Source organism: Aethalodelphis obliquidens, unplaced genomic scaffold (assembly GCF_003676395.1).
Source record: "Aethalodelphis obliquidens isolate GAN/ISIS:26980383/991018 unplaced genomic scaffold, ASM367639v1 scaffold7, whole genome shotgun sequence".
Lineage (NCBI taxonomy): Eukaryota > Metazoa > Chordata > Mammalia > Artiodactyla > Delphinidae > Aethalodelphis > Aethalodelphis obliquidens.
The window spans coordinates 19,244,769-19,316,267 of NW_020837951.1; the positions used below are offsets into that span (position 1 = coordinate 19,244,769).

The 71,499-nt window shown below is 45.4% G+C and overlaps 3 protein-coding genes across 5 annotated transcripts; 1 reads left to right on the forward strand and 2 right to left on the reverse strand.

The window, feature by feature from the left end:
* The first annotated feature begins 5,324 nt into the window (after positions 1-5,324).
* On the forward strand, positions 5,325-21,803 carry TEX48 (testis expressed 48). Its single transcript, XM_027104112.1, is given in 4 exon segments — positions 5,325-5,497; positions 16,349-16,659; positions 18,818-18,982; positions 20,379-21,803. Coding segments are annotated over 4 exon segments (753 nt in total). The 3' UTR covers positions 20,483-21,803.
* Positions 21,804-27,286: 5,483 nt separating this feature from the next.
* Positions 27,287-58,001, reverse strand: TMEM268 (transmembrane protein 268). Of its 3 annotated transcripts, none has more exons than XM_027105092.1 (10): positions 57,858-58,001; positions 56,597-56,778; positions 48,442-48,628; positions 43,221-43,330; positions 40,673-40,780; positions 39,466-39,615; positions 35,008-35,118; positions 34,127-34,207; positions 32,719-32,904; positions 27,287-29,955 (listed from the first exon to the last, which is right to left on the reverse strand). In XM_027105092.1, exons 3-10 carry the CDS (start codon positions 48,548-48,550, stop codon positions 29,776-29,778), a joined length of 1,035 nt encoding a protein of 344 aa, XP_026960893.1. In that variant the 5' UTR covers positions 48,551-48,628; positions 56,597-56,778; positions 57,858-58,001; the 3' UTR covers positions 27,287-29,775. The 3 variants fall into 3 exon arrangements, with proteins under 3 accessions (XP_026960893.1, XP_026960892.1, XP_026960894.1); XM_027105091.1 differs by having other exon boundaries at positions 56,597-56,920; positions 57,025-58,001; XM_027105093.1 differs by lacking the exons at positions 56,597-56,778; positions 57,858-58,001 and adding an exon at positions 51,865-53,503.
* A 1,036-nt stretch (positions 58,002-59,037) lies between these two features.
* ATP6V1G1 (ATPase H+ transporting V1 subunit G1) lies at positions 59,038-65,724 on the reverse strand. The gene is made up of 3 exons (XM_027105095.1): positions 65,515-65,724; positions 61,861-61,961; positions 59,038-59,922 (listed from the first exon to the last, which is right to left on the reverse strand). Exons 1-3 carry the CDS (start codon positions 65,594-65,596, stop codon positions 59,749-59,751), a joined length of 357 nt encoding a protein of 118 aa, XP_026960896.1. The 5' UTR covers positions 65,597-65,724; the 3' UTR covers positions 59,038-59,748.
* Positions 65,725-71,499: the final 5,775 nt, after the last annotated feature.

Sequence of the window (71,499 nt, forward strand, 5' to 3'; positions counted from 1 at the left end):
GGGAGAAGCCCATAAGTTCTCCTGTAGAACTCCGGCATCCCTGCCAAAGTCAAAGGATTTGTGTTATTGTACTAGTTTTTGAGAATGTTGGATTTCACTTTTTAGGGCTTTTTAAAACAATCTTAAGAAATAATCTCTTCCGTATGCCTGGGAAGTTGGCAAATTGTCTTGAAATCAGTTATAAGGCTAAGTGGAGAATCACCATGGAAAGGGTGGAACTCCAAATTGGTAGTTTCCAATCTTTCTTTACAAAGAGCAACCTCTAATTTATCCAGTTGAAGAGATGACTGATGGAGTTCAGGTGGCTGGATGTTAGAAATGGAAGACTTTCTGTACGTTGCACATGGATGTATTATCAATTCTAATGGTGCATCTTTGCCCATCAGTAGACCAGAGAAAATACTGGAAGAACGTATGTGGATACACCAGTAGATAAATCCAAATCCACTGATTTGTAAACCATGAATCTCTCTTTCTCAACTCATTTGTTAAATGTTTTTCTCTGTAAGACTTTGTCCTTTGTCTTGTAACATACTTCTTCTCTATCCCCCTATAGCTTGACACTGTGTGAGTATGTTTTCCTATATCCCCTCTGTTTACTTCTTTCAAGCATCGAGGCAACAATAAATATAGATTCTTACTCAAATCCAATTAAAGTATATTTATGTACCCTCCTCCACATGTATATGGCACTCTGCTAGGATCTGTAATATAAAGAGACATAATAAACAATATTGCTGTTCAAAGGTCAGGAAAAAAAGGTGAGGTATCAAGCTTCCCCCTTTATCGTTCAGTCAAGTTACACTATACCCCTCTGGGTCAGGTAATATGATGGTGCCTTGTGAGCACAAAAGCTTACAAAGAGAGCACAGAGAGGTGGGTGGCTATATAAAGACAGCCTGGTGAGACACTGGGGAAGGCACAGATGTTCTTCCAAAATACACACATGGTGCAGTTCAACAAGCAATTTCATAGATGCCCGTTCTTCTTGCCCTGGGAGAGGTGGGAATTATGGGTCCCATTTCAGAGATAAGCAAATGGGACTCAAAGAAGGGAAGTGATTTGCCGTGAATGGGAAAGGCAGAAGTCTGAATCCACATAGGGTAAGTAATTTTTTAGACCATGGACCTAGCAGATGACTTGGTGTAAGGGGAAAACATCCTTGAATGAATAGGGAAAGACCACAGTTTAACTCTGGATTACATGCTACCCTACACTGCCCATGGCTCCTTCTTTTCTTTCCACTGTTTCAAAAGAGGAGGGAGAAAAAACAAAATTCAGCACCAAGAGGGAGTTCTTGAGAAATAGCCTACACTGTAGCATTGTCCTGTGGGCTGTGCTCAGGTGACAGGGATTTGTAAAGGGACATGCCTTGCCTCTTTGGAAGCCAAGCCATTTTAGTTGCTGCCCAAGAAGTCCCAGAATGAAGCCCTCTGGTTCTGCTCCACAGCAAATAGTGTCACTGTGAAGTTTCACTGTAATAAAGAGATGATTCAGTAATTACTCAGAGAAGCCATAGCATTTCAGAGATGTTCTCCTGGACCACAGCATGTACGGTGATGCGAGCTTCGTCTTCCTGCCGCAAGCCTTTGCATTTAGTGTCAGATCTGAGTAATAAGTGACATATTAAATGACTGGTGACAATGTTTACCCTTCCTTCCTCCCCACCGCCATCACACTCAAAAGTCAGCCAACATGACAAGATTTCAATACCAAAACCTTCACCGAGAACAGTGAAACTTTGATTCTCTCCGTTTTCCCACAAGTCTCAAATAGATACTGGAAAGTTTTTTTCTTTGTCTCCAGTGTAATCGAAAAATATGTTTTTATTTAGAAGCAATCCAAAAGTCAAGCCTATTTTTAGAATGTGAGATTACAGAGGAGTATTTTTCCAGAAGGTTCTTAAGTATCAATTATGTAAGAGCCACAAAAGGGTTTTATTTGCTACCATCACCCTGGGGCTTTGAAGGGAGTCTAGGGGTTAAGATTCCTGGAAATTGAGAAGCCTACATTTTTTGAAAGAATAAACCCAATTTTCAGCTCAAAAAGTACGGGCAAGAGATGAGTTTACAACTAAAATGATGCCCTAGGACTTCCCTAGTGGCGCAGTAGTTAAGAATCTGCCTGGCAATGCAGGGGACACAGGTTCGAGCCCTGGTCCAGGAAGATCCCACATGCCACGGAGCAACTAAGCCCGTGCGCCACAACTAAGAGTGGCCCCCGCTCGCCGCAACTAGAGAAAGCCTGCGTGCAGCAACGAAGACCCAACACAGCCAATAATAAATAGATAAATAAATAAATAAATAAATAAAATGATGCCCTTCCACAAGCTGCTTAGAAGAGAAACATAAATCTCTCTTAATATTTATTATATAGGTCATAGACATGATGTTGTATATCAAATCAGTATTTGCTAAACTGCATTTATTCACATAACATTGTTGGATCTGCCTAGTATCTCTACTATTATTCCCTTAATATTTTTCTTTAAACCATCTCATTATTTTACACTAAAACAAATGTACCACAAATGGAAAAGGTCAACATAAAAAAACAGAATGAAAACAAAATAATGTGCTGAAATCCTGGTATGATGGTGTCACCTGCAAAGACTCTGAGCCTACAGGCTATTTTTTTTTTGTTGTTATAAAGGGAGATTGTCAACTTTCTGGAGGCATTACAGAGTGGGTAACACCTAGCAGAGACTTCTCTCTCCCCTTATGTAATTGAAGACTCAAAAGGGAGTTGCTCTCTCATGATACGATTCAATGCTATATAGTGTCATGTCCATGTTTGACCTTAAATCATTGCACTTCCCACTGGGGGACTGCGTCCCACACTTTGGGAAAATATGAATGCCTGTGCCTAGCAAACGTCCCAAGGCCTCTAACTGTCTGTGAGTTGAATGGGGGTTGGCTGATCTAAGCTGGACTTAGCTTGACTGCTTGCCTGGAGTGACTCTGATCTATGTCTCTCATTCTTTTTCTGGGACTAATGGGCTAATGGGGACATAGTCTGTCAGGGCAGAGGCAGAAGAGCAAGAGCCGAAGTGGCAACATGCTAGGAATTCTAATCTCAAAACTCTAATACTGTCCCTTTTGCCCACAAACCATTGACCAAAGCAAGTCACTTAGTCAAATCCAAAATCAAACACAGGGAAATACACTTTGCTTATGATGATGCCATGGAGAACGTATGACCATTGGCAGGCGTAAAGAATTGGGGCCAACAGTGCCATCTACCACACTCATTTGACCTTTCTGGAAACCTTCATTTGACTCTCTCTTACAATATCAAATGCAACATTCTCAGAAGTAAATTTTAGTTCTTACATTTATGGTCAACTGATTCTTGACAACAGTGCCAAGACCAAGACAATTCAATGTGGAAAGAATAGTCTTTTAAACAAATGGTGCTGGGATCACTAGACATCCACATGCAAAACAATGAAGTTGGGACTCCTACTTTAATACTAACTCAAAATGGACCAAAGACCTACATGTAAGAGTTAAAACTATAAAATCTTAGAAGAAAATATGGTAGTAAATCTTCATGACCTTGGGTTAGGTGGTTGATTTGTTAGATATGACATCAAAAACACAAGCAAAAAAAGAAAAAATGGTTAAGTGAACTTCATCAAAATTAAAAACTTTTGTGCTTCAAAGGACACCAGCAAGAACGTGAAAAGACACATTGAGAATGCAAGAAAAACAGAATGCGAGAAATATCTGCAAACCATATATCTGATAACGGTCTAATATCCAGAATATATAAAGAACTCTTAAAATTCAACCATAAAAAGACAGTCCAATTTTTAAATGGGCAAAGGAGCTTAACAGACATTTCTCCAATCAAGGTATACAAATGGCCAATAAATACATGAAAAGATGCTCAATATCATTAGCCATTAGGAAAATACAGATCTAAACCACAATGAGATACTATTCGCACTCACTAAGATGGCTAAAGTAAAAAAGACAGACAATAACAAGTGTTGTTGAGGATATAAAGCAAATGAAACCCTCATACATTGCTGAGGGTAGTGCCACCTTGGAAACAGTCTGGCAATTTCTGAAAAGTTAAAATTGAGTTACTATCTGACTCAGCAAATTCATTTCCAGGTATATATACCCAAGATAAAAGAAAACACATGTCCATAAGAAAACTTGCACACAAATATTCATAGCAGTATTTTTTGAGCCAAGAAGTGAAGAGAACCTAAATGTCCATCAATAGATGAACAAAATGTGGTATATCCATACAATGGAATATTATTTGGCAACACAAAGGAATGAAGAACTGATATATGGTACAACCTGGAGGTACCTTGAAAAAGTAAATCATATTGTATGATCTAATTTATATGAAACGTCCAGAAGAGGCAAATCCATAGAGACAGAAAGCAGATTAGTGGTTGCCAGGGGCTGGAAGGAAGGGGGAATGGAGAGTGACTGCTAATGGACATGGAGTTTCCTTTTGGGGTGATGCAAATATTCAGGAATTGAACAGTGTTGCACAATTCTATGAATATACTAAAAACTACTGACTTGTACACCTTAGAAGTATAAATTTTATGGCATATGAATTATATTTCAATAAGCTATCATTTTAAAAACTGAATTTTCAAAACAATCCAGTTAGAAAGTGGGCAAAAGACATGAAGAGACGTTTCACCAAAGAGGATGTATGAGTGACTAATAAGCATGTAAAAAGATGTTCAGAGCTTCCCTGGTGGCGCAGTGGTTGAGAATCTACCTGCCGATGCAGGGGACGCGGGTTCGTGCCCTGGTCTGGGAGGATCCCACATGCCGCAGAGCAACTAGGCCCGTGAGCCACAACTACTGAGCCTGCGCGTCTGGAGCCTGTGCTCCGCAACAAGAGAGGCTGCGACAGTGAGAGGCCCGCGCACCGCGATGAAGAGTGGCCCCCGCTCACCGCAACTAGAGAAAGCCCTCGCACTGAAACGAAGACCCAACACAGCAAAAATAAATTAATAAACTCCTACCCCCAGCATCTTCTTAAAAAAAAAAAGATGTTCAACACTAGTAGCTATTAGGGAAATGCACATTAAAATCACAATAAGATACCAAGACACACCTATTAGAATGACTAAAATAAAAAACAGTGAAAAAAACGCTGGAGAAGAGGAGCGTTGCTGGTGGAAATGTAAAATGGCACAGTCCCTCTGGAAAATAACCTGGTCAACAGCAGAGCCCATTCACAATTCCCGAGAAATAAAAATAGAATCTGGGTAATAAAATAAAGTCTAACCTTTTTTTCTTTTTCTTTGTGTCCCGTCTAGCTTCACTTTCTCACAGGATACCATGGGCAGAGAATTCCACCCGGAACTTCAGACCAGAGTTCCTAGTGCGAAAGGGCTTCGCCCGACACTGCACCTCGGGGCCATGCAGAAGCGCGGCACGACACTTCAATTCAAGATGGCTGCAGCAGGCCGCGTGCAGAGACGCTGCACCCGGCACTGTGATCTGGAGCGTGAGTAGCGTAACTGCGCGAGACCCAGGAGAACTCCGGCCCCGCCCCCCGCTGAAGAGACACACCCACCCCCTGCAAAGCAGCCCCGCCCTGATGGCCTGGGGAGCGGGAGCGGGCGGAGCGCAGACTTTACAGCGGGAGCTGGCACCTCTGCATTCTTTGATCAAAGAATAAAACTGGGGCTTCCCTGGTGGCGCAGTGGTTGGGAGTCCGCCGGCCGATGCTGGGGACGCGGGTTAGTGCCCCGGTCCGGGAGGATCCCGCATGCCGCGGAGCGGCTGGGATCGTGAGCCGTGGCCGCTGAGCCTGCGCGTCTGGAGCCTGTGCTCCACAGCGGGAGAGGCCGCAGCGGTGAGAGGCCCGCCTACCGCAAAAAAAAAAAAAAAGAATAAAACTTTCCTTTGCTTCTGAACCCAGGTCAGTCTAGTTATATTGGCGCGAGCGACACTAGGCAGGAAGACCCCTGTTGGGGACCAACTTGGAAGGGCTGGTAACAATTCGGCATTTTCTTTTAGAACTAAAAATGGCTTTACCATACAATCTAGAAATTGTACTCTTGGGCATTTACCCCACAGAAGTGAAAACTTATTTTCACCCAGAAACTAGTACATGAATGTTCAGAGTAGCTTTATGTATTTTTCCATAAATTTATTTATTTTATCTTTGGCTGCGTTGGGTCTTTGTTGCTGCGCACTGGCTTTTCTCTACCTGCAGCGAGCGAGGGCTACTCTTTGTTGGGGTGCACGGGCTTCTCATTGCGGTGGCTTCTCTTGTTGTGGAGCACGGGCTCTAGGCGCGCGGGGTTCAGTAGCTGTGGCTCGCGGGCTCTAGAGCACAGGTTCAGTAGTTGTGGCACACGGGCTTAGCTGCTCCGTGGCATGTGGGATCTTCCCGGACCAGGGCTCGAACCTGTGTCCCCTGCATTGGCAGGCGGATTCTTAGCTACTGTGCCACCAGGGAAGCCCCGAGAGTAGCTTTCTTTGTAATGGCCAAAAACTAGAAACCATTCAAATATCTGTCACTGGATGACTGGTTAAACAAACTGTGGTACATGCATACTGTGGATTATGAGTCAGCAAAGAAAAGGAATAAACTATTGATACATGCTAGAACTTGGATTACTCTCAAGGAAATTATGCTGAGTGAAAAAAAAAACTCAAAAAGAGGGGCTTCGGAGTGGCACATGCCTCGGAGTGGCTGGGCCCATGAGCCATGGCCGCTGAGCCTGCGCGTCCAGAGCCTGTGCTCCGCAACGGGAGAGGCCACAACAGTGAGAGGCCCGCGTACCTCAAAAAAAAAAGAAGAAGAAGAAACTCAAAAAGATACATTTTTTTGAGTTTTTTGAAAAAAAACTCAAAAAGATACAAAAAGATACATGTTTCCATTTGTGAACATTCATGAAATGACATAATTGTAGAAATGGGAAACAGATTAGTGGTTTCCAGGAGTTAGAGATGGTGGGGAAAGGGGGTGGTGTGGCTATAAAGAAGTAGCACATAAGGAACTTTGTGGGGATGGTAGTTAAGTGTCTTGGTTGTGGTGGCAGTTACATGAAGCCATATGTGATAAAACTGCATGCAGCTACACACATACACACATATGAGTACGTACGAAACTGGTGAATGGTCGAATGAGCTTAGTGGATTGCACCAATGTTAATTTTCCGGTTGTGATATCATTAGTGATACAAGACGCTAACATTGGGGGAGACTGGGTAAAGAATTCATAGAAACTCTCTGCACTTGAAGTTGAGACACAGATGTAGAGAACAAACATATGGACACCAAGGGGGGAAAGCTGCAGGTGCGTGTGTGTGTGTGTGTGATGAATTGGGCGATTGGGATTGACATGTATACGCTGATGTGTATAAAACTGATGACTAATAAGAACCTGCTGTATAAAAATATAAAATAAAATTTAAAAATTAAAAAATAAAGAAACTGCAAGTTTCTTTGCAACTTCCTGTGAATTTGTAATTATTTCAAAATAAAGTTGTTTTAAAAAACAAAAACAAAATACCTAAATTTATCCTTATCCAAAATGTACTCTTCCTGAATTCTCTAATTTCACATCCACAGGTGTGAAAGCATCAGCCCAGACTCACCCTTCACTCTCAGTATCAAATAATAATAGTAACAGGCCACATTTATTGAATGCTTCTCTACCAGGTACTACAGTCAGCCCTCCACATCCGAGGGCTTCACATCCACAGATTCGACCAACCCCAACAGAAAATACTCGGAGAAAAAAAAAAAAATTCCAGAAAGTTCTAAAAAGCAAAATTTGAATTTGCACCTCTCCAGCAACTATTTACATGGCATTTACATTGTATTAGGTATTATAAGTAATCTAGAGATGATTTAAAGTATACAGGAGGATGTGCTTAGGTTACATGCAAATACTACACCATTTTATATAAGCGACTTGAGCATCCTCAGATTTGGTATCCTTGGGGGTCCAATTCCCCCCGCAGATACTGAGGGACAACTATACACTTATGACATTCCATGGCTGGTCTAATGTATTCCTCACATCAACGCTATTATAATTCCCATTTTAAAGGTAAGGAGGGCTTCCCTGGTGGCGCAGTGGTTGAGAGTCCACCTGCCGATGCAAGGGGCACGGGTTCATGCCCCGGTCCGGGAGGATCCCACATGCCGCGGAGTGGCTGGGCCCGTGAGCCATGGCCGCTGAGCCTGCGCGTCCGGAGCCTGTGCTCCGCAACGGGAGAGGCCACGACAGTGAGAGGCCCGCATACCACAAAAAAAAAAAAAAAAAAGTAAGGAAACTGAGGATTAGAGGGGTAAATGACCTTGGCCAACGTCATACAGCAAGTTACCACAGCAGGTTTCTCATGCAGGCAGCCCAACTCCAGAGCCCATACCCTCTGGAATCACCAGATTCAAAATCCACCCACTTATCTTAGGCCAGTGCCTTAGTTCATTATTCTCTACCTGGACCAGGGATTAGTGCAGGAACCTGCTAACTAGACTCCTACCCCAGATCTAAGCTTGAATGGTAAACCACCCCAAACAGAAGACAATCTCCCAATTTCCCCACGCAAAGATTTCTTTTTAAGTATTTTGGCCAACCTGAATATATAAATGTTTTGTGCTATAGGTGAAATAACCAAACATCTATTTACAAGGATTCAATACAGGATGTGCGTATACAATGGCATATTATATATTATAAAATATATTAATTTAGAAATACCGCTATCCTCATTCTCCCGTCTTCTGAAACAATTTCATTCAAATGCTTCTCACATACCTCTAACATCAGTATCTTTACAATTTTCATCTAACACAGGTTTCCAGAGTATATTTTCATTTCTAAGTTATTTGAAAAATAGTCCTATTGAATCCATATATAATACTGTTCCTGAAAAGCTAAAAAAATACATTTATACAGCATCAAGAAAAGTTAGGTTTTTAAAATTTGTTCTGTAGGTCACTAGTTTTCAATGCCGGCTGCAAGTTAAAAATCATACTGTATTATAAACTTCAAAGTTGCTAAGAGGCTACATCTTAATTGTTCTCAACACAAAAAAGAAATAGTTATGTGATGCAATAAAGCTGTTAGCTAACACTACTATTGCATAGTTATCATACTGCAATATATAAATGTATCATACCAACACACTGTACATCTCAAACTTATACAACGTTATATGTCAATTATATCTCAATTTTTTTAAAGTGTGATGGGGGAAAATCATCTGGGGAGCTTTCCAAAACTACCAATGCCCAGAAATAGTGATTTTACTGGCCTATAGAGTGGGCACTGAGCGTGGCTTTTTTTTTTGCGGTACGCGGGCCTCACACAGTGTGGCCTCTCCCGTTGCGGAGCACAGGCTCCGGACGCGCAGGCTCGGCGGCCATGGCTCACGGGCCCAGCTGCTCCGCGGCACGTGGGATCTTCCCGGACCGGGACACGAATCTGTGTCCCCTGCATCGGCAGGCGGACTCTCAACCACTGCGCCACCAGGGAAGCCCTGAGCGTGGCATTTTTAAATGTTCCTCCCTAAGGGCAGCCTTTGCAGAGAATCACTGCTTAAGTGTGTAATTAGCCATCTCCACAATGTAACTTAGTAGTTCTCAGTCTTGATTACGTATAAGAATCACCTGGAAAGCTTTGTAAAACTACTGATGCCCAGGCTTCACCCACTGCTATCCCCAAGGATTCTAATTTATCTGGAGTGAGGCCTGAGGGTATTCCTATGTTTTAAAAAACATCTCAGATGAATCTCACTTGCAGCCAGAATTGAGAACCTTCAATATTACCACTTAGGAGTACTTCTTTACAACTGAGGTTTAAAAGACTGTTTTAACCACTGTCGAATACTTAGTACGGCTTAGGTCACATAGACCAATTGCTCTGTAACCATGGTAACAGATAATCACCAGAACTTGTTTAAACACATTTCATCTGTTAATAAACTTTAATCTTGATGACCATTCTCCTGAAAGTAACCACCTGAACCCCAATCCACCCCTCCAACAGAACATCCAAAACTGTGCTGAAGTTTTGCTGGCTTCTGTTCCTTTTGTATCAGGTGACCTCTAGAAGCATCCAAAGATAGCACTGATTGAGAACATTTTAACCTAATTTGGCTTCCCCAAATAGAAATTGGTTGTCCTAAATAAAGGAACTGAGAGTTCCCCAAAGGTGGGAGATTTTGTCAGGACTCAATTTTCCAGAAAGATAGCTTGGGAAGAGAATGCCACTTTATATTTGCACATATCATTAATAACAACCATTTCTTGAATGTTTACTATACCTAGGCACCGTGTTAAATGTTTACCTGACCTCATTTAATCCTAAAAATATCATTTAAAATTAAATAATTATTATTCCCACTTTTTAAAAATAACTTTATTTATTTATTTATTTTTAACTTTGGCTGCGTTGGGTCTTCGTTGCTGCGTGCAGGCTTTCTCTAGTTGCAGAGAGTGGGGGCTCCTCTTGTTGCAGAGCACAGGCTCTAGGCGCACGCGGGCTTTAGTTGTGGCATGTGGGCTCAGTAGCTGTGAGCTTGTGGGCTGCAGAGCACAGGCTCCAGAGCTGTGGCGCCTGGGCTTAGCTGCTCCACAGCATGTGGGATCTTCCCAGACCAGGGCTTGAACCCGTGTCCCCTGCATTGGCAGGCGGATTCTTAACCACTGTGCCACCAGGGAAGTCCCATTATTCCCACTTTAAAGAGGAAGAAACCAAGACATGACGTCTATTTGCCTAAGGTTACCACCCTGCTGGCTACGGACACAGAATGTGGACCAAGGTCTTCTGCATCCAGTGCTATACCGCCCCCTTCTGGCCCAGCCATCCTCAAGATGCTTTCACCAGAGGCACCAGGACTTCCATTCCAGTGCCCCAAAGGACAGCATGGCATTGTGGACAGAGGGAAGGACCACTAGAGAGAGGATCAGCAGACATCCTCCCTCCTCCCTGCATTTACAGTCAGTCCAAACCCCTCTGCCCCCAACATTCCGTGGTTCCCAGGCCCTGTGACATCACAGATAGTTCCCTCTCTGCTCTGCCAGCCGCAGATGAGTGAGGCTCAAAAGTTAGACCTGAGAGCAGGAGGGATATTGTTTCATACTTAAAGGGACAATGTCTCCATCACTCCTGGGCACCTTTTCACGTTGCTCCAGGAAGCAGACACCATCCCTCTTACCATGACCCCACTGTTTCTCTCTCTGGGTCCCAGTCTCCCCACCTGTGCTGAATGACCCCTAAGGGCTCCTCCAGCTCCAGAAGTCTTCCTGTTTGACCTCATTGATCTTTCCTGCTCTGGTCGAAGTTCTGTGGGGTCACTGAAGACCTGAAGTTCACAGCCCACTGGGGGTAACCCAAGGGCCCTTTTCTTTGGCTCCTGCTTCCACCTAGAGGAGGGCGCTGGTAGTGCAAGAAACACCACACCCACCCTGCCCTAACCAAAATCAACCCCACATTTGCATCAGCATCAGCATTTACATTTATTGAGCCTTTACAACGTGCCAGACAGCTGTGCTAAGCACTTTCCATCATTAGTTATGTGAGGATTATTTAATCCTCACAACCACATTCTAGGGTAGATACTATTATCATTCCCATTTTACAGATAAGAAAACAGAAGTTCAGGAAAGTTAAATTCTTTTAAATTTCATAGCTAACAAGTTGTAAATCCCTAGGAATTATACCCCAAAGAACGTGCTTGTAATTGCTACAGTGTTAAGATCCTTTCCATTTCTGAAGGGGCTCAAAAGTTCAAAACTCTTGGCTACCAACACTTAGAGGAGAAAGTGGTTCTACTCCCCTCTGTTTCTCGGGAAATTGCTGGGGAGTAAAGATATGAAAAGCATCAGCGCTAGATTCAGATAGACTTATATTTGAAAATATCTGCTGAGCTGCTACTACAGAATGATCTCCAAGATGCTATGTACCTATAAGCTGCTTTAGCAGAAGAGACCTCCACTCAACGTGTGGAACAAAAACTGAATTTATTTCTCATTAAACAAGAGAGAACTATGCTCTGATGACAAAGTCTCTGAACAAAGCTAATGGCTAATATTTAAGGGGTTTGTGGAGGCACTGAGTTCGTGGACAGGTGGTATTTCAGAGGCAGGAGTGCTTAGGAGTGGTAGACCATAGGCCATGAAGTACTGTCTGTGGATGTTACTTTCAGGAGAATGGTCATCAAGATAAAAGTTCATTAACAGATTAAACGGGTTTAAACAGGTTCTGGTGATTATCTGTTACCATGGTTACAAAGCAATCAGTCTTCGCTTAGGAGTGTGGGAACTCCTTTTTTATTCTTCATCTCCCCCTTTCGGCCCTCCCTCAACCAAAGCCTCAGGAGAGACCCTCAGGGACTGTCCAGATCTTCACCACTGTTGGCCACTTTCCTTGAAGACACAGTTACAGTTTTCCACTTACAGAGATCTGATGTTCAGTTGGAGCATCAGCCAGCCTGATGTCTTCTTGCTTCTGTCTTTCAATCATCTGTGGAGCCAGAAGTTGAAACAGTTGCCGCATAAAAGTATTCCACTCTCTGGACAACAGCCAATGAATGACTGTGAGACAAACAATAATAATTAAAAGAATTTTTAAGAGAGTGTGGAAGGCAGTCTAGAATCATAACTATTTCCCAGGTATGACGGAAGAAGATAAATTTCAAATGATACCCTGTGTCTACCTCAAATAGCCAGGTTGCCTTTTCTTTGGGCTTAGATATAGATCAACCTCACCTGTGGTATTAATCAAGGTACAGCATGAAGGGAAAGCAATGGTGCATAATCCCCCGATTAGCCAAAATAAAATCCAAAGGTATTCTATTATCCATTATTCCCTGAGCTAAGAATTTTCAATTGGTCAGTTGTGCCCTAGGATGTGGGCTGTGTTGTGTACTATGTCAGTCAAGGTGAAGGAAAATGAGCCCCTTGTGTTGTCCACCTCCTTTGGAGGGCTCACTGTTCTCAGAAGTCTGGGATATTGACAACCCCATGAAGGATTTTTTCCCTTCCAACACTGTGTAAGAAACATTGTCCACTGAGTGTGCCCGGGAGTTGCACACTTGGAAAGGCACACAGTCATCACAAAGAACAGTAGGTCTTAGGCCTGGTTGGCACTGAAGAGTCTGATTTCCCAGTAAGAAATAAACCATGTCAACAATCAAGCAGTATTACTGTCCACCTTTATTTATCAATTTTCCTTGGGAGTTTAGAGGAAGAACAGGAGAGTGCTGATATATATATATATATATATATATATATATATATATATATATATACATATACACACACACACACACACACACACACACACACACACACACACGTGTCCTCATCCACAGGCTCCGTGTTCTTTAAGAACAGAGGAACTTTTGGTCCAAGAAGGCTTAAAGTTATTTTGATTTCTAATTAATTTTTAGGACTATTTGAAAATAATCGGGAGATCAAAGTCGACATTTCTCATTCCAATTTATTGTATCTAAGTTCACTATTTCAGGTCTGAGTCCTCTGCAAGAGAAGAAGAAAAGATTCCCTGAAGCTGTTGGTCTACCCCAGAACGTCCTGAAGTTTATTCAGTCTCCTACTGATTCATCTTGATTTTGTTTTCAATTCTGAATCTTTGCCCAATCTACCCTTAAGAAAAAGGTTTTACCTTTTGAAATAACTTTTGAAATAATTTTATGTGGTGCATTTTCTGTGTTTCTTAACTTCTCAAGCCCTTAATTTTTTGGAATTATGCATAGATGGGTCATTTAAATCTTCTGGTCTTTTCCATCCTGCTGCTTTTAAACATTTTGCTCCATTGTTGAAGGTTAACAGTTAAGTTAACTAATTGATACAAATGTGGTAGTCTAGGGCAATAAGTAACAATAACAGAATCCTGAACTAGACAGCAACTTTCTGTTGTTCCGAAATTTGAGATGATTTAAAATATTTCTCCTCAATTCAGCTCTCACCCAGGCTTTAAATTCAACCTCTCTGGATCCACCTTCTGCTACAGGAGTTTTAGGGGAATATTGTACAATGTTTTGTTCTCTTTTCTAGAGAAATGCCCCATGAAGAAAGTTTATTTAGGTAGTTAGGGAAAGGAACAAGAGAAGTTTAAGTGGGTGGTAGAGATAAAGCTAGGTGGAGAGAGGGAGACATGCAAGGCAAGTAGGTTTCAGGTTTGAGTAGTGGTAAGATTTTTTTTTCTTCTTTCTGGAGCGAGAGCATATCAGTCAAAGAAGCCCTCTACTGACTGTTTGGTGTTTTTGTCTTCTCTCTCTTCTACCGCCCCTCTTAAATCTTTTTTTTTTTTTAAATCTATTATTTTTGACACTGAAAGTTTGCCATAATGGCCATTGTAATTTTAAGTCATCTAGCAAAATTTTGCCATTAATTAAGATAAGCACATCAGAGCACATTCAGTGAGAGTATACATACAAAGCAAGAGTTTTTCCAGGGAAGAGGAAGCAACTTTAATGCAGCCGAGACCATGACCAACAGGAAAGAATACACTACAGTCAGTCAAAACTTTGTACTATGCATGACATCTTGAATTCCTTGGCCAAGGAGAACCTAAAAGGCTTCATACGATCAATGCCCTAGAAATCACTAACTCCAAAATATAGGCTGAGAAAAGTGACTTTTCATTGCTTTACCAAGACAGACATGTGCTCATGAAGGTTTGGAGAGACCCAAGGCAAAGTTTTAGCAATTTCCTTTATAGAAACTGACCACCAATCTAACAGACCTCCAACCATTAGTTCCCAGGGCTGCCTGGTGGTGGAGGTAGGTCAGACTTACGTTTTCATTTCTTCCTTATGAAGCACTTCCTTCTACACTCAACATACATAAGGCAATCTAGAACAAAACAAAAGCCCATGAAGCAAGAGTTTATATAAGTAGATGAAGATTGAAACTATAGCAAGCAGCAGAAGAATCAGCGTATTAATGGAAAGCATATTTGCTAAACGGTGCATCTCCAAAACAAAAGATCTAATTGCCTTATATTAATTTCTATTTGCTTATAAATCCTAAGAAAATAGATCCGTTAAAGAGAGCTCAGAGAAATATGTCACAGATCAAATTATGATGAAAAACTCACTTGACAGCAGATGCAAAGGACTATTGGAGATTGAAGCTAAATGGGCCCAGAAAGTGCCCCTCTTGGTCCAAGGATCCCACACAATGGGGACATCGTATGTGTCTAGTCTGCTGGCTGTGTCTAGCCACAGTATATAAATTGTGCTATATTGAATAGCTTATGTGCAGGAAGTTAGAGATTTTGTATTAATTATTAAGAAGTCAAGGGTAAAAGAAACAGTAAGATCTGTTTGAAATCTACTGCCATAATTCAGGCAAGAGCTGATGGTGGCTTGGATGGTATGAGAGTAGAGAAAATGAGAAGCAAATGCCCATGAGTGAGACAACTCACACAGTGAGCTGGGTATTGTGAGAAGAATTTCCTACGAGGGGGTTTGCCACAGAAAGGGAAGGGAGAACAGGAAGCATTCAGAGACCTGGAAAAGTTGATACACAGTGAAAGGAGTTTGGGATGAAAACAAGGCCTTGTAATTCTGGACCACCCAAACTAGGAAGATCCTTGAAGAGATCATCTAACCTAACTTCTTCTTATTACTGATGAGAAGCCTGAGACACAGAGATAAGCATGGACTTACTCAAAGCCATACAGCAAGTTGGTGGCAGAACCAGGACCTACATCTACAAGACTGTGCTTCATCACCATGTTCTCATGGGACCTGGACCAGCTAGAATAGTTTGGAGCCAATGAGCTACATGAAGGGAAGGGAAAGGAAATACAATGACCACTGACTGGGCACTTTGTGTACCCATCACCACAGGGGTCACTTTTCGTATGTTTAAACCTTTACTTTTTGCAAAGTAGGCACTGCTTTTCCCATTTTCCACGTGATAAAAGTGAGGCTCGAGAAGGTTAAGGAACCTACCCCTAGAAACGGGGTAGAATACAGATCTGGTTAAAAGCCAAGCATGTTTACGTGGATTTCCGCATGGGCTGGGATTCTGCTGTAGTGCGATCCTACCTGGAGTGTGAGCACAGGTAAAGGACTGGCACTTTTCACGCACAGCCGTATGTTTATTTAGGAAACAGCCCTGCCCAGGGAACTGGGCTCAAGTTCAAGATCGGTTGATTCAATAAGGCACCCCTGCAAGCAAAGCTGGAAGAACAGAGGCTTCAACTCCTTTCCATGGGTAAGAAAATTTTGTATAAAATAGGGATAGTGACCTTAAGAGAGAGCAACCTAGACTGAAGGGCTTGGGCCTGCTGGCCGTGGGGAGCTACAAGAGATCTGGGAGAGGGAAATGTTATTATACCTTGGGAGAGGCTGACCCTGTAGGACCCCCATCACAGTAAATTTCCAACGGGGCATCTGGAATTCAGGCCCCAGAACCCAAGGCCCCATTCCTTTCTTTCATACAGCAGCCCACCGAAACCTGGCCTCGAAGATCTTCTGTATATGCTGCAAGTGCTGTGAGGAACCCAATGCCACAGATGACTCCAAGATCCCCAGTCAAACCCAAGAGCTTCAGTCATCAAAGTATGGTAGGTACCAGGCAAAAACACCCTGCCTGACCTCTCGAGGCCTCATTTTGCTCATCCCCCTTCCTGCTGAGATACCCTCAGATTTCCTTCAGCTTTTGATTGAATAATTCCAACCTAAAATGAGGTGAAGATTGGGTGGTTAAGTACCCAAATCAATAAACAACAGGGCTTCCCTGGTGGCGCAGTGGTTGAGAGTCCACCTGCCGATGCAGGGGACACGGGTTCCGTTCCCCGGTCCGTGAAGATCCCACATGCCGCAGAGCGGCTGGGCCCATGAGCCATGGCCGCTGAGCCTGCGCGTCCGGAGCCTGTGCTCCGCAACGGGAGAGGCCACAACAGTGAGAGGCCCGCGTACCACAAAAAAAAAAAAAAAAAAAAAAAATTAATAAATAAACAAATAAACAATAGAGCTTAAAAATCTTGAAACTTAAAGTGTGATTCATGAACCAGGAACATTGGCATCACCTGGGAGCTTGTTAAAGCTGCACTTTCAGACCCTACTCCAGTCCTACCAAGTCAGAACCTACGTTTTAACATGACCCACAGGGAAACCTGAACGTACATCATAGTCTGAGAATCACTTGTCTAAAGACTATAAAGATAGCAGTTAAACGCTGCCTTTGGGGCTGGGGTTAGATCCAATCAGCTCTGCCACAGAATTGGGCAAGTCACTTACCCTTTCACTCTGAGCTTCAGTGTCCCTACCTGTAAAATGGAGATATCCATACTGTATTATTACTTTTCAGGATCACTGGGAGGATTAAATGAGGGAATATATAGAAGCACCAAGCACAGGGCTTGCACTAGGTAGGCATTCAACAAAGGTCAACAAATGGAAACTATGATATATAGGTACTGGCCAGGATAGGATAGGCTCTGCTGCTAAAACAAATATGCCTTTAAATCTCAATCATTTAAACGAAACGAAAGTGTATTTCTTGCTCATGCAAAGTCTATTACACATCTATTTTCATCTTTAGTCAGAGCATCTGGAACACACAGTTTCCAAGGCCACCATGTATAAGAGGAGAGAGAGAGAGAGAGAGAGAAGGCATCCTGACCTTCGGTTTGTAATTACATCCTTCTTGATGATCCAGGAAAAAAGGTCATAGTGGAGAAGACTGGGGGTCAAAATCAGCAATTTCAGACAGAAAAAAAAAAAGCATTATTGTCAAGATCAGGCAAAGCTAGGACTGACAAACACGCAGTTGGGCGGTGAGTGGTGGGGTCAGGGAGGCTGGTCAGGCAGCTGGCACAATCCTACTAGGAGACAGGACAGTTCAATGGCAGGAAAAAAATTCTCATGGCATATTTTGCCAGCAATCCATAGCAGGGGCCTTTAAAATACTTCCCCTGAAAATAATTTCACGATAAAAACCAAGAAACTTGAAAATGTCAGTCCCTTTGTCCAAGATGATAATAATGATAATTACTGAGCCCCAATTACATGCAAGGCACTGTCGAGGCCCAAGGGACCCAGCTGTGATCAGATAAGTCCCCTACTGTTTCAGAGCTTACACACTAGAAAAGTGATCTTATTTAATCTCTGTAATAACTCTAAGAAGTGGACCTGATTACCCAGAATGGATATATCATTTTGCAGGTCTGAAAACACAGACAGAGAGAGGTGAAGCAATTTGTTCAAGGTATGCGGCTAGAAAAGGACAGTCGTTTATTACAGAATACAGCTTAGTCTGTTGACAAGATTGTATGTTATTCTTTTAAGAATCTAGGAGTATGTCAAAACAAAGCCTTCTATACAGCAGTGGTCATCACAATGGTATTTACGGTAGTGAAATTTGAAAGCAGTCTAAACACCCAACAATAGAACATTGGTTAAATAAATCCTGAATTATCCATAAAATTCTTAAAATTTAGTGACGTGAGAAAAATGTTTATGATATGTAAAAAGTGAAATGCATGCATAACATACAGGATGTGATGGACTATGTAGAAATGTGCATATAGGCAAACACTGGAGCTGTGATCACATCTGAGGGGAGGGGTGTTTGGGGCTTTTTTTCCTACTTCATATTCTTCAATATTTCCTAGCTTTTCTATAATGGGTATGCATTATATTTATAAACAGGAAAAAAGTAAACTTTATATTTTAAAAAGAATACATATTTTGAATCCAGTGCCTGCTTATGAGGCAGAGAACTCAGAAGACTAGAGGACGCAGACTCAGGTACTCCCCACCCCACGATAATCACCACTGGTCCATGTGCCCTGCTCCAGTTGGCAAAACGCCTTCACCTCTGAGCCTCCCCACATGACCACGGGGAATTACCACTGCCAGGTCTGCAGAAGGATGAGCTTGACGGACAAAATCTCAAGCAAGATAATGAAGCGTCCCACGTGATTTGGGGAAACTCCCTGCTCCATCCAGAAAAGAGAACATCCTATTTCAGCAGCAGTGAGTTTGAGGGTGAGTTCCAAACTGGGGTCCTAACACTGACCAGGAACCTCTGGGGGAGGGGGCCTTGCCCTAATGACCAAACCCCAATTTGATATTGAGCTAAGTGGGGTGACAGGACTGCTCCCTTCAGGAAGCTGCAGTCACATTCTAGGACACGCTGGACAGAGTCCAGGGGTCTAAGACCTGGCTGCCGGACCCTCTGAGCTGGGAATTACAGGAGGAGCAGGAGGTCTGGGAAGAAAGAACACATAACCATACGTTCCTTCTAAGCCCTTGTGGCACTGTCTTATATGTGTATTGCATGTGATTGTTTGCTTCATGTCTGCTTCGGCCACCAGACGATAAGTTCCAGGAGGGCAGGGCCTACATCACTTTTGTTCCTCCAAACTCAACCAGGTACATGGCAAATAAACATGCCAGAAAATGCCTGTGGATTGAGCGTAGTCCAGTGGGGGGAGAAATGCCTCTGGTTCCTGGAGCGTAGCCACATCCAGAAAGAAGGAATGCAGCCCCATTGATGGGCACCCACACTGTACCCAGGTGATCTCACATAGCTCACAACCACCCTATTAGGCTGGCTGTTAAGAGGTAAGCGTCATCCAGCCCAGTCACCTCAGAATTCTCGTAACAGCTAAACCCTCCTGGCAAACAAAATTTCAAAGTCCAATTTCTATAAAAAATCTAAGGGGTCCTGCTCTACTCGAATTGGGGGTGAGGGTCTGGGAGCCCCCCTAGCTCCCCTCCCCTCCACAGGGCTCCATGGAGCATAGTTTAAAAATCCCCCTCTCGATGGACTTGAGGACACGGGGAGGGGGAAGGGTAAGCTGGGACTAAGTGAGAGAGTGGCATGGACATACATACACTACCAAACGTAAAATAGATAGCTAGTGGGAAGCAGCCACATAGCACAGGGAGATCAGCTCGATGCTTTGTGACCACCTAGAGGGATGGGATAGGGAGGGTGGGAGGGAGATGCAAGAGGGAGGAGATATGGGGATATATGTATAGCTGATTCACTTTGTTATACAGCAGAAACTAACACAACACTGTACAGCAATTATACTCCAATAAAGATGTTAAAAAAAAAAAACCCACCTCTCACTGTGTAGAGAAGGCTTTGGCCCACAGTGGGAAGGGACTTTCCAAAGGCGCAGCAGAGAGTTGCGTTAACGTCAGAACCATTATGGGCCCAATTCTTCTATTTTCCAGGCCACTGCACTTTGCAAGACACCCTGCTGTCATTGAATGCTCCAATGGGGTACCAATGCGTCCCAGGCCAGGATCCACGTGGCTCACACAGTATTCCAGAAACTGACAATGACCAGGGATGGAGGCGACCAGAACAGTCCCCCCAGGCCCAGAGCAAAGCCTTCACTCAGTGTGATTTTTCCCTTTCTTCTTTCAGATGTGAATTCACATATTTCCAAAAGAGGATTTCACAAGAGAAACCTAAGCCGCTACTCCCAGGATCGCTGGCCGTAACAGCCATGCCTCATTGGGAGACCCTGAACATTCTAGACGGCAGCCCCCTCGCAGGTCTCCGAGGCTGCACGGCTGCTGGAGGGTCTCCGGCAGGAAGGGGGCGGTGAACAGGGGCCATGAAGACTGATTCGGAAACTCCCCAGAGGAGGAGAAGACGTCTGAGCCATCCCTGTGCCTCCAACAAGAGTCACTTCGGCTCCCGGAGAAGCCACTGCAGAGGAGCTGCCTCCAATTAAAGTCCTTAGTTGCATCTTAGGCCTGGGTCCCTCCCCTATTCCCCTCTCCCAGCCCTACTGCTGAGATTCCCTTGAATATAGAACAATTAGAATTAGGCATCTCTTATTAAGAAATGAGGTCTGATTCTAAAACACTTTCAGTCACTCCTTACCAACCTAATGAAGTACTTAGGAGAGGCTGGTCAGCAATGGGCAGCTATAAATAGATGCTGGAATAACTGTCTAGAGCTTGAGGGCACAATACTGCTCGCCTATTGTGGGACTCAATTTGGTGCTCAGGGTCATAGTGGACAGTGGGCCAGGTAGTGCACAACTCTGCAACAAGCAGCCCTATAGTGATGCAATGCACAGCCCATGCAGTTGTAGAAAGCTGTCTGTGCTAGAACGCAGAGCATGCAAACGTAACATGCCAGACACCCCAAGTGGCTTCAACTTTAGCCAGGGAGCCAGGCACAGAAGCATATCACTTCACCTTACAGACAACTTGGGGATTTGGGGAAGCCTTCCTGGAAGAGATGGTGCTTGAGTTTTTTGAAAGTTGAAAGGGAATTAGCCAAGCAAAGAGGAGAGGGGAATGGTATTCCAGAAGGAGGGAACAGAATAAGCAAAGTTGGAAAACAGAGACACAAGCTGGCAGCAGTATAAAGTAGCGAACTTCGACGCTTGGAAAGACGAAAGTGAAAACCTAAGCCAGGGTGTTGGGAGAGGTGAGGGGGACAGAGCTTTAAGACCCTCGTATCCAGAAGAAGAAAGTTGGACTCTATCCAGAAGGTAATGGGGAGCCAGGGAAGGTAAGGTTTAGGCAACAAAGTGACATAGCCATATTTCTGGGTTTTGCAATATGAACATGGTGAGTTGTTAAGACAACACATTAGCACTCCCTGTGTCTGCCCCCAGCACTGAAGAGGAGAATAAAGGAAGATGATGTCTTATACCACAATATTATAGATTGAGATTCATACCTACAATCGAAAGTCCATCCTGGCTGCAATTTGAAGGATGTGCAATTTGAAGAAGTGTGAGCAATAACGATAACAGCAGTGTATAAATCTGGTATATTTCTCTTTTCAATGCTTTATAAATATCAACTCACTTAGCATAATAACCCAACAAGGATAGTACTGTTACTACTCTGGTTTTACAAATTAGGAAACTGAGACACAGAGAACTTAAACACGTCTCTGAAGATTACACTAATAGTAAATGGCAGAGCTGAGACTTGAACCCAGGACACCTGATTCCAGAATTGACACTCTTAACCAACCAGTTATGCTGCCCTTCACAATGATGGCAGAATGACATTCAGTGATTGCTTTTGGCTCCAAATTGACAGTTCATTGCCTGTTCTTCGAAACTGGAGTTGGGCCCTTTAAATCTTTTTCCCTCGGCAGCCAGTGCAATGTTAGGCTTCGTCAGTAGGCGATGCTGGAGATACTGGAAGAGGAAGGGCCTTCCTTCTGTTCCGGGGAGCTCACTTAGCAGGGAGCAGCACATGTAGCTCCTTGGGTATCTGACTCTGGCAGCTCACGTGGCTTCTCCAGCACCCAGATCCTGCCGTATATGGTGGTCGACAGCACTTAGCAGCCAGCAGCTTCTCCCGGTGACTTACCCCCAACAAATGGGGTAGTGCCTCCATCTCTCTGTGATAGCTTTCCCTAGCACCTTAGAGGGCAGATTTCTAGAACATTCTGTCAACATGGCATCTCAGAGACTTCTCTGCGTCCAACGGGCCACAGCCATGTCCTTCCCAAGGTCCATATCTCAGCTGGAGATGAGGCCTCTATCTCAGCCCTGTGGTGGTGGCTATGCCTTAGACCTGTTATTTCTATATCCTTTATAGGCTCTTACTTCTTATTCACCAATCCATTATTTCAACCCCCTGTTAAAGTTAATAATTCTTTATATTAAACTTCTTATATTCAAATTACTGTGTGCTTTCTGTCTTCTGATTGGCCCCTAACTGATACAGACATCCAAAAAGAGGCTGCCTAGGCAATCAAGACAGACAGTGATACAGGTATGAACTAGGTCAGCATCCCTAAGATGGAGACGAGAGCCCCAAGTTACAAAATATATCTCGGGTAAAGCTGGCCAATTCGAACTCGGAACCACACAGGGAAGAAGATTCTGCAAAATGAAGTTCTTCACTTCTTTTGCAATGCAGAGAACTGCGAAGGGGGTGGTAGTGAGGCCAAGTTCACCACACACAGGAGATCATTTCATCTTGCGCTATGTCCAGCTAAATGAGTCTATGGGACATCCAGGTGGCCACATCCAGAAGGAGGTTAGAAATATGTGGCAGGTAAAGTTAAAAGAACAATGGCTGAAAGGAAACAAGGGAACTTCCAGAAAACCCTATGTTCCTTATGTCTTGGAACTGTTTCCTGCAACAGATTCAGCAGGTGCTTTGCACATAAAAGATGCTCCTTAAATGTCACCTCCTGCATTTAGAAGCCACTTCACAGAAAGATGGGGGGAGGCTCACATCCTATGAACTTGTCAAAGGGCTCTTGGCCTCAGGGTGATATCTTTCTTTAGAGGATTTTCAAATAATAACAATAAAAGTAATAATGGAAGCCACAGCTGGACCTTACCTCTGACTATGGCAAACTAGCTGGTATCAGACCAATCCTCCTACTGAGAGCAGTTTAAAAGGCTGTAGTTTCTTTTTCTTAAATCTGTCCGAATATGTCAAAGAGCTACCAATGCAGTGAGGACTTGAGGGGCCAAGATCCTCAAGAGAAAGAAAGTGCAGAGAGATGAAATGGACATCAAGGTCTTCTGACCTCCTCAAGGCACTTGCCAACTCCTAAAGAGAGTCTAAAAGGCTGAAAAACTGGGCAGAGCTTTCAGTAGACTCACCGCTTAGAGGCTGAGGGCTCACCCTGGAGGAAGAGGATTGGCTGTTAAAAGTTTTTAAACGTACGTTTCCAGTTAAAATCTCTGAAGAGCTAGAACCTGCAAATCAGTGCTAACCAGAAATATACTAAGTCTTACTAGGACTAAAACCCAGAGTCAAACTAACCCAACTCTACTTTTCTCAGAAGCAAAAGTAAATCCTTTCTGAAGGAATATCCAGAGTCTTGTACATCTCTTCAATGTTTCATTTTTTAAAAGTGTCTAGCATTCAATAAAAAATTACCAGGAATACCGGAAGATAGGACCAACTGACCGAAAAGGCAAAAGGAACATACTTACAGAAGAGCCAGATACTGGAGTCAGCAGATGTGGACTTTAAAATATTGAAGAAAACAGATGACAAGATGGATAATTTCATCTGAGAACTGTACACTATTTTTTAAAAATCAGTTAAAAATTACAGGACTGAACATTACAATAGCTTAAATTAAGAACTCAATTCAAAGGATTAACAACTGAGTAAACATAACTGAGGGTAAGAGTAATGAAGTGGAAGATAAGTCAGTAAAACATATTCAGACTGAATCATGAAGAACCAAAAGAATAGAAAACACAGAGAGTCTTAGAGATCCAGTGACAAGGTCTTAACATCCATATCCTTAGAGTCCCAGAAGGAGATGAGAAAAAAGAGGAGAAGCTATGATGAAAAATACTGTATCACAGATTCAAGATGTGCTACAAATCCCAAACAGGATAAATATAAAAAAAGTTATACCTAGGCACATCAAAATACAATTACTGAAACCCAAAGCAAAGAGGAAATTTTAAGAACAGCAACAAGACTGATAACTGACTTCACAAATAATGAAAACCAATGACATCTTCCAAAGGTTGAAAAGAACCCCAGAAACCTGTAGTACTCTAGAATTCTTGACTTACCAAAAACTTCTTTCAAAAATAAAAACACAATAGAGACCTCTCAGCAAACAAAAACTCAATCTGTCACTAGAAGATCTGTACTGGAAGGAAGATACTAAAGGTACTTCTAAATATAAATACTATTCTAAAGAAAAATTCCAAAGGTAGTTTCAGGAGTAGGTGAATAATTCTAGACAAATGTGTGGAAATGCAGGAAGGGATAAAGAATAATAAAGTAATAAATGAAGAATAATAAAAAGTAAACATGTGGATAAACCTAAATGAACACTGACTATACAAAGCATTAATAATAATGTCTGGGCTTCCCTGGTGGCGCAGTGGTTGAGAGTCCGCCTGCCGATGTGGGGGACGTGGGTTCGTGCCCCGGTTCGGGAAGATCCCACATGCCGCGGAGCAGCTGGGCCCGTGAGCCATGGCCGCTGAGCCTGCGCATCCGGAGCCTGTGCTCCGCAGCGGGAGGGGCCACAACAGTGAGCGGCCCGCAGACCACAAAAAAAAAAAAAAAAATAATAATAATAATAATGTCTGTTGTGGTTTAAAATATAGCAAGAATTGAAATCCATGAGAACAAGACCACCACAGACAGAAAGGTTCTAAGGTCTCTGGATTGTCCAGAAAGTGATAGAAGGATCCTCTTATAACAGAATTGCATAAGTGCAGGATGCATGTTGTAATCTAGGGTAACCACTAAGAGAAAAGAATACATACCTCACAAGCTACTAGAAGAGAAATTATACAAATCACAAAAACTTAATGCAAAAGAAGGCAAAAATAGTACAGAAAAAAGAACACAGAAGGGGAGGACCAATAGTAAGTAAACAGTAAGATGGAACATTTAAGCCCAAAACTATCTAATATATCAGGAAACACACTGGACATAGCATAGTAAATACGCCAGTTAAAAAACGGACTGAATTTTTTTAATCCCACACGTTCACAAGAGGGGCACCCTAAATATAAGGATGCAGATAAGTTGAAGGTAAAAGGATGAACAGATATACTATGTAATCGCCAATCAAAAGAAAGCTAATGTATCAGACAAAGTAGATTTTAAGGCAAAAATCTACTAAAGGGGGATATTTCATAAAGATAAAAGGGTCAAACCATCAGGCAGTTCTAATAATTCTAAATTTGTATGCATGGAATAACAGAGCAAAACTTGTCAGAAGTGAATTAAAATACACGTTCACACAAAAACTTGTACACAATTGTTCATAGCAGCATTATTCCTAATAGCCAAAAAGTAGATTTGATGAATAACCCAGCTGGATGAATGGATAGACAAAATCTGCTCTATCCGTGCAATGGAATATTACCCAACCGTTAAAAAGGGATACAGTATTGATACATGCTACAATATGGATGATTCTGGAAAACATTATGTTATGTGAAAAAGCCAGACATAAAAGGCCACAAACTGCATGATTCTATTTATGAAATGTCCAGAATGGGAAAATCCAGAGAGATAAAGTAGACCAGTGACTGTCAGAGGCTGGGGACAGGGAGCAACAGGGTGACTACAAATGGGTAGGGGGATTCTGTGGGGGGAAGATGCGATGAAAATGTTCTAGAATTAAATAGTGGTGATGTTTGTGCAATCTTGTGAATATATATACTAAAAACCACTGAATTTTATACTTTAAAATGGTGGATTTTATGGTATGTTAATTACATCTCAGTTTTTTAAACTGTGTAATTAAAAAAAAAAAAAACTTGGTCAAAAGTAAAAGGAGAAACAGAAAATCTACAATCCTGGCTGGAGAGTTTCCTCCCTTGGTCGCTGATAGAACCAACCAACCAAAATCAGTAAGGATATAGATTTGAATAAGGTAAGTAAAAACTCACACAAATAGACACAGGTAGAAAACAGTATGCAGCAGCTGAAGAAAAGTCATCATCAGATGATGGAGCCCTTACTATGGACCACACTATGAACCAGGCCTTGTGCTTTGCATGCGTCACCTCAATTCATCTCCCTATTATCACATGCCCCCTTAACAGACGAGGAAGAACAGAGAGGGTGAGCATCTGGCCCAACGTCACCAACCAGCTTGTGCTTAACTTCCCTGCTAGGGAAGCAGAATCTTCCCTAGATTAAAGAATAAAGACTAGAATCTTTATTCACATAAATACACCCCATGGTGCTGGAGTAACTGAGGTCTGACGCAGAATGAATAAACATTAACTGTTAATGAACTACATCATCCACAAAAGCATAAGTCGGGCACCTACAGCATTTAAGACATAGTGAGAGATAAAAAAAATAATAATAATAGCAACAATTTCTTGAGCGCTTACTCAAGTTTGCAACTCACAGTTGTAAGCACTTTACATTTTGTATACCATTTAATCTTCACAATCACCTGCCAGGTGGGCACACATCCCCATTCCACACTTGAGGACTGAGACCCGAGGATGCGAAGGACGCGGCTCTGAGGTGGCAGACCTTGGATTTGAATACATGTGACTCTAGAATCCAAGCCCTCCGCTCCCACTTCACGACACGGCACCAACTTCACCAGCTCCATGCCCGCCATCGACACAGAGCTTTGAAACGGCGCACACGTTCCTTTGTGGAATCTCATCTTCACAGCAACCCTGTGAAGCAGGCAAGACAGAGATCACAGAATTTTCTAAAAGAGGAAACTGAGGCTCAAATGCGAAGAAATGTACCTCAGGGGCACACCTGAATGCCCCACCCACTGGGTGACACCACCAGAAACTCTAGAGAGAGGAAAAGGCAGGAAACAACACATCGAGGGTCCTTTAAGGAGGCTGTCAAATGGAGAAACTGCTGTTTGGTCAAAACACACACATTTTTATTCTCTGTTATTATACTTACCAGGGTTTTATGGTTGGATGATAAATATGGGCTACTATTGATCACATTCACAGCCCACACTTCCGCTGTGGCAGGTGAGGAAGACAATGATCGCCTTCATGAATAATTCTCATTGAGCAAAGCGGGCCACAGCATTTGTCGGCTGACGAGAAATGCCTAAAAGAGCCATTTCCAAGGGCTGGTCTATGTACATGATTTCTCTTCTCTGGCCCAGAGAAAGTGAACAGTCAGATTCATCTCTTACATGGTAAGTCACCCACATAATTACATTTCACGTTCACCAGATTCATTTATAGAGTGAACTGACATTCAGAGAGGTTAACCTAGCCAAGGTCACACTGCTAAGAAGTAGCAGATCTGAAATGAGAATACAGCTCTCCTGCTGGCTAGGCCAGTGTTCCATCCAAAGGGGTATCAGGTCTGGGACACCTCACCTGTGTGGGTCTATAGAACCTTTCTGCATTGTAGATAAAGGCATAACAGAGAGAAAGGCCAAGGGTTAAAATGGAACAGAAAAAGATGGAAATTCCCAGATCTTTGGCTTTGAAAGGGCCATTAAGAATCATCCAATCTACCCACTATACAGATGTGTAGACTGAGGACCAGCCTAAAGTTACATAGCTAAAAGTGGCAGTTCAGGACCAGAACCCCAGTCTGTGACAACTTCATCATTCAACTGAGTACAGAGAGTAATTTGCAAAAGCTACTATAGAGATGACAAAGCACTCAGTCCACAGGATTTTTTTCCTTAGCAAGTCCAGGTCATGCACAAAAAGTACAAGGTGCAGTCTTTGTCCTTGAGGAGCTTATAGTCTAGCTAGAAGAATAGGTATATGCACAGGAAAACAGAATCAATAACATAAAACATGAGTAAAAGCAGCAACTATATCAAGAATTTAAAGGCCGCAGAGTCAGGAATTCCCTGGCGGTCCAGTGGTTAGGACTCGGTGTTTTCACTGCAGTGGCCTGGGTTCAATCCAAGGTCGGGGAACTACGATCCCGCAAGCCACGTGGCGTGGGGAAAAAAAAAAAAAGTGAGATGATTTGGATTCATGGATTAAGAGGTAATTTTTAAAAAATAAAAATAAAAAAATAAAGGAGGCAGAGAGTGGCAGGTCTGGCTATGTTGAAAGGCTTCCTGAAGGAGGGATAAGGAAAACTGAGCATTAAAGCATGCATAGGAGGGGGAGGGGCAAGATAGGGGGAGGGGATAAGAGGTACAAATTACCATGTATAAAATAAATAAGCTACAGAGATATATTGTACAACACAGGGGATACAGTCAATATTTTATAATAACTATAAGTGGAGTATAACATTTAAAAATGGTGAATCACTATGTTGTACACCTGAACCTTGTATATATCTTACGTCAACCATACCTCAATTAAAAAAAAATTTTTTTTTACAAAAGCATGCATAGGAGTCCAGCACATACAAAGGAACAGGTATGTCAGTCCAGGAAAAGAGTTTCAACCTACGAAGGATTTTTATGGGCGATGAAGCCAAAATTGCAGATGAAGGCCAGGTCTTAGGTGCTGGGGAGCCTTTAAATGCCAGGCTAGGGCTTTTGGATTTGGGCCTAGGGAACAACGGGTCTTCAAACTTGTTCAGAAGCAGAGCACCTGGCAGCCTCTGAGCTCTTCATGGAATTCCACAAGTGACAGATTACGCTTCACTCCAGGACAGTGTTAGTGTCAGGGAACACACGGCCATTCTCCGTCTGCAGTATGAAACCATCCCACAAGCAAGCATGCTGTGAACAAAATATGGCCTCCAATCAGACAGGATCAGTCTCTTCCAAATATTCCCATTAGCAGTTACAGGCCGTCTGTTTCCTACTCCTCAAGGCCTGTGTGCTAGCATAGAAGCCCAAGCGCCATCTTTTTTCAGAAAATGTAGGAAAGAAACAACTTAAAGATGGAGAACATTCTCAGAATTTACTTCTTCACTTCAGATTGGGAAGAGGCTTCTTATAATCTAAGGGGCCCAAGGCGATGCCACAAAGAGCAGTGTCCTCCCTGAGTCTCCATCTGACAAGAAGGGGGTGGGGACAGAAGCATCACCCGAGACCAAGCTTTGGACACACATTCAGTCCAGTCTGGTCATCTTCACATTTCCTGGGCTCTCCAGACAATGAAAGGGATGTGCGGGTGGCCCTTTCATCCATGCCCACAGTTCTAAGCAGCACAGAAAGTACCTCAGAGTGGGACCATCGGCTTCTGCAAAGGCCAGGGGCCAGTGTGGGATGTTGACAAGCCATTCTCGTGCAGGGTCCTGGGGTGAGCACAATATTCGCAGTGCTGACACGACTGACAGCCTCAGAGTGCCCCCAGATGCTGCTCTCCTCGCCTAGGGCTCACCGTCGGCCACCTTGGGCTCCTGAGGCCTCCCTGACTTCTCACCTTCAGCCTTGGAAGAAGATGAGTACCTTCGTCCCTAGGTCACCTGGCCAGGAATGGGCAGCACCCTGTGCCCAGGATGTGGGCTTCTATGAGCTGGCAGGGGCATGGAATCCTTGGAGAGTCTGTGTGTCGTGTGCCCAATGCCTGGGGGAGCTGAGAGGTCACCAGGAGCCGGATGTAGTAGCCACCAAACACTGCCAGCAGCTGCTGGGCCATTTCCTGGAAGAGGTAGGGAAAAAGAGTGAGGGCCACAGAAAAGTGTCTAAAGCATGAGGGGTACGCCAAGTGGTCCTTACACACCTGGACCAGCAGTAATGCTCACTAGGAAGAACCCGGCAAGGCCCTCACCCGGGACAGCTGCAAGATGCCTGAATCTGGTCTGGAACTCCAGCTCTCAAGCTCTGTGGAGCTCCTGCAGCCTCAGTTTCCACATCTCTGAGGTGGTAACCTAACTGCTAATAGGTGATAATAATGTGCACAAAAAAGCTAGGGAGCCTCAAAGCACTAGAGGAATTACCATTGGTTTATACCAGCCAATCGTGCACACGCACACACACACACACACACACACACACACACACACATTTTTCCAGTTTCAAGTGTCTGTGATTTTGTAAAGTACATGACATCAAGGTAATGCACTTGAAGAAAATGACCAGTAAATGGAGGCATGGTTGGGGGAATACCCCTCTGACGGCAGGATTCTTCAAGTCATACACAGCAGTACCTGCCGAATTGCTTCAGACAGTACTCCTATATTAAACGTGCTTATCAAAACTGGATTTAGCACAAAAAGACAAATACGATATGATTCCACTCATATGAGGCACCGAGAGCAATAAGAGACAGAGACAGAAAGTAGAATGGTGGTTTTCAGGGGCTGGGTAAGGTAAAAGAATTTGTATTTAATGGGTATGTTGTTTCAATTTGGGAAGATGAAAAAGTTCTGGAGGAGGGTGTAGTGATGGTTGCACAACAATGTGAATGCACTTACTGCTACTGAATCGTACACTTAAAAATAGTTAAGGCGGTGAATTTTATATTATGTATATTTTACTGCAGTGAAAAAAAATTAAAAAGTGAAAAAGAGGAAAAAAAATTTTTTAATTGTATTTAATGCATGCTCTTAACACATTTGGTCTCTAAAGTTCCATCCACCTGTCTGGCAGTTGGGATTCCAGCAAAGATGCTCCAGTTTCTTTTGTGTGGCATGGAAGTCTTTCACAGTACTTGTGTCCAGTCTGAATGTAACGAAGTAAAGTGTGGGTTACACCCAGCCTGTTTACGTCAATACAGTTAGGGGTCAAGAATAGGCTTTTAAATCAAAAGGGCCAAATGGGAATGTCAGCTCAGCCACCCTGGGATGGACCCTGAGCAAAGTCACTTCACCTTGCTTAGCCCACTTCCTCATCAGTAAGACAGAAAATCACAGCACCTTTCTGGTTGAGCTGGAGTGAGGACTAAAAGCACTAATGGATAGAAAGCCCAATACCTAATTCGCAATAAATGGCATCAATATCACTACCATTATCATTATTCAAAAAGCAGAAATTCCACCTAGCTCTGTAGGAGCCGTGTTTCCTTGGAGTTATCCTTTGTGCCAGAAAAATGTTGAAAACGTCAAACAGCCCACCACGTACTAACTCAGATTGGTCTTCCCGCCCATTTATTCTAAAATTGATAACATAAGAAACAAAGAACTGTGACAAGAAATTGGCCTCCTGAGAATCATAGGACTGGTTTCTGCCTTGGACTTTGCCACATTCTCCCTTGTTCTGAGACCTTGGGTGAGTCAGCTGACCTCCTGGAAGCTTACTTCACCCATCAAGGAAGAAGGGAAAATAATCTATACTTCAGAGGATATGCTAAAGAATTTTATGCATGATTAAAACCTGTGAAAATGAAAGAGGTCATTATAACTGTTTCTCCGCCTTTTGCACACACTGGGTTCCTCCTGAAATATGACAGTCTGGCCCCCGTTGAGACTTGGGCATTGCTTTTCCTTTGCTATTTTATAAGGGCAGCTACTTTAAAAACATGTGCACACACCCTGAGACTTGATATTCATGACAGGAAATTGTATTACTATTTGTTTGAATGAATTTGAAAAAATAATTTAAAAGACCCATCATAGTTAATGAGCTATTTCACATAAACCCAGACATGCATGCACAAGAAAGAACGTGATCTTATCAATCTTTTCAGCTCTTTGAAGAGATTAATATATTTATCATTTTCCCTCATAATGGTCCTATTTGCAGGTCCCCCCACTCCCCATCCATGCAAAAGGGAAAGTCTGGGCTGGTTTGGACCTTTAATCCCCAAATCTATTGGCTAAAAAGAAAATGCAAGTGCTCTCCTGTATCACACCCTGCCACAGGTCGCCCCTCACTGCATGTCTCCCAGACAGTGGGTCTGTCCTCATGGTGAGAAGAGGGTTGCACAAGCCGCAAACCACATTACCAGACTTCTGGTCTACTAGCTCTTGACCATACCCAACAGACAGCTTGGGTGGCAGGACCCAACAGAACTCTGGAGCAGGAGGAAATGGAATTCAACAGAGATGCATACAAGATTTAAATATCCAACTTCAATTTAAGGAGATGGATGGAGAGATGATAGATTGATTGATAGATTTAAAAATGATCCAAATATTCATCAACGTGTTTATGGTTACGTAGGCTATGATCCATCAATATGCAACTACATATCCAATAGAACTACACAAAAGAATACCAAGATATTTTTTAAATGGGGTGAGGGGGCATCCAATAAGTATAAAATGATTCCTCTAAGCTATCTTTTAAAGTGCTGGCGTGAGGAAAAGAATATTGAAAACTGGTAGGCTAGAAGACGTGTATGGTCCCTACCAACCCAGTAAAGGCATGTCCCCAGGAATCTAGAACTTGAGAGCCCCACACGGACCCTATGCAAACACCTGGTTGGGGAGGAGGGGACCTGACTGGCCCAGGTGCCTGTTACCTCCGGCTCAGCCTCAGGAATAAGCTGGCGAAGCTCAGTCTGCATGAGTGGCCTCTCCGTGGGACGAGGACTGCTGGGCAGGAGAGGAGCTTCCTCCAGCAGGTTCTCCGGCCCCTCGGCCACCGTGGGGCTCACCCCAGTCTCCATGACAACACACAGCTGGCTCAATCTGCTTCTCAGCAAGGACTGCAAAGGAAACAGAGAGGGGCTCGGTGGTGTCCTAAGTTAGGTGGATGGAGGATGCCGGGTGGTTCCCTGAGCCGCAGACCCACACAGGACGGATAGACCGTCTACAGACTCAGATGCTGACCTCAGGAGACTCTGGAGAGATCAGATCATTCCTGCCAAAGTATGGTCAGAAGCACTTTTCCTTCCATGCTCTCATCTGCTCCTCAAAGCAGCCTGGGACGTGGGAATCTTTACCCATATGTTGCAGATGAGCAAACTGGAGCTCAAAGGAATTGCCCAAAGCCACACAGGAACCAATGGGTCCGGATCAGGGCTAAGCCACGATCCTGACTTCAAAGCCAACTACAGCACTTGCGGGGGCCCGAAAATGGATCCCAGGGAAGAAGCACAGGGCTCGAGGACAGGCGAGCTGGGCTCCAAACTTGGCATCACCAACCAGCTATGCGGCTTCTCAGAGCCTCAGTTTCCTCCTCTGTGGAACTGGAGCAAACTCTCCCCGTTCCTTCTCAAAACATTCAGGATTTCAAACAAGTGAAAGTCATCTAAATATACGGTATTTTCCTCTGCCAGAATCTTTATTATTGTTGTTGTTATAAATGAAATATATTCTCACTGTTATTTATTATTATTATTATAGATAAAATTTATATTCACTGTAGAAAATGTGGAAAATGCGACTAGTTAAAAAGGAAAAGAGGACTCCCCTGGTGGCACAGTGGTTAAGAATCCACCTGCCAATGCAGGGGACATGGGTTCGAGCCCTGGTCCAGGAAGATCCCACATGCCGCGGAGCAACTAAGCCCATGTACCACAACTACTGAGCCTGCGCGCTAGAGCCCGCAAGCCACAACTACTGAGCCCACGTGCCACAACTACTGAAGTCCAAGCGCCTAGAGCCCATGCTCCGCAACAAGAGAAGCCACCGCAATGAGAAGCCCGCACACTGCAATGAAGAGTAGCCCCCGCTCGCCACAACAAAGACCCAATGCAGCCAAAAATTAAATATAAATAAATAAATAATTCTATTTAAAAAAAAATTCTTTAAAAAGGAAGAGAAAAACAGCCATAATTCCCTAGGCAAAAACAACCATGATTCCACAGAGGTATTCTTCCCTCCAAGTAACTTTTCCTTAGACACTTGTTCCAACGCTGAGGTAATGCAATCTATACAATCTAGCCTCCTGGTTTATTTTTTTGCTTTTCACTTAAGGTATCTCACCTCTTGGCTCGTCTTCATTTCTCGAACATGGTCGGACAAAAACTGCACACAGGTCTCCAGGTCGAAGTAGACAAACCAGAGCTGGGGAGAGAAGCAGCCGTGACTGCTGAGGCCAAAACGACCCGACCTTGAACTCTCCATCCCTGAGACGGGCCTCCCCTCCTGCCTCCTCGCTGCAGGCTTGCCCTTCTGGGGATGACCAGGTTCATCCCGGTCTCCGGCGTGAGCATGCCATTCTGCTCTCTCCCAGAGTCCCCCCCGCACGACGGGGTCTGGTAGACAAGTGGCTTCGTGTGCAGATTTGGAAAATGTCAAACCCTGTGCCCGCTGGGGGCCCACCCGTACCCACACCCTGGGCCCCTCACCAGCTAAGAACGCGGACGTGGTGCTGAGGAGATTGATCAATCCTCCCAGGCAGACCCCAGCCAGGCTCAGGCGCCCTGGGCCTCAACCAGCCCAGCTGTGTCCCAGACCCACTGTGTGACCTCTCTAGTCACTTCGGATCTCCCCATTGCCTTGGGGCCAAGAAAACAACCATGCCAGGAGGACAAGGCCCTCAGGGTCTGACCTGCCTCCCCAGGGACCTTGTCTGGGTACTGAGGGCTCGAAACAGAGGAGGCCCCATCTCTTTGCTGAATAAATGTTCAATGAGGAATGTGGCTTGGATGGTCGCCGAGCTTCCCTTCCAGCCCCGCCTCGTGGAGGTTCTAGGCTGCTGGTTACCACCCAGGGAGGAGTCTCCAGAAAGAAACACTGGAGCAGAGAGGAAGGAGGGGCTGCCGACGCCATCTCCATTAGCAGACTCCGGGGGACACTGCACAGACTGGGAGAGCCCAGCCCCAAAGTGGGTCCACTGGAGAGGTCACTCCGAGACACAGTACCTGAATCACACTCTGGCAGCCTTCCACCGTGTCTGTCACCCCCAACAGCACCCGGTGTCTCAGGAGGGCTCCGTTGGCAGCCGCCAGCCTCAGATCCGTGTTGGCGTTGGCCTGTAAGACAAACGCCAGCCCCATGGCCCAACCTCCATGCTGCCGGGGAGCTCTTGGGCCTGAGCAATAACCACACACTGTCCCTCCCCGAGACACCACGGGACAATCCTGGTCTCCAAGACACATCCATTGTCTCCCCTATAAAACAGACTGTGGCATTGTTGGGACAATAAATTCAACAGTGTCAGAGAGCTTCGGGTGAAGCCCAGCTCTGCTACTTCCCGGCGGTGTGGCCCTGGACAAATGTGTCCCTTCTGAGTCTTGCTTTCTTCAGTTGTTGAAGAAGGATAAAAAGCATCTCCGGCCCTTAGGAACATGGTGAGATTGAACTGAGATTGTGTGTGTGACGCACTTAACCCAGTGCCTGGGACACAGTCGGGGGCCACACATATCTGAGGGAGGAGGGGGTTGGAGAGCTTTGAGCATCGATTGTGGAAATAAAGCACCTATTTTCCATACTACCTAACCCAGTGACTGGCCCTCGGAGGAGGGCTCTGGGAATCCATCTCCTTCTTTTCCCACCAGAACCAACTGACGCCATGGATGACAAAGTAGGTGCTAAGCAGATCGGGCAGGAGAGGAGAGGAAGGGTGACAGGACCCAAAGCTCTATAAGACCCTACAAGGACTTTCAGATGCAATTAGAAGGCAACCCAATCGAGGACAATGGTCCCCAAAACAGGAAGGACCCCTGTAGGGAGCTTCTGAATGTGTGAGAAGGCCCTTACGGTTGTCACAGGCACAGGACAGGCAATGCTGGCATTTAGGGACGAGGACCAGGGATGCTAAACACATGCCTTCCACTGTAGGCCACGTCCCATGACAGAGAATTTTGCACGTGGAAGAACTGTCCCCCAGCCTACCTGAACCCTAAATGTCCCACTGGGCACGAGCACATGTGAAAAACTCTCTTCATAATTCTCTGACTGGCCAACCTAATTCCATTTTACATATAAACCTAAAGTGTTTTGTGAATAGGTTTTAAAATACATTGGATTTTCCAGGAATGCCACGCCTCGTTTATTGCATTTCGCTTCATTGCGCTTTACAGATACTGCCTTTTTTTTTTTTTTTTACAAACTGAATGTTTGTGACAATCTGAGTCGAGCAAGTCTATTGACGCCATTTTTCCACTAGCGTTATTTTTTAACTAAGGTATGTGCATTGCTTTTTTTTAGACATAGGGCTTTTACACACTTAATAGACTACAGTATAGTGTAAACATAACTTTTATATGCACTGGAAAGCCAAAAAATTTGTGTGACTCTCTTTACTGTGATATCCGCTTTATAGCAGTGGTCTGGAACCAAACCCACAGTATCTCCAAAGTCTGCCTGTATTATAAAAATCAAGGGGTGATTATATTTTGTTTTGCCTAGAACTTTAGCAAGGGTGTTCACCCTTTCAGAAACCCCTATCACCAAGATTTCAGGTCCTGACTCCATCTCTTAACTACCTATATAACCCTGGGCAAATTAGTCACCATCTCTGCCTCCACACCCTCACGTCCAAATTGGAGATAACACCCCCGAACAATAAGGGTTAGAATAAGGATGAAATGAGTTAATACACATAGGACACCTGGAAGAATGAACACTCGATATATGTTACCTAGTAATATCTTTATGATGACGATACTCAACTGAAAACACCATGTTTTCCACTGTACCATGTTGGCCACAAACGAATATTTTTAGGAATTTTCAACATACCCTAGTGATGTGTTTTACTCTTTAGGGGATAAAAGACAGAGTCTTGCCTGCCTTCATAAGCCTTCTGATCTTGAAAAAGGCTAATAATGACCCAAACAAGGGGAAAACAAGGCAGTGTGTACAAATGCTGAGGCTCTCAAGGATGCTATGTGATGCGGGTAGGACACAAACAGTAAGAGTGACAATGGTCAGGAAGGGGGATCTGCATGGTCCTGAGAGATGAGGGATCCGAGGATAAAGAAGTCCTTGAGCTGAGGCTCAGAGGAAGACCTGAGCAAGGCTGTGTGACCACAGACTAGTTACTTAACCTCTCTGAGCTTTGGTTTCACCACTAGTGAAGAGTAAATAATCATAACAGTTGATACATAGTGAGCATTTATGTAACACCAAGTAAGATTATAAGCACGTTGCATGTATTAAGTCATTTAGTTCTCCCAACAATCCTATGAGGGAGCTAAAATTATTATCCCATTGTACAGATGAGAAAACTAAGGCCCTGAGAGGTTAAATAATAAATCACCCCAGGCTGCAGGGCTAGCAAATGGCAGAGGTACCCTGCTTCCTTGTGAGGTTGTTGTTGGGCATGGATATCAGGTCCCAAACACAGAACACATAGTAAGTGCTCATTAAACGATGGTCTTATGAGAAAGTAAGGATCCTGGAGGGGATCAACAAACAGTGATGACAGAAGGGCTATTATGTACCTGGGGCCTCCACGCTGCCCCTACACGTAAAGATCCAGGGTCTTGTTTGTCTCTGTGCCCTGTGCCTAGCACATCTCCTAGGCACTTGCGGAGGCTTCATAAATGCCAGCTGAATAAGGAAGAAAGGGAGGAAGGAGGCAGAGAGCCACAGCAGGCATTCCCTGAACTGCCTCCCTGAAGCACCTGCCAGGTGCCAGATATTTTGCTTGCTCCTGATAAAGCAGGGCACTTTGCTCCTTCCCCCTCCCCAAGAGAAGGTTCTTGCTGCAGAAGCAGCCAGCCCCACTGATTTTTTTATAGGCCAAACACAGGGGCCATGAGAGCTTCAGCAGAGCCCAAGGGCAGCACTATTCTGTCAGCCTCATCGCAAAGCCCGACAAAGATCCTTTCAGAATGATTAAGCCATGAAGTTCCTATTTGTCCCTGTGAGCACAGGCACTAAATGGAATTCATACCCCTGAACCCTGACCACATTTCCCAACATCCCGCCCTCTCCTCCTGAGTGAGGCAAGAGTGGAGTGTTTGCTAAAGATCTCAAAGTCCAGCTCTGTGCCAGGTGCTGGGGGAGCTTCTGAAGCAGCTGGAAAGACAGTGGAGGGGTGGTTGCCAGAATAAGGGTCCCCCAAGGAGGTGTAAATCCTACTTCCCAGAACCTGTGAATTTATGTTACTTGGCACTGAAAAATTAAGGGTGTAGATGGAATTAATGTTGCTAATCAGTTAGCCTTAAAATGGGAAGATTGTCCCAGATTATCTAGACAGCCCAATGTAATCACAGGGGACCTTGAAAGTAGAAGAGGGAGACAGAAGACTCAGAGTCAAGAATGCGAGAAGGACTCAACCCACCACTGCTGGCTTTGAAGATGGAGGAAGGGGCCATGAGCCAAGAAACGCAGGTGGCCTCCAGGAGCTGGAAAAGACAAGGAAACAGATTCCCCCCCTAGAGGCTCCAGAAAGGAGGCAGCCCAGCCCCGTCAAACTTTTAAACTACAGAACTGTAACACACACATTTCTGTTGTTTTAAGCCACTACATTTATGGTTATCTGTTACAGCCACAGAACACCAACACAGTTGGGTATTGACTGAGAATGTGGCTTGGAATCTGAGCCTCCTGGCCTTGAATTCGAGCTCTGCTATTTATTAGCAGCATGACCTTGGACTACTTCTTGGGCCTCTCGGAGCCTCGGGTTCCTCACCTGCAAAATGAACGTAAAAGCCTCTACCCAGAGGTTTACTGGGGGGTTTAATGAGTTAATGCATGTAAAGCATTTAGTGATGACCTACCACATATGAAGTGCTCAACAGTAACAAAAGACAGATGTTGAAGAAGCAGAAGACAATTAGCAAACCACACATTAAGCCGGGGGTATCGATCTCCTTTGTGAATGAGATCAGGAATCACAGGGTTCAGGCTTTGAACCTCCACTCTGCCACTCAGAGTGGGATTGGGACAAGTTACCTAAACTCCCTGATCACCCACCCAGTCTCTCCCTCAGAGGTCGTTACTGGGGTTAAATGAGACACAACTGTCAACCAAGCACCAGGCAGAGTCCATCCACCTCTCCCCAGGTACCCCATGCTGTGAGGTGGGTCCAGGAAACACCCTCGCTCACAGGGCCGTGGCGAGCACCCAGGCAGAGGAGGTGCATAGAAGGGCTCAGTCGCCTCAAAGTGTCATCCTCCCCGCTCCCAGACTCTCTCAAAACACAGCCTGCTTCCAGAAAAACAACCCACAGGCATCAGAGAGAAAAACAGGAAGGATTTAATCACACGTGTGATTTGATTTCTTTTAGTCACTGGGCACACGGGCAGGGTGAATTTTCATGGTTGGGGAAATTCTTTGAAGCAGGTAAAAGAAAAATCTGACTTGGGATTATCCTGTCCACACAGCCTTTCTGCAGGGAGCATGGCTGGAGTCCCCGGATGTCTTACCTTCCTCTGGTGTCTCTCGAAAATGAGCACAAGAGTCAGGGTCAGGCTCATGGCAGCCAGGGTCACGAGCAGCACACCCACCCAGTGGTTCCCCAGGGCGAACATCTGGCTGGTGGAGTAGATGTTGGCCCATACCACCACGTAGAACACCTGCAAGAAGCCAGAGAAAGGGCACCGTCAGCAACACCAGTCCTCAAACGAAGCAGCTCCATTCCAAGGGACACCCTCTGGCCACTTCTGACGCCCTCCATGGATGCGCGAGCTCACAAGGCCAGTCAGAGACTGATGGGGGCGGGAGATTGGGGTGGTCTGTGAGAATGGGCCCTTGTTCTTTGTTCAAAAGCAAAGGGAGAGGCAAGGGGTTAGAATAGCCACTCCAAATCCTTGCTTACTCTGAATTCAAATAAAACAGAGAAGGGAGGGGGGGCTTGGGAGTGAGATAAATTTGAATCAGAAGCCCACGTTCATCCTTCAACAGCTAGGTGGCCTTAGACAAGTTGTAACAACTCTCTGGGCCTCAGTTTCCTCATCCGTAAAATGGGGATAATAATACCTACTTCACAGTGTTGTTATAAGGGTTAATAAGATAACCTATGTAACAGCCTAGCACTTCTTAGGAAATCAGTAACTGCCAGTGGCCATCCCTTCCCCTCCCAGAAGCAGGACATGGGAGTCAAGAGTGCTTTTTGACCATTTATACATACAGAGGAGTGGCAGGTCACAGTGGTTAAGAGCACAGATGCAGAAACCAGGGTGCCCGGGTTCCAACACCGGCTGCGCCATATTCTGTCTGCCTGTGTGTGTTTACGTATATATATAGGTGTATACATATGTTTATATGTATACACACACACATATGTGACTAGAGCCGAAATAGACCAATCTGTTGAACAGATGGGGAAACCAAATGCCAGAGAGGAGGAAAGCCTTGACAAAGCCAGACACGGAGTCCAGAGCCTCAGGGGTGGGTCTACAGATTCCCAATCCCCCAGCTCTGGCCTTAATAAACCCTGCCTCCCATCCTCTGCATGGGGAGCTGGTTACAACTCTCCCCCATGAATCTCCTCTTACACCAAACCCAGGTCCAGGTGTACTGCTCTCTCCCAGGCAGCCCAGCCACCAGCCCCCAAACCCGTGACCCACACCAGCAGGCTCCAGGGCACTGCTCCGAATTTAGCAGTGCCTCAGAGGCCTCCCTCGCTCTCACCACAGCGAAGGCCAGCCGCATAGGCCTCGAGTTGTAGATGATGTATCTTCTCACTTGGGGCTCCAAGAGGGCACTCTCAGCCAGGCTCCTGTACTGCTCAGCCGGGACCTGCTTGGCCACCCAAGGGAAAGAGACCTGTCAGCCACGGAGAACCACACCCCACTCCTTCCCACCAGCAGGGGTGTTGTGGCCAGTTCACGTGGCTATCACGTGGAAGGGGGATGAGGTGCATTCCTGGCTGCCCCCAAAGGCAGAATGGGGAGCATGGAGCACGGCGTGGCAATCACAGGGTGCAGCTTCCAGCTCAGAGAAGGACAGGCACCACTGGGGAGGTGGGACAGCTCGAGATCCAGGAGGACATCCAGGAGAGGGATCCCTGTAGCCCAAGGCTCAGCACCTCACATCAGATCCAGGATAGCCTAATGGTTAAGGTGCAGGCCATGGAGTCAGCCAGCCATAAATAATAAAATAATAAAATTTTAAAAAATAAATAAAATAAAATGAGGATAATCAAAGTACAACTTGTAGAGGTGACAGGCCTATTAAATAAGATAATACATATACAATATTTACAATAAATACAATAAATATACGTATAGTATGTAGACACATATTATCTGGACATCTTTGGGGGCCTCTGTTCTCTTACTTAGATAGATATGTGTGTCTAAGTGTATGTGTACACAAGCCCGGTGCTGGTTCCGTAGTGAACACTTGATACACAAGTGTTATTCTCAAACTGTACCATCAATAACTATTAATACAGTCCAAGATACTGAAAATTCACATCTTCCTGCCCAAACAAAAAATATCATAGAGCAAAGGTCCTATGAGAATGGATTGCTTAAGAACACAGAATTTAATCATTAGAGATATTTAGGAACATGGTAGAACAGGATGTAAACTGTTCATCAGTTAAGAAAACCCAATCTGAAGACAACTGTTTAAGAAAAATGTTCTTTTGTACAGAGGCTGAAAGGAAGCGTGGGAAGCAAAACCAGCTCATGTGCTGATGTGGGGCTAGTACTGTCAACTTGGAAAGTTTCCCTTTAATGGTGATAAAATGTTGTTTTAAACCATAATGCAATTCTGTTTTAAAGGAGTAAACTCTCAAGTCTTCAAGGTAAAATTAGCAATGTAGCTTCCTCAGCCATAAATAATCCTCCCTGGGCAGGGAAGATGAAGGCCTGATCATGCTGGAGGATTTGAGAAGGGCAAGAACCACACCTGTGGGAACTTAATAGCAATACCACAATTTATTGAACATTTACTATGTGCCAGGGCCAGTGCAAGTGTTCCTCGAGCACTACTTCTCTTAATCCATACAAAAACCCTGTGTAATAGGTATTAATATTGCCCTCGTTTTACAGATGATGAGACTGTGGCTCAGAGAGGTTAAGTCACCTGCCTAAAGTCACCCAGGCAGTAAGCAGCTGAGCTGGATCTGCATCCAGATCTATGAACCCCCGTGAAGCCTATGCCTCGAATCACTATGCTTGAAGGTACTGCATTATCATCTAATGAATTCACGCACCCTTCCCTTTGCAGAAGCAGTTCCTTCTCCTAAAATGCCCTTCCTCCTGTCCACCCAGCAAACTCCTTTTTTTCCTTCAAGAGCCCAGGTCAAGTATCTGCTCCTCTGCAAAGCTTTTTTAGAATGAATAAAGGAAAGCTCATTTATACTGGAGTTGGGAAGGCCAGAAGGAGGTGCTCTCATGCCCTACCACTCATTGTCATCCGCAGACTCCAAACGCGAAGAGAATCACCTTGCATCTCCAACAGGAAGAAGGTCGGTTTCTGCCTTTTACTACCTCAGCAGGAGGAAGATTTTCTCCTCGCCTGGCAATAGCCCAGCCAACCAGAGGCTGTCACAACTCAGCCAATGAAAAGCCACTACACTTGGAACCCCCAGTTTCCCCCACTGGCCTCCTTGTTTACAAGAGCCCCTCCCAACTTCTCTTTAACCTCTATAAAACAACAGTCCTTTCCTTCGTTTCTCCAGACTTGCCCAGTTTTTACTATGGCATGCCTGTCCCGAATTGCAACTTTCTGCTATTACCGAATAAACCCATTTTGCCAGTATAATAACGGGCTGCTTTAGTTTTAAGGCGGACACTTTCATAACCACTGCTCCCTGAGCTGAGTTTATCACTTTCTCCTGTGAATGTCTTCAATGTCTTGTGCATCCCTCTACTGCAGCACTTATACCATACTGTTCTGCTTTACCTGACGCATGTCTGTCTCACCCACTGGGCTCTGTGAGCAGTGTGACACCAGGCACGGGGACCTAGTCACCTCTGTAGTACTCAGTGACCACCTAAGTGGCCAGCACAGGGTGGACACCCCAAAACACACATCTGTTAAGTAAATTAATTGGAAGGAGAGGATATCTTCCTTATATTCCCTACCATGTTGAGCACAGGGTAGGTGTTTAATAAAAATGTTGTGAATAATTGGATGATAGAATAGATAGACGGACAGACAGGTGGATGGATGGATGGATGGATAGAAGAAAAAGTACTAAGGACTCCATAAAGTCAGTGCTCACCTGAATGCCCCAGGTCTGCAGTTGTTCTTCGGCGGCTCCCAGATCGAAGGAGATGGGTGCACAGGTATTGTCAATCCGGAGAACTGTGAGGACCTGGCCGTTGTGGAGCTCTGAAAGCAGACCAGGAGCTTCATCGGGCTGAGCAATAAGGACTTTGGGTGAGCCCAGACCTTGACGGCATCACCTCCTCTGGCCTTGAGAACATTCTCATGGCAAGGAGGGACTTGCCATCCTCCAACTCCTATGGGAGAAGGACTGGACTTGACTGGAAAGCTCCCAGGAGACAGAACTGAGGCCGGAGGCTTTTAGGACATTATTTGAGACCATCAAAGGAAGAACTTCTCAAGAATGTGAGCTCTGTCCACACAAAGTCTGGGAGGTAGTGGGCTCCCGCTCACAAGGGATATTTAAACAGAGATTGAACAACTAATTACACTGAGGAGATGATCCAGCAGACATTTATTCGAGGATGGCAAAGGAAGTGCAACCAAACAACTTACATCCCTGGTGGGCTCGGAGTCTAAGTAAGAGGTAACAATGTGGTAGGCACAACAGTGAACCCCCAAGGATGTCCCCACCCTAACCCCCAGAACCTGTGAATACGTTATCTTACACGGCAAAGGAGAATGGGGGTTGCAGGTGAACTCAATGGTATTAATCAGCTGGCCTGAAATAGGGAGATTATCCTAGATTATCTGGGTGGGCCCACTGTAATCACAAGGATCCTCAAAAGTGGAAGAGAGGGAATTCCCTGGCGGTCCAGTGGTTAGGACTCCACGCTTTCACTGCTGAGGGTACAGGTTCGATCCCTGGTTAGGGAACTAAGATCCCGCATGCCACTCAGCGCAGCAAAAAAAAAAAAAGAAGTGGAAGAGGGAGGCAGCAGAAGAGCCAGGAGGAATGTGACTACGGAAGAAAGGTACAGAGAGATGGAACATTACTGGCTTTAAAATGGCGGAAGGGGACTTCCCTGGTGGTCCAATAGTTAAGAATCCGCCTTCCAATGCAGGGGACGCGGGTTCGATCCCTGGTCGGGGAACTAAGATCCCACATGCCACGGGGCAACTAAGCCCAAGTGCTCTAGAGCCCGCGCGCCACGACTAGAGAGAAGCCCGTGTGCCGCCTGCACGCCACAACTAAAACCCGACGCAGCCAAGTAAATAAATAAATATAAAATTTAAAAAAACAAATGGCAGAAGGCTTCAGCAGCCAAGGACTGTGGGTGGCCTTTAGATGCTGGAAAAGAAAAGGAAACAGATTCTCCGCTGGAGCTTCCTAAAGGAATGCAGCCTTGCTGACCAGGGCTGTCAGGTTGTGAGCCGACAGTCTGGCCAGTGTCAGACTTCTAACCTACAGAACTGTAAGAGAAGAACTGCATTTGCTAAACCACTGTTAGTGGCACCTGTTACAACAGTCACAGAAAACGAATCCGCTGACTTACGGGCAAGCCCTCCCCAGTGTCTCTGCACTCGCTCAACATTTTAAAAGCATATATCAAGTGAAGTCATACCTCAAAAACACATATCATCTCAGGCTTGTCACAATGGCTATCAAATTTATTCGAGGATGCCCTGCAGGGCTGCAATGAAGCCAGACCAGGAGACCCGAGGGAGGCCAGCTACAGTGAAATCCCCTCGGGTCCAGGGAGGAAGGGCAGCAGAAAGAAGCCAAACCAACTTCCCTTCTGAGTAGAGAAACTCTGAACAGAAGGACCGAGATCTCCTTCCATCACGTATGAGGCCCAGGGAGCCACCAGAGAGCAGCCAGGGCAGCTGCTGCAGGGTAGTCCAGCCCTGAGAGGCTAGGATCCCAGCGTTCAGCCACGCAGGGCTGGGAGCTGAATATTTCAGCATGTTTTCTGTAGCTGTTGCTCAGAAAAGGAGGCAGGACTGAAGGGATTAAACCATGAACATGTTACCTGCTGGCTCAGTGCCCAGCTCGGGGTTAATCCCTGAGTCTTAAAGCAAAATGACTAGCTCTACCTTCCTGGGAATCCCTGGCCCACCCAAACGCTCCTCTAACCCCTCACCCCGTCCATCCCTGGGCCCTGCCACCTGGGCCAACAAAATCTCTCCCAGCTCCGTGCACCCCTTAGTATCTTCACCACAACCCTAGGCCAGGTTCCCTTCACCTCTCCCTGCCGTAGTCTCCTAACTGGTTTCTCCAACCTGCTCTTCCTCTTATGATGCATTCACACAGCAGCCAGAGCACAGATCAGATTAATACAAATTCTCTGAGTAAAACTTTCAAGAGCCTCCCAGTCCTCTGGCAAAAAGCAACCTCCTTACCAAGCTCCCCCGGCCCTTCGAAGAACTAGCCTCCTGCCAAGCTCACCTTGAAGCCTCAGCCTCACTCTGTGTCTTGCCACCCCAGCCTCCTTAGTCCCTTGGACGTGTAGTGTTCTCTCCCACCCCAGGGCCTTTGTGCATGCTCTTCCGGCTCTCTCCCTAGAACACATCCACCTAGCCTCACTCCGTTATATCCAAGTCATCATTTGTGTTCCAGCTCATTAATCCCTTGCCCAGGAAGTCTTCCCTGACATTCTAAACTCATAGCAGATCAAATCTGTCTGATAAACCTGCCCATAACTACATGCTCTCCTCCTCTATGCTTATCAAAGATGAGCACATGTGTATGCAATTACTTGATTAAAGTCCACTGTCTCCATCAGACTATATACTCCCACATTGGTTTTGCACATCATTGAATCCCCTGAGCTGGGTTCAGTGCCAGGTGTACAGTAGGCACTAAATAAATGCTTCCTGTATAAATGAGGTGGGGAAAGCACAAGCTAGATGCTTTGGGGTTCAAATGGTAACTCAGCCTCTCACTAACAGAGCACCTTGAAGAAACAATTTAATCCCTGGCCATCCCCTTAGAGGATGATTATATCCACCGCGGAGGATTTTGCAAATAATTAAGATGATGAAAATTAAGCGCTTGGTGCAAAATGGGTACTGAATGACTGGCTGCTACCGTTGTCATAATTTAAAAGCCAGCTTGTCAAAGCTCCTAAGTTACCATAAAGGCACACCAGTTGAGCTGTGTTGGTTTTTACCTTCCCACACCTTGTTCCAGAAAGGATTTAAGGTGGCTTCATAAAATAAAATATGAAAAGATAAAATTAGATTTAAAAATAAGCAAATGAGGGAAAACAGACAAAAAGAAGATCAAGACCAAAATAAAATAGAACAATAAAATGCGATAAGAATAGCTTCCAGGGACTGATCCCATCCTATGCACCAGGCACGGGCTTAGGCTCACAGTCGTGATTCCATTTAATCCTCCAAGACTCCTAGAAGGTGGAAAACCATTACAATGGAAAAGGAAACTGAACCTCGGAAAGGAGAACCAGCTTGCCTGGTGGTACCAGGGGAAATGAAAGTAAGAAGAGAAGAAGTGAAGAGAAAGGGTAGCATACAAAATGCAGGCAGTCATGCTGTGCGGAGCCTCAGACTAGCCCTCCGCTGCACAGCACAGAGCAGAAAACACACACTGAGCTGGATCCCAGGCATGGAGGTTGTGAACCACTCCCCTAGCCTGGCTCTTTGCACTATGAGGACAGTGTTTGCCTGAGCAATGTGAGGACTTTTCATAGTGTCTCTGTTTCCCTTTCAAACCATGAGTTCCTGGATTCTTGGTAATAATCTCTCTCATCTGCTCCTCAACGTGAGAACTGCAAGTCCTCCACTTAGAAATACTTGTTTTTACACCTAGGCTAAGAAAAAGGATCTAAAAAGCTACCAAAGAAGCGTGTGTGTGTGTGTGTGTGTGTGTGTGTGTGTGTGTATGTGTGTGTGTGTGTGTGTGTGTGTGTGTGTGTGTACAGGGAGCTATTTCCTATAAAGGGGCAAGAACTGGCTTGCCAAAAACCAGTAGAGCTATATCTTCAAAGAGCTGAAGGTAAATTATTCCATTCCATTTCATTCTACGGGTATGTGTGTATGTGAACTGCTTTCCTAATAACAGTAGTCATAAAAGGAACCCTTGTTTTTAAGTTTTAAATCATCTAAGAAACAAGCCACAATGCAAAATGCCATCTCCCCTTGCCTATGCCCAGCCACTCATTCATTCATTCAACAAAATACTTATTGAGCATCTACTATGAGCAAAGGGCTTCCCTGGTGGTGCAGTGGTTAAAAATCCGCCTGCCAATGCAGGGGACACGGGTTCGAGCCCTGGTCTGGGAAGATCCCACATGCCGCGGAGCAACTAAGCCCATGCGCCGCAACTACTGAGCCAGCGCTCCAGAACCTGTAAGCCACAACTCCTGAAGCCCGGGTGCCGAAAACCCGTGCTCTGCAACAAGAGAAGCCACTGCAATGAGAAGGCCGCACACTGCAACAAAGAGTAGCCTCCGCTCACCGCAACTAGAGAAAGCCTGCACACAGCAACAAAGGCCCAATGCCGTGAAAAATAAATAAATAAAATAAATAATAATAAAATTTTAAAAATAATAATACTATGGGCCAAGCCATGTGCTAAGTACTATAGACACAGTGATGAACAAAGCAAAACAGGGACCCTGCACTCGTGGAGCTTACATTCTAGTGAGGAAACTGGACATTCAACACTTTATTACACAGGTAATTATTTAATTACAGACTGGTAATTGCTATAGGGAGAAACAGGAATATATCAGAGGGTCCCGGCTTAGGCTGGGCCATCAGGAGAGGATTCCCCATGGAAGGGATATCTGAACTTAGCTCTGAAGGATGGATGGAAATTAAGCAGGGAAAAGGAGGCAGGGAAAGGGCATAACACACAGCAGGGACAGCAGGTGCAAAGGTCCTGGGGCAGGGCAGCATGGCAGGAACAGAGAACAGGGGCAGCAAGAGCCATTTAGGCAGGCCTGGCAAGCTGGAGAATGATAGATCTTCATGCTAAGCCTAATGGGAAACACTGAAACAGAAAGCGATTTGGTTGGCTGTGCATTTTTAAAAATCTCTCTGAGACACCATGCAGAGAACAGAAGAGGCAAGGAGGAAAGGTGCTAGAAAGCTACAGCAGGGATCCTGGCAGAGGGCAATCTAAGGAGTTGGTGACAGAGAGAAGAGGTAGAAATGACAGAAAGTGGCCTGGAAACACATCCCCAAATGCCCGCTCTTATCTAAAGACACTTTTGTGCCCCTCCGCTCCCCTCCCCTCAATCATACTATGTGAGTCCAGTTCAGCATCCTGGGGGGATAGGGGAGGAAGGAATTAAGGGTCATGATCCTACCTTGCCCCCAGCCAGGAGGGCTCCCGCCAGGCAGGGCGCTCCACCCAGGGGAGGAGGTGGGCAAGGGGCCAGCCGCCCCGCCGGGGTCCATCTGCGGTTCACACGCCATAGCAGAGCCAGCAGGATTTCTGCTTCCCCTTCTCAGAGCTGTGGTGCATCCTGGAGCAGCCAGCTCAGCTTCGCCTGCCTTCAGAAAACAACATCACGAGAAAGAACTTCAGGCCTGGTCCTGGGCAGGCCAGGCTCCTCAGGCTCTCAAGGCCAAAGCCATCACCAGACCAGTGAGAGCCACCCAGAGTCTTCCCTTGGACTGTGAATTTGCTGATCGTGCTGAGGAACGTCCTCAGAGGGAGTGAGGGGCAAGGGCTGAAACCCTTCAAGGTCTCGGCTGAGACCTCCTCTGCTCTGGGACCTTCTCCAGCTCAGACACATCGAGGGACCCACAGAGAACTCACGAGCTGACCAGGCCCCACTCCCAGGCATCTGGGATGTCCCTTCCTGACTGAGTACAGGATAGGTATATTCATCATGGGGAGCCGTGTTTATACAAAGCAGCAGAATGTTATGAAAAGAAAAGAGCAAGGATTTTAGCACCAAAAGACCTAGATTTGAACCTTCACTCAGCCCTCACATGCTCTGGGACATTCACTGTCAGGTACTTAACTCCCTGAGCCGTTCTGACCTCATCTGTAAAATGGGTTCAGGGAGGCCTATCTGGCATAGCTGCTGTGGGGGTAACACAAGGAAACATAAGTATGGCATCCAGTACCCTGCTCACCATAAGGCCCATTTCCTCACAGGTTTCTCCCATTTAACAGGGTCAAAGATGTGACATGACCTGCCCAAGGTGGGATGGCTGGGAGCTGTGGAGACAGGAGATGGACCAGGCTATCCAGCTGCAGAATACAAGCCCCTCATGCCCATGCCCCTGAACCTCAGCACCCAGGTCTGGCTATCGCTGAGCCTCCTCCTTAAACCGCCTTAAAAAAGACTGGGTCGGGCTTCCCTGGTGGCGCAGTGGTTGAGAGTCCGCCTGCCAATGCAGGGGACACGGGTTTGTGCCCCAGTCTGGGAAGATCCCACATGCCGCGGAGCGACTGGGCCCGTGAGCCTTGGCTGCTGGACCTGCGCGTCCGGAGCCTGTGCTCCGCAACGGGAGAGGCCACAACAGTGAGAGGCCCGCATACCACAAAAAAAAAAAGACTGGGTAGAGGGAGACTGCATTTCCCAGGTGTGATCTAGTAACAAGCTCCAGTTGGCATCTGAACTGCCAAGCTGTGGGATGGCAGGGACCACCTCCCCTTACCTAGCCCAAGCCTGGCGCACAGCAGGCACTCCCAAATATCACTGAGTACCGGTCAGTCATATCACCCCTTACTTCCTCCTTCTTATCTCGTACCCCCCAAGAGGCATGAAAGCAACAACAGCCCAAGGATGTCTGCCCTGCACTTGGCAATAACTGAGGCCCTTGCTGCCTCACCTGATTATATCCTAGGCCCAGGAGACAAACAGAATCTTTGGATCCATTTTCCAGACCAGGAACCCAGGGACATCATAGCTAGGAACCTGCTGCCCGGAGAAGCTGTACTGGAATCTCAGAAAGGTCCTTGAGCCCACCCTCCCTCCTCCAGGCAGGAGGGACCACCCACAAGCTGGGGCTGCACAGACATCCTTCCAGACTGCATGGAAGGTTCATTAGCTGCAAAATCCCACAACTAGACATTGTCTTTGGGAAGAAGAAATCCCAGCACCCCAGTTGGCCCAATTAGCCTCCACAAAGTCCCAACCAGGAGAATTCATTCACCTGAAGGGCATTTAGCATAATGCATAAAAGCAACCTGCACAGTCCTGCCACTTCCCACGTGTACGACCTGGAGCAAGTGACTTGTACCTGCCTCAGTTTCTACACATGTAAATGGGAATAATGTAACGAGGCTGTTGTGAGGTTTAAAGAATTCATACCTGAATCACTCGAGAGCAGCACGGGGCAAAAAGGAATATAGCAATCATTATTTTTACTCCACAGACACTCCCTAAGAACCTTCTAGTGCCAGGCCCTGTGCTTTCTAAACTATAAAACCAGAAATAAAATCTTAAGTCCCTGTTCAGCCCTCCCTGCTGGGTACCACCATCTGGTGGGAAAGAGAAACTCAGAGAAAGAGAAATAACAAACAGACAATGACCAAAGAAGGCAGTCAGAGGGAGCCGGCAGCGCCTTGGAATGAGGGAAGAGTGTTTCAGGAGGCTTCTTGGAGCAGGGAAAGAGGCTCCTGGCTTGGCAAAGGTAGAGCAAGAGAAGGGGCTACCAAGTAGGGAGAGGTACAAACCAGAGGCCAGGATGGGCCCAATCAGGGCAGCCTGTGCACTCACCCTGCAGCTCCTCATCCAACCTGGAGGCTGCAGAGGGCACGAGGGCTGTTGGCAAGACTGGCCAAGGGCAGGTGCTGACCCATCACCCATCAGTGTGTCCTGACCTGCCACCCCACTCAGCCCTGCACTAGCCCTAGGGGACAAGGGAGGGAGGGAGAGGCACCAGGGGTGGAGTCAGAGCCAGGGAGCGAGCACAGCCCTGAGGTTCCTGTAACTAACAGGTCATCCACTCCCCAGCTTCCTTAACTCCCACTGCTGATTCCACTTAACCAGACCTTCCAGTTATCCATCTTTTTGAGCTGAGTGGCAAGCCTCTGCAAAGGAAGATATCCTAAAAGTCCCGCTGAGCAAAGGTCTCCATTTCTGCAGACACTGAGTGCCCAGCTTCCCCAGGAGGCCCTGTGCCTCACTGAGGGGTGTGCATGTGTGCCTTCGTGTGTGTTGGGGGAGAAGGGGACTCCTACAGTTTTCACAAGTCAGGTTTCATTTTGTTAAACTGGCAAGTCCCAACAAGGGACCACAGAGGGTCTGTCACAGTCGTTTTGCGGTGGAAAAGCCTTGAGAGACAATGGCTCCAAGCTCTCCACTTTCCACATGAGAAAATTAAGACCCAGAAACGAAAGTGAACTCTCCAAGGTCAAGGAGCCAGGTGGGGGATGGAGCCACAACGGAACCGAGCTCATTCGGGCAAGGGATGCTCCGCCGCATCTGGCCTTGGCCTTGGGCAGCTGAGTCTAGCTTCAGGTTCTGCCCTCAAGTCTCCTCCCGGGTCTGCTGCCTCTGGGCCTCCCTCACCCTGAAATCACTCCCACTGTCCCAAGCCCACCGGCTCCCAGGAGCCGCCCGAGAGCAGCTCCCACGCACGACAGAGGGAAATGGGGCCCAAAGGCGCAGGAAGAACGCGGACGCGGCCCGCGGCGCCCACCCCAGACCAAGACACGGGAGCCCAGCGGCAGCACGGGACCCGCGCGCCTCAAATCAGGGCTCGCGGCCGCCCGCGCCCGGGCCCGCGCGCAAACACAGGGGGCGCGCCCCGGGCCCGCGCACACTCACCCGTCCGCGCCGCCGTCGCCGCCTCACCGCCGCCCGGGGGTCCCGGGGACGCCGAAGGTCGGGCGGCGCCGCCGCCCCACAACGCCGCAGCCTCGGGGCACCTCTGCCCGCGCTCCGCCCGCCGCCCGCGCCGCGCGCCGCCCTCCCGGGTCCCGCCCCCGGGCCGGGGCGGCCCCGCGCGGTCACCCCACCGGGAGGAGCCGCCCGCCGGGCTCGCCTCGGGGCCCAGAGGGAAGCCGGCTCCCGGACCCGCTTCGGAACCGAGCTGGGAGCTGCCTTTCATAAGCCGGGCTCCCTCCCGGGACGCCGGGAAGCGCCCCGGCGCTCGCCGACCACGCACGTCGCTTCTGGGGCGCGGGGGCGAGGGGGGTCTCCGCGCCCCGGACGGAAAGAGTTCCAACCCCCCTCGGAGCCTCCGTCTCCCCGTCGTGAGAGCAGCGGCTTGCCTCTGAGGTCCAGCCCATGTCTGACAGTCATGGGACCCGGTGGATGAAGAAATATTTGGACCAGAAATTTCTTAGGGACTTGTTTTTTAATGAAAAGTTATATGTGCACTGTGTTAACAGCATCGGTTTGGGGATCAGGCTCCCTGAGCTCTAAGCCAGGTGTCTCCGTATTTTAGGTCATCTTCGCTATAGTGTTTAACCTCTCTGTGCCTTAGTTTTCTGTAAACAACAGATGATACTGTTTCATGGGATTGTGTAAAGCTCTAATCAGATAATTGGTGTGAAGTGTACACAACTGCAGGACACATGATGGCCGCTCACTAGACGTTGGCTGCCACCCCCAGCACCATCACTCGAGACTTCAGGGGTGTCTACAGTGACAACTAACCCCTTCCCTGAGAAAAGCACTAACCTTGCGTACATTTCCATAGAAAGGTATAGACAGGTGTGTACACTGTGCATTTCCACAAAAGGGAACCTGTTCTATTCTGTTGGACACCCTGCTTTTTCATTCAGCAAAGTTCCTTGGCATTCACCTCATGCCAGAACACTCCTCTCTGTCTGGTTTCTTTTTAAGGGGTGCGCACACACCTCCATGTATTGTAATAGGAAGGCTTTCTTTCCTTTGCCTCTCTCCGCTCGTGGACATGTAAGGGGAATTCCCACTCTTGCTCACAGGCCTTGCTGGGATGGTCATAGCCACAGTGCCGGGTACATGCCACAGGCTGCCTATCTACAAGTGGACTTGCCGAGTCAGAATATGGGTGCAATTTTAATTTAGGCAGATATAGCTGTCTTCATGCTCTGCCAGAGGCAGAGGTGGAGTGCTTGGGGACACGAGCAGAGCAGTGATTGAGGAATAAGCAGCTGATGCTGCCCAGGCAGGATCCTCATTCATCAGACAAGTGAGCATCCAGGAAGCAGGCTACTAAAAATTAGTTTATTCATTTATTCATCAAAAGATCGACACCGAGTGCCTGCCGAGTGCCAGCCATTGTTCTGGGTACCACTGAGCAAGACACACAAGATCTCTATTTAGTTTGCCTAATTTCCCAAAACACAATCTGGGGGCATGGGAGCAAGATTCATGGGCTGTTGGAGTTCTCCTACCTGCTGACTGGATGTTGAAAGGGATCCTGGGACAGGTGTGTGAACTGGTGACCATCTAAATTCTGCCTCCCTGGCTTCCCTGGTGGCGCAGTGGTTGAGAATCTGCCTGCTAGTGCAGGAGACACGGGTTCAAGCCCTGGTCTGGGAGGATCCCACATGCCGTGGAGCAACTGGGCCCGTGAGCCACAGCTGCTGAGCCTGCGTGTCTGGAGCCTGTGCTCCGCAACGAGAGAGGCCGCGAAAGTGGGAGGCCCGCGCACCGCGATGAAGAGTGGCCCCCGCTTGCCACACCTGGAGAGGGCCCTCGCACAGAAACGAAGACCCAACACAGCAAAAATAAATAAATTAAAATAGGTTTAAATTTTTTTAAAATAATAAATAAATAAATCCTGCCTCCCCAGCAAGGCCTACCTCCTACATGAAGCCAGATGTCATACTCCTGCCCTTTCAGCTGAGCTACCTTCACTCTGCGTTCTCACTGCCTGTCTCTCTAGCTTGAATGTTGACACATCAGCCTCCTTTGCTAAGGAGGCAAAAGACGTGGACCTTTGGAACTGGCTGACCAGGCTCCACCACTCACTGGTATGTGAACTTGCACAGCCCAGTTCCCCTCTCTGAGTTTCAATTCCCTCATTTATAAAAGGATATCTGCAAAAAAAAAAAAAAAAAAAAAAAAGGATATCTGCTAAACTGAGAGATTTTAAGAATTAAATGAGATGATGAAGTGCTTAGCAGAAAGTGCTGAGTAAAAGTGAACTGCAGGCTTCTCGTTGTGGTGGGTTCTCTTGTTGCGGAGCATGGCCTCTAGGCGCACGGGCCTCAGTAGTTGTGGCACGAGGGCTCAGTAGTTGTGGCTCGCAAGAAGCCCGCGCACCGCAGCGAAGGGTAGCCCCCGCTCGCCACAACTAGAGAAAGCCCTTGTGCAGCAACGAAGACCCAATGCAGCCATATGTAAATTTTAAAAAAAGAAAAAAGTGAACTGCATTTCTGGGCAATTCTTTTGCATCTCCGAAAATACAGTAAATGGCAAGGCCTAGCACTATGGCGTGAGGGAATGGGGGCTCCATGGAGAATGGAGAAAGATGAATGAAATCTGATAAAAGGTGAGTAATACCTAGTAAAGTCCACTGGAAAGCAGTCTTCAGTGGCGCTATCTTGATGGATTCACAAGGCTCTCTGTGGTAGGCCCAAGCCCCTCCCCACCCCCCAGCCTATCCTGTACTCATCTTTACCTGCTGTCCCCCAACCTCTGAAAACCCTAAGCTCCAAGAGCACAGACCATCTCTCGTTCCTCCTACACCTGTGCTCTCTCTCACTTCCAGTTCTCAGTGGTTGCCATCCTTCTCCCTCTGGAAGGTAACCCTCAAACCTCATCCTCACCTCGTTGCCCAGATAACTGACACATTCTCAGGTCTCAGCTGAAAGGGCCCTTCTTCTAGGAGCCCTCTCCTGTCCTGAGCCCAGGCCAGTCCCCCATCCTTATAGTTACTCTTCCTTAACCTATGGCCACACCTAGCACTCGCTATGGTCAATGTTCAGTGTCCCCTTTCCCAAAAGGAGAATAAACCTTTGGGGCACAGGGCTGTTTCTGCCCATGCTCAGAGCTGGCCCCCAGCTATTGTTACACACATCTGAGTTAGTGAATGAATGGCCATGAATGAAATTATCAGGGCCTCAACTACAGACAAATCCAAATAACCACAAACCCCAGCCAAAGCCACCCTTACTCAGCATTTAGCCCCTTCGTCCTGTCATGTTTGCAAGGGTTACAGGCCCATGTCTGAGGGTTAGCTGCCAACTAGCTGGCAACCTTGGTGAAGCAAGAGGGAAAGAACTTCTTCCTGGCCTGGAAGAATCTTCAAGTGTGGCAGCAGACAGGACAGGAGAGAGCCTCAGAACCATGGGATGAGTAAGTGAAAAGGCAAAGATCAAAAATTAGATCTTGTTTTTTGGAACCTGTCTGCCAGTTGTAGAGTCATTGACTTTCTCTTTTAGAAACACACTGCTTGAAACACTGCCATAGAACACACTGAACTAAATCATACAGCAACCCAGGCTGGAAAGTCAGGCAGATCTGGGTTCAAATCTAGGCTTGGCCACTAATTAGAGCCATCTTAAAGAGTATTTCCAAAAGCACGCCCCACAGTACGTTCCATTGCTCCTGGCTCCATTACATTGATTCGAAATCCTGAGAGTCACATCACACAGTGAGTACTCCCCTGTAAGATGTGCACGCGAAAGCTTGGGCCTAGACACACCACTGTCCTTGGCAGGGATGTGCAGGGAGTTAGACAAGTCACATGCTATTTGTCAGGAAACTGGGTCAAAACCAGAAGAAATACTTTGGTTTTTTACAATTTTTATTTATTTTTGGCTGCACTGTGCAGCTTGCGGAATCTTAGATCCCCAACCTGGGATCGATCCCGGGGCCCCTACAGTGGAAGCTCAGAGTCCTAACCACTAGACCGCCAGGGAAGTCCCTGGTGAAAGTTTTTAGCGGTCTGGATAGAAGATCAAACCAGCCACAATATTCCCTAAAACCAAAGCCTAATCCAGGGCAAGGCCTTAACTCTGTATAATTGTGAAGGCTGAGAGAGGTGAGGAAGCTGCAGAGAAAAGTTTGAAGCTAGTGGAGATTGGTTCGTGAGGTTTAAGGAAGGAAGCCATCTCCATGATTCAGTAATTGTTGATGTAGAAGCTGCAGCAAGTTACTCAGAAGATCCAGCTAAGATAATGAATGAAGGTGGCTACACTAAACAACAGGTTTTCAATGTAGACAGAACAGTCTTATGTTGGAAGAAGATGCCATCTAGGACTTTCATAGCTAGAGAGGAGTCAGTGCCTGGCTTCAAAGGACAGTCTCTTTTATTAGGGGCTAATGCAGCTGGTGACTTGAAGTTGAAGCCAATGTTCACTGACCACTCTGAAAATCCTAGGGCCCTGAAGAACTGTGCTACATCTACTCTGCCTGTGCTCTATAAATAGAACAAAGCCTAGATGACAGCACATTTGTTTACAACATGGTTTACCGAACATTTGAAACCCACTGTTGAGACCCACTACTTGGGGAAAAAAGATGCCTTTCAAAATATTCTTGCTCGTGAACAATGCACGTGGTCACTAGCTGGCATGGAGAAAGCTACTGTTTGCAATTAAAACAGAGATTTTTTACTCATCAAATAACCACAGGATCTGCCTCATCTCTTAGCCTCCCTTGCAGTTAGGTTGGCTCACGTGATGCACGAGGGTCAATGAGCTGAGAACAAATGTCATTCATTTCAGGACGTAAGCACAGACGAGCTGGTGCACGTTTGCCAACTTTTTCTTCCCTTGCCTCTGGAATCATGGGAACCATGTGCTAAAATGGTAGAACCACAAAGTGGAGGTGATCTGAATCACTGCCTCACCACATGGAGAACAGCTGCCTTGGTCACCCAACATGTATCAAACATTGTAAGGAATCTTTGTTGCATTAAGCCACTGAGACTTCAGAGTATATCCTATACCAACAAGTAAGAGCTATTATTAGACATATAATCAAGGATGATTAGGGTGAGAAAAGGAGAACCAAATTTTGGAAAATTAGGACACAATTTTTGAGTACCTAGAATGTTCCAGGGATCGTGTGGTACTTTCAATAATTTTGTTGTTGCTTTAACAGTAGTTGTCAACTGGGTGGTTTTGATCCCCAGGGGACATTTGACCACGTCTGGGGACATTTTTGGTTGTCACAACTGACAGGGTACTACTGGCATCCAGTGGGTAGAAGTCAAGGACACTGCTGACCGTGGTCTGGATACACTTAGCAATACCAGGAGTAAAGTCCTAACAAAATCAGGTATCGTTTGGGACATATTAGGATCGAGATGCTTACCAGATAACTGAATGAAAATATCAAATAAACAATCTGAGAATTCTAGAGTTCAGGACAGTTGGAGATAAATTTGGGTCTTCAATACAGATGGTATCAAAGCCATAAAATGTAGATGGTCTCAAATGGGGACGTAGAGACACACAAGAGCAAAACCACAGGAAAAGATGCGGAGGAACCAGCAAGAGACTGGAGAGGCAAGGCAGCACACGGCTGCAGAAGGGAGGCTAAGAAAGTGGCTCAAAAAGGAATAGCCAACCCTGTCCAATGATACTGAAGGTCAAGCAGGCAGAGGATTGGACCCCAACTAGGTCATCATTGCTGACCCTGACGAGCAAGCAGTTTCAATGGCATGGCAAGCCTGACTGGAGTGCCTGAACAGTAAAAAATGGAAAAGCTTGTATAGAAAATTCTTATGAGGAATTCTGTGAGAGGGAACAGCAACTAGAGACGGAAGTGGCCTGAGATCCACCCATCCTCAGTCACATAAAAGATACAATTTTTTAAAAGGCCCTCTAATTCCCCCGTAGTTTCAGCACAACGTTCTTTCAATTGTTTCCACGTACCAGAAATTATCTTGCAGCGGAAGACTTTCAGCTTCTAGTGGGCCAGAGGGCATTTTTTTTTAATATAAATTTATTTTTGGCTGCGTTGGTCCTCGTTGCTGCGCGGGCTTTCTCTGGTTGTGGCGAGCGGGGGCTACTCTACTTTGCGGTGCGTGGGCTTCTCGTTGTGGTGGCTTCGCTTGCTGCACAGCATGGGCTCCAGGAGCGTGGGCTTCAGTAGTTGTAGCAGGCAGGCTCTAGAGCGCAGGCTCAGTAGCTCCACGGCATGTGGGATCTTCCCAGAGCAGGGCTCGAACCTGTCCCCTGCATTGGCAAGCGGAGTCTTAACCACTGTGCCACCAGGGAAGTCCAGAGGGCATTTAATTCTTAAGTGCTAGAGTGAAGTTACTATAGGTACTGCACTCAGCATTTAGCCCACCAGGAAGGAAACACGCTTGATAACCTGTCCAAGGCTGCCCCAGGACAGGGTGCTCTAGAGAAAAGGCAAACTTCAGATCTACTAGTTGCTTGCTGTTTTGTGTGTGTGTGTGGTTTTTTTTTTTAATTTTTTGGCTGTGATGAGTCTTCATTAGGGCGAGCAGGCTCCAGAGCACACAGGCTCAGTAGCTGCGGAGCAATGGCTGAGTTGCTCCGCGGCATGTGGGATCTTAGTTCCCTGACCAGGGATCGAACCCTTGTCCCTTGCATTGGAAAGTGGATTCTTTTTTTTTTTTTTTTTGCGGTATGCGGGCCTCTCACTGTTGTGGCCTCTCCCGTTTGCAGAGCACAGGCTCTGGACGCGCAGGCTCAGCAGCCATGGCTCACAGGCCCAGCCGCTCTGCAGCATGTGGGATCCTCCCGGACCGGGGCACGAACCCGTGTCCCCTGCATTGGCAGGCGGACTCTCAACCACTGCGCCACCAGGGAAGCCCCGGAAGGTGGATTCTTAACCACCGGACCACCAGGGAAGTCCCCTGCTTGCTGTTTTTCAAAACAGTTGTTGGGTGAAATCACCCAAGGAAGTGATTTCCTTCCTGCTAAGATATGCACCATGAATATTTTCTAAGTGTGTATGTGAATGTGTGTGATACATGTGCTAATTTAATTTCCTTAGTGAAATTCTGCAGAACATCTGGGTCAAAGTTCATCTTGCATTATCAAAGAGGATGAAGCAGAGGGGAAAAATATGCATGACAGAGTCTTGACTTTTAAATGATTATTCGTACAGTATCAGTACACCAAGTAGTGACATGCAACAAGTTCTTGAATTCTATCATCTAGTAATTTTAAATAAGAGAAACCAAAAGCAGCCCAATACTAGTCCCCACTGTTCTAACTCTTAGCCGGAAAGGACTATTTTAAGGCTGGCTGTTCACATAGGTTACAAGTAACTATTTACTACTTTTTCATAGATAAAGCCCCTGACCTTCAAGAAAGAGTTAGGGAAAAAAAAAAAAAATTTAATCCCTTTCTTTCTTAAGAAAATTGTTTTTTTTTAAACTATATCTAAGGTCATAGGAAGGAACCTTCATGATCTAACTTTTGAACAAGTAGAGTTGCAACATAAAGCTATGACATAAAATTAAAAGAAAAAACAAAACTATATCTAAGAAAGAAAAAGTCAGTGTTCATAATATGCCACTCGAGCGAAAAGGCACAGGAAAACAGACAATATATACCCATTAAGTTTCTAAGAAATGTGAGGTAAAAAGATAAAATCTTTGGATAGGCCATAAGTTTGTACAAAGAAACTATGATTGCTATTCTGCAAAAAGTGAAGGGACCTATTATATAATATACAGAAATAATTTAATGCCTTTTCACAAGAATATAACCCAAGCCTTGTTGAAGCCTCATATTCTATGAAGGCATCTAAAATGCCAATCCACAGCACAGCGCTTTTGCTCTTCCCCTATCCGTTTATGCGGTAATTCTCATGGATTTCTGGCCGGATGTCACAGACAAAGGCCAAGAGGTTATCCAGGACTTCATCCCTGTTCTGCCGGAAGTAGGTCTGAAGGATGGTCATCTTCTCCTGGGTGTCCTTCTCCACTTCAGTGCTGCAACTGCCGTGGGATCCCAGAGCCTGGAGTCGGGGAGCAATGACAGAGGGAACGTCAGGACAATGCTCTGGCTGGGCAGGAACAACATTTAATAAGCAACGTTCTGACTTTTGAAGAAACCCAGTCTCATAATGAATATAAGTAATCAGCAGCATGACTGAAGAGCGTGAGAGAAGTCAGGGTTCCACAGTCACATCCCTCTACAGCCTCACGTGCAGCCTTAACCAGAGACTGGAATGAACCTAAAGACCTAACAACTGAGGCCTGGTGGTTAGTAATATGTCTCCTTGTGTGGTTTTAAAGGGGGTAGATACATGGTGTTTTTTTTTTTAAAAAAAAAAAAAGCTCTTAAAAAATAACAAACACAAGGGCAATACAATTTAGAAGGAATATACAGTTTCACCATTACTGGTTAATGTTTTAGCCCTTAAGTTCAACAGTGGTTTCACCAGTATTAAGAATACGTGACATCTGTTCTTTCAAGTAGAAATATTCTACAAGAATACACAAGAAACTGTTAACAGTGGTTATCTCTAAAGAGGACTGTGGGTCTGGGTGAGAGGGAAACTATCCCTTCATTGTTGCCCTGTTTTATTGCTTGAAATTTTTAGTGCATGGATGTCTCACCTCTTCAGTTTCCATTTACAACTTAACACACACACTGATGGACAGATTTTCTTTTACTGTCCACTGTCTTCTCATTGTTAACTGTTATGCCTACTTTATTAGAATGTGATCTATCAGGTTCTTAAGGTATCACTTTTTTGTGCCTGAATCTTTTCATCACCTAAACTGCTGTCGCCTCATTATGAAGGTTTACAACTATATCCCTTCACATTTGTGTAACACATCAGTTTACACAGCATTCTCTCATATGACCTGTTACCTATTCCTCCATAACCTATGAGGAGACTATCACTCCTCTTTCTACAGTTGAGGAAAACAGGGCTCAAAGAGGTCCAAGTGGGGCTTCCCTGGTGGCGCAGTGGTTGAGGGTCCGCCTGCCGATGCAGGGGACACGGGTTCGTGCCCCGGTCTGGGAAGATCCCACATGCCGCGGAGCGGCCGGGCCCGTGAGCCATGGCCGCTGAGCCTGCGCGTCCGGAGCCTGTGCTCCGCAACGGGAGAGGCCACAACAGTGAGAGGCCTGCATACCACAAAAAAAAACCAAAAAACTTTAGCCTTTACCTGGGCTTCCAAGCATATAGGTCAATAAATTCCATTTTGCTTAAACCAGTTTGAACTGTTTTCTGCTGCCTGTATCCAAGAGTCCTGATAGAGGTTCTTTTCTCGACGAAGCCTCCTCCATCCTTTCCCTTTTCCAGAATTTTCCCTACTTTCTCTGTACTTTCTGTATCTGTTTTTGTACTATTATTATATGCATCTTACACATTGTGGTCTAGCCTATACTACTGACAAGTGACTATACTAAAGTGGGGCTCCATGTGATTTAAGTTTATGACCATTACAGCCCTCTTCAGTTGTTGGTTTGCATGACTTACATTTTATTGCTAAGTGTCCCTGACCACCAGACACTTTATTACTAAGTGTCCCTGACCACCAGGCTGTTCGCTAAACTCCATGAGGGCTATGTCTATTTCTGTTCACAGCTGATCCTCTAGCATCTGGCACACATTAACTGTTCAAAAGATATTTAATAATATCTATATTCAATATATATATTAAATAACTTATCTCTATAAATTATCTATATTTAATATCTAATTATATCTATTAATAATTCAATAATTTAACTGAATAAATGAAGACTAGGATTCAAATGTTATTTAAAAATTAATCACCTTAAGAGATTCAGCCTAAGCATCCAGTAACCAAATTTTCAAATTTCTACCAGAATCAGAATCTCTGAGCTACGCTGGATACTCTGAGAGCCTAAGGGGAAGAGGAGGAGAAGGAAGCCTCAGGAAACTAAGGCAGAAATGAAAATAAACTGAGCCCACCGCAGCTTCCTTGGCCTTGAATTCCTTCTCCCTCTGCAGGCGGTACTGTTCAATTTCAGCCTGGGCTTCTTCTTTGGCCTGCTTCAGCCTCCGGTTCTTTCCTGTTTTCAAAGGAAGTGGTTAAGAGACAAGCAGAAGAGGAAGCAGAGACTGAGATGGTAAATTCTAATAAACAAGCACAAAAGTTTAAAGATACAGTCTCAAGAGACATGCATGGGGAAGAGGGAGAGAGAGAATTCAGAGCTAACTAATAGTACAAGCTCCTGCCTCCTGTACTTAACTAGACTGTACTTCAAAAGGAGTGACTAGATAAAAAGGACCGCCTTCTATACCTACAGTAGACCGTAAAAATGATGCAAAAAATTTTGGAATGTGTCAGAATATTCTCTCAATCTCAACTACTAAGAACCAACATAAAACGGGCGACATTAGCCATCTGGGGAATCCTCTCTCTTCCTGAGAAGTAAACACCTAAGTATGCTGCTGATTACAACTGGAGCTTGGCTTAGAAGCTTAGCAGGGAGGCTAACACACTCCCAAGGGACATCAACCTAAACTGTAACTAATGAAACAGATGATGTAATATTGGAAACTAAAACCCATGCCTGTGCACAAGGAAATAAGTAAAAGTGGTTCTGGGAAGGAATTCTGAATGGGGAGCACTGGACATAAGACTGCACAAGCATCTAAGAAGTGAGGAGACACAGGGGCTCTGGTTTTTAGAAGAGCATAGTTTAACATAAAGCTGGAAAAATTCTCTAGGTTCTATCAAAGGCTTTATGAAAACAGACCACAAGATCAACCAACAAGTTTCCCTGTTCACCAAACTTCTAAGACACCCAAATGGGATGGTGGGGGAGGGGGGCAGGTCCTAGACAATCAATTGAGGATTTATTTAATTCAGAGTAAAAGACATCCTGCATCTAAAAGCAAGCTGTTATAATTCATTGTATAGCAACTGCCGAAATCCCAGTCAGCCCATGTAGGTGAATGAAACTGAATTTAACCTTCCACCTCCTGATTAACAACAGGATTTTCAACTGGTGATGACCCCATGACATCAATCCTCCATGAGGCTAGTCTAAAACAATCAATAGGTGTCTAAGCCCCACAAGGACTATTTCTCCAAGTATATATTTACTCCAGTACTATTTAGTGCCTACTATTTAAGGTCTGCTGGAGCCAACTTCTATCCCAATGCCCCACATGCTGTCTTCCTCATCTGCTATATATTCAAAGCCATATTCCGAAGTCAAGGTTCTTTTCCAAACCAACAAATTTTAACACAGCCTGAACATTATGCAGTAGCTCCACATAATTTCACAATACCACTGTCCTGATCACTCCCAACAACTATGGCTCCCTGAATTAATTACTTAGTAAACCATTCTCCGCCTGTCAGCAAACACCTTCAAAGTTCAATTTTCATTGGCTTCTCTGAAAACCTAAAAATATCTGAGGAGAAAATCATTTCTTTTAAATCTTGTTTTTTTGTGGGCCTTACATGTGGAGGCCAGCGTTCTGTTTCACTCCCAATGACAAACCACATACAAAATTTTTAAAAAGTTTATGGTCCAAGCAATGATTTCATGAAAAACTGGGGTTGGACCATTTTACCACATCATGCGCTGCCTCTTCCCAATTCCTAACTGGGTGTGTCAACCATAATTACAGATCAAGAAAGAGAGTAACTTCTTCATATTATAGGTCTTCTCAATACTCCTGTTCCTAACCACTGCAAATTCTGAGATGTATATTAGCCATAAACTCACTCCTTTAAAACAAGTTCTTTCAGTCACTATGTAATAGCTACCTGAGATATACAAGTCCCTGCACCAGGCCTGATGGGATAAAGGAAGATGTATAATATGACCCCTACCTCCAAGGCACTCAGAATCATTCTTACCATATGCCCAATACCTGTTCTTGCACTTGCCCCAAATATTCTCACATGCTTCCCAACAGATACAACTTCCGCTGCTGATGAGCCATCACAGGACAAACTCTGAGAAGTCATTCTGGAAATACTGCGTCAAGGTCATGATCAGAAATACTCCATGAGGAACACAGAACTTCCCAGTCACCAGAGCAAGAATAGAAGACTTGTTCCCATCTCCAGCTCCCTCAAAGAAAGCTTTTCCAATGAAATACAGAGTACCACACAACCCCTAACTGAAAAAGTAAAAGAGCCATGCTTGAAATCTACTTGGGTATGGGATAAGAGTATAAATCCTATTCTGGGGGAAAGAACACCAAGACATTACTAAGATTAATAGTTTTTGGTATTTTACCCCAGCTATGTTGTTTCCCAGGGTATGGTCATACGATTTTTGTCTGAGCCTCATTTTTCCCATCTGTCAAATAGGAATAGAAACATCTATCTCACCAGATGGGAAACTGAAGATATAAAAGTTAAATCAGACATAGTCCCTATTCTCCAGGAGCTTAGTCTAGTGACTGAGCCATATAAAGAAACAGCTTACTGCACAGTGATGACGGGAATAGGTACTTGGGGAGGACTCCTAGCCTAGTCTGAGAGGAAAAGATGAAGTCAGGGAAGGCTTCCTGGAAGAACTACTGCCTAAATTTTGATATCTGAAGAAGCCTAAGTGTTAGAGGATGAAGAGTAACCTAGGAAAAGGCTCTTCCAATCAGGAACCAGCTGTGCAAAGGCTTGCAGGGGAAATCAACCAAGGCGCTTTTGAGGAATCACTGTGTCTGGAGCGAGTACCTAAAAGGGAGATTAGAGAAGAAAGCCACAGCCTGATGCAAAAGCACCTCCTACACCCTCTTAAGGAATTTAGGCTTTATTCTGCAAGCACTAAACGTTTGTTGACTATAGGGGCGGTGGGGAAGTCATATTCGCAATTGAGAGGTATGACTGACTGCAGTGAGGAGAACCAAACGGAAGAGAGGAGGAAGCCTTCCACTCACCAATCTAGATTCGATCTACCTGTTAAGTTCTTGAGCAACCTCACACTTCTCAACTCTAGCCCTCCTCTCACCTGCAATTAATCTACCCCAAATTTGCTTCCTTCACTGGGGCTTTGAATACCGCAATAAAGACCACAGATGTCCCAGGTACTGTGTTTGGCACGTATTAACAGCATTGAAAAAACAAATGTAAGGAATTAACGAATTAGGCTACTACGGGAGCCTCAGAGAACTTGATGCCCTGGATTAAGATGCTGGCTGCAGGGATGGAGAAAAAGTGAACAAATAAACCTTGGCAACTGACTAAACATGGCGAACGAGGGAGGGTCTGAGACGTGGCAAAAAGGGCTGTTTCCAGCCTAAGCAAAAGTGTAGATGGTGGCTCCCTACAGTGAGACGGAGGACCCCAAAGGAGTAAGTGCGAAGGGGGAGAACAACGCGTTCCGTTTGGATAATCCACTTTACACACCCCCGAGACCCTAAGAAGGACGTCCACTTTGTCTCCACGCCCTATCTACTAGCCTACATCGCAGCTCTCAGGCGACCTACAAGACTTCCAAAGCCTCGGATCCAGAGCTGCGAGTGCGATTGTAACCAATCCCCCACCCCGCCCCCGGCCCCGTCAGCAGTTTTTCGGGCCTCACCCACCTACCACCTCCCGCGGCCTGCCCGCAACTCTTGGACTCGCGCCACGCCTGGCCGTCCCAACCCCAAACTCACGCTTGCGGGCCTCGGACACCTTCTCGGCGGCCCGCTTCTCGGCCTGGAGCAGCTGCTGGATTCCCTGCGACTGACTAGCCATAGCTGCGGCGGCGTTTCCGACACGCCACAGACAGGCCTAGATTGGCTCTATCGCCCCTCGGGTCAGCTGACCCAACTACCCAAGATCTGCGCCTGCGCCCGCCGCCCCGCGCACCATCACGTGACCTCCGCAACGCCGCGTCAGCTGACTTCACTTGGCGTCTTGTGACTCGGAGGGGAAGAGGTAAGGTGAGGCGGGGCGAGGCGGGGCGAGGCGGGGCGAGGCGGGGCGAGGCGGGGCGAGGCGGGGCGAGGCGGGGCGAGGCGGGGCGAGGCGGGGCGAGGCGGGGCGGGACGGAGGCGGGAGACCAGAGCGCCTTGACTGCGCCTGCGCAGGATCTGCTGTTGCTGTCTTCCTTGCTCACACGCAGCTCAAGGCCCTTTCAAGGTCTGTCTTTTCTCTGGTTCCATCTTTGTGGCCGCTCTGCGACGTTGTTACTGCGGTAATCCCTCCCTTTACAGTAAGCTCAGATCGAGATCCAGAGAGAAGGGGCCAAGTCAAATCACTTTCCCCTATTTTGCCCACTGCTGTACTCCCGCCCCTTTTTGGAGTTTTCTTTGGCACTCGGAATATATTTAGGGACAGGCTAAAATTCTTGTCAGGCTCTTGGGTTGGAATCTGAATTGGGAATAGGGAGACTTGGGGTGAAGTCTGCCACTAATCTGTGTGATTTGAGGAAGGGTGCTTTCCCTTTCTTAACCGAAGCTCAGGAAAGGATTAGTGTTTTCCATAAATATTTGAGGAATGCCTGCTGCGACCCTAGACCGCTGTTGGTACTGAGGATACAGCAGAGAGCGAGACCAACAAGGTCCCTGGTGGAGCACGCAGTTTATGGGCAAAACCAGATTAAACTAAAGGGAAAATTACAAACTGTGGTAAAGTAATGAAGGAAAAACGCAGGTTGCTCTACGAAGGAATAAGGAAGAGGGGGTGTGGAGGTGACTGTGAAGACTCTCCCAAAGAAGTGGTATTTAAAATGATATCAGAATAATGAGAAGTTAGCCAGGAAAGGATACTGGGAGACAGTGGGGGTGGAGCGTGATTAGGGGAAAAGGACATGCATATGTGGATTTGGGGGGAGCAACATGGCACAGAGAAGTCTCCCACCACAAATAGGGAGGTAGGAAGCCAGTGGTTGAGTTTACAATATGACAAGCAGTGTCCTAAACGCTTGACAACTCCTTATGGTAACTTAGAAGTAGTGTTATTAACCCCATTTTGTAGCTGACCAAACTGCATCTCACAGAGGTTAAGTAACTTGCCCGAAGTCAAATCCCTGTTAACTGTGAGATAAGGTGTATGAATCTAGCCAGGGCTGCAGAGTGGAATATCTGACCCATTGTGCTCTTCTCTGAGAATCTTGTGGGCTGTGGAAAGGACCAGGTGATCTAGAATTCACCAAGCACGACGAGCATAGAATGATGCCAGCACTTTTAGATAGAAGTATCTCTGTACTTCAGAAGGAGCTGGATTCCTGCCTCAGGATGTTTTCATTTGATGAGGTTAGGAGTGGGGTTGAAAGGCGGCTAAAATCAGAAACTCCTTTCCCGATTCAAGAACTGTTACTTGACTGATCTCTGGAACTTTTAATTCCAGTCGATGATTTCCTGGGAAAATTTATCATTTTTGGCATTTCAAGAAAACATAATTCATTCAGTCAGTCAACGGAGGACAGTACACACTTCTAAGGGTGTGATGAGGATCAAAAGAGCTGGGTATCACCTCCTAGAGAAATGGAAATAAAAACAAAAACAAGAATAAAAAAATGGGACCTAATGAAACTTAAAAGCTTTTGCACAGCAAAGGAAAACATAAACAAGATGAAAAGACAACCCTCAGAATGGGAGAAAATATTTGCAAATGAAGCAACTGACAAAGGATTACTCTCCAAAATATACAAGCAGCTCATGCAGCTCAATATCAAAAAACAAACAACCCAATCCAAAAATGGGCAGAAGACCTGAATAGACATTTCTCCAAAGAAGATATACAGATTGCCAACAAACACATGAAAAGATGCTCAACATCACTCATCATTAGAGAAATGCAAATCATAACTACAATGAGATATCACCTCACACCAGTCAGAATGGCCACCATCAAAAAATCTACAAACAGTAAATGCTAGAGAGGGTGTGGAGAAAAGGGAACCCTCTTGCACTGTTGGTGGGAATGTAAATTGATACAGCCACTATGGAGAACAGTATGGAGGTTCCTTAAAAAACTAAAAATAGAACTACCATATGATCCAGCAATCCCACACCTGGGCATATACCCTGAGAAAACCATAATTCAAAAAGAGTCATGTACCACAATGTTCATTGCAGCTCTATTTACAATAGCCAAGACATGGAAGCAACCTAAGTGTCCATCAACAGATGAATGGATAAAGAAGATGTGGCACATATATACAATGGAACATTACTCAGCAATAAAAAGAAAACGAAACTGAGTTATTTGTAGTGAGGTGGATGGACCTAGAGTCTGTCATATAGAGTGAAGTAAGTCAGAAAGAAAAACAATTACCGTATGCTAACACATATATGTGGAATCTAAAAAAAAAAAGGTTATGAAGAACCTAGGGGCAGGACAGGAATAAAGACACATGTAGAGAATGGACTTGAGGACACGGGGAGGGGGAAGGGTAAGCTGGGGCGAAGTGAGACAGTGGCATGGACATATATACACTACCAAATGTAAAATAGATAGCTAGTGGGAAGCAGCCGCATAGCACAGGGAGATCAGCTCGGTGCTTTGTGTCCACCTAGAGGGGTGGGATAGGGAGGGTGGGAGGGAGATGCAAGAGGGAGGAGATATGGGGATATATGTATATGTATAGCTGATTCACTGTTATAAAGCAGAAACTAACACACCGTTGTAAAGCAATTATACTCCAATAAAGATGTTTTTAAAAAAAGAGCTGGGTATATATCCAAAAAACCCAAAAACACTAATGCAGAAAGATAAACGCACCCCAATGTTTATAGCAACATTATTTACTATTGCCAAGATATGGAAGCAGCCTAAATGCCCATCAACAGATGAATGGATAAAGAAGATGTGGTACATATATATACAATGGAATACTACTCAACCATAAGAAGGAATGAAATTTTGCCACTGGCAACAGCATGGATGGATTTGGAGAGTACTGTGCTTAATGAAATAAGTCAGACGGAAAAAGACAAATACTCTATGGTATTACTTGTATGTGGAATTTAAAAAATAGAACGAATTAGTGAATATAACAAAAAAGAAACAGACTCACAGATATAGAGAACAAACTAGTGGTTACCATTGGGGGGGAGGGGCAAGGTGGGGTAGGGGATTAAGAGCCACAAACTACTATGTATAAAATAAGTTACAAAGATATATTGTACAACATAATAGGGAACATAGCTAATATTTTATAATAACTGTAAATCGAGTATAACCTTTAAAAATTGTGACTGTGTTGTGTACCTGAAACATATAATATTGTACATCAACTCTACCTCCATTAAAAAATTAAAATTAAATATAATTATGGGACTTCCCTGGTGGTCTAGTGGTTAAGACTCCATGCTCCCAATGCAGGGGGCAGGGGTTCAATCCCTGATGGGGGAACTAAGATCCCACATGCCACATAGCAGGGCCAAAAAAAAAATTAAATTAAATAAGAGATAATAGTAACCCCAAAGTGGTAACAACTCAAATGTGTATCATCTGATGAGTGGATAAACAGAATGTGTCTTATCTTTACAATGAATACTAGATGTTCATAAAAAGGAATGAAGTACTGGTACTGCAGGATGATTGGACCTTGATAACACAATGTGAAAGAATCCAAGCACGAAAGACCACGTACTGTATAGTTCCATTTATGTGAAATGTTCACAATAGACAAATCTATAGAGACAGAAAGTAGGTTGTGGTGTCGGGAAGGAAGAAAATTTCCCCGACCCTTCTAGGTTCTTCTGGCTGGTCTAAGAAATTGACATGAGACAGATTTACAGGAGAAAGTCAAACAAAGCTTGATACATGTACGCATGGAGGGACCCAGGAAAACAGTAACTCACCAAAATGGCTGAAATCTTCACCTTAAATACTATCTTCAGCTGAAGACAAAAGAGGATATTTGGGGTAGGGGTTTGGGATTTCCAAGGGGAGGAAGGCAATTGACATAAGATGGAAAAGCAAATGCTTGGTGAATAAGTGTCTGCTGGGCCATGTAGGGTCAATGGGACTCACAGTGGACTGTGGTCTCTAAGAGTTTCCCCCAACACACTTAGCCCACATTCTTTGCAGACAACTCTGGTGATAGCTCTACTCCTGTAACAGGTCCTCTATCTAAATTCTTCAGGCAGTTAAGGAGAAGGTCAAAGTTTCTTCCTGAGTCTTTATTGGGCCTTGATTATTTTCAGTTCAAAATAATCTGCAAGCTAAAGAGACATTTTGGGGCGGCAAATTTTGCTCTCCTACATTCCCATTCTTGACCCTTCTTTTAAGAAGTTTCCCGGTCCAGAAGCTGAGTTGGTAGATAGTTCCATCTCATTAAGCCAGTTCCTTTAGTCCTAACACTAGGTCAGTCCAGTTAAATTCATTTCATGAAGCAGTGATGCAAGTGGGCTCTCAAAGTTAGGTCTGTAAAGTGTAAGCAATCAGGTATTTAATAAGCATTTCTATGGAGACAAAAGAAAAACAAAGGTTAACGATTGGAGCAAATTGTAAACCCAGTGTCTAAGTCCTGAGAGCGGCCAGTCAAGAAGATTTCTAAATGTCAGCATCTAAGCATCTTTTGCAGTTTAAATGTCTCTGATGATATCATCAGGTATTCAGGTAAGCTTTCTGAGTGGACCACAGAGCAACAGGCACAAAGATTGTCTAAACATGAACTGATGGATATGAATATAATTTTTGGACTTTTTGTCTGAAATATTACTGGTTTTTTTCCAGACATAAGGGAACCTTTCCTCGTATGCCAACTATGCCTTACAGCAATTTGGTAAATTATACCTTTGTAAGCAGAATTTAAACATTTATCTTTTTCTCCCTACCTAATCCCTCTAGAATCTGGAAACTCTTAGGGAATATTCTTATTTTCAAGCAATATCATTATTTGCATAAGTTCCCTAAGAATCTGTTCTCCTTATAACAGGGCACAATTGGAAACATTGGTTATATTACCAGGGCTTTGACTGGAATGTCATATTTGAGAGAGATATGCACAGACTCAGATGTGACCAGATAGCTTATTGGCAAGAGTCTCTTGACTTTCCTCTCAGCTTCTTTTCATTCTCTTGCTAATAAATCGAATGTTTTTACTAGCATCTGTAAGACTCATGAGAGGAAGCTGAGACACCAATCAGACTCCATGAGGCTTCCCCAACTGTTGTTGTTGTTAGAATGCTTAAGGTTAGCTGTTATATTGTGTCCACCTTTTAATTTGCTCTTTTCACAGGTACCAATAAAACAGCTGTTTATGATGAGAGCTCTCTAAAAAGTTTACCAATTTAGAAGTTTTTTCAATTTAAAGGATCCATCTTCTGGCCATTGACAAGTAGGGTCTTAATATCGACTCAAACCAATAAGACGCAAGAGGCGTCTGCACAAGAGACTGCAAAGGATGTGGCCCTTGCAAGGTCCAGAAAGGTCCAAAAACAGTCTTAAAAAGTGAAGACCTTGCGGACTTCCCTGGTGGCGCAGTGGATAAGACTCCACGCTCCCAGTACAGGGGGCCCGGGTTCCATCCCTGGTCAGGGAAGTAGATCCCACATGCATGCTGCACCTAAGAGTTCGCCTGCCACAACTGAGGAGGCCACATGCTGCAACTAAGACCTGGTGCAACCAAATAAATAAATAAATTTTTTTAAGTGAAGAACTTTATTGCATCAATAATAAAGCAACAAAGGTTGACATGACGA

Coding starts and splice junctions, on each gene's coding strand:
- TMEM268 (XM_027105092.1), bottom strand. CDS start 48,550: ATGGCGTGTGAACCGCAGATGGACCCCGGCGGGGCGGCTGGCCCCTTG. Junction 34,208..35,007: donor GCTGCCAGAGTGTGATTCAG/GTACTGTGTCTC, acceptor TTCTCTCCCCAG/CTCTGGTTTGTCTACTTCGA. Junction 32,905..34,126: donor AAATGAAGACGAGCCAAGAG/GTGAGATACCTT, acceptor TTTCCTTTGCAG/TCCTTGCTGAGAAGCAGATT.
- ATP6V1G1 (XM_027105095.1), bottom strand. CDS start 65,596: ATGGCTAGTCAGTCGCAGGGAATCCAGCAGCTGCTCCAGGCCGAGAAG. Junction 61,962..65,514: donor GGTGTCCGAGGCCCGCAAGC/GTGAGTTTGGGG, acceptor CTTTGAAAACAG/GAAAGAACCGGAGGCTGAAG. Junction 59,923..61,860: donor TCAAGGCCAAGGAAGCTGCG/GTGGGCTCAGTT, acceptor CCCCGACTCCAG/GCTCTGGGATCCCACGGCAG.